This window comes from Argopecten irradians, chromosome 13 (genome assembly GCF_041381155.1).
Source record: "Argopecten irradians isolate NY chromosome 13, Ai_NY, whole genome shotgun sequence".
NCBI classification, from domain to species: Eukaryota; Metazoa; Mollusca; class Bivalvia; order Pectinida; family Pectinidae; genus Argopecten; species Argopecten irradians.
This window is the reverse complement of record NC_091146.1, coordinates 22,117,450-22,178,397: the sequence shown is the minus strand read 5'-3', so window position 1 is coordinate 22,178,397 and position 60,948 is coordinate 22,117,450. Positions and strand designations below refer to the sequence as shown.

Here is a 60,948-nt window from a genome sequence, read left to right as displayed (position 1 = left end):
CTAAATATTATTTAGTATTTTTTAATGTTAAACTATAACAAAAACTTAATTAATCAATATTCAACATAAAAAGAAACCATCCGTTTGTCTGAATCAGAATTTAATAACATTATGATGATTACTTTAATCTATCATGAGGACAAAATTAACATCAACATGAATACCTCTTATTTTATGTGGTATACGATCTTTCTTACAACGAAATATTGGTAAAACGTTTTAATTCAATATTCCAAAGCAAGAAACAAAAGTGTAAGCGAGCACTTAGACTGGCGCGCAAATTAGGGGAAACCCACACAGCGCAAAACGAAAGTACGATTTCAGAGGATATAAATTAAAATTCTTGTAATATTACTGGACTGTGAACTTTCGTGGGCAATGATAGGTTAAACGGAAATACCTACCTAGATTTGAAAACAGAACATTTTATTATTTACAAAGTTGCAGCAAATTAGACTTATCTTCAAAATGATAGGATATACGGCAATATCTTTCTAAAGCAACTTTCGGATACGCAGGTACGTGGTAAAATCCTATATTTTTACATATTACAGCTGGTTTCAATTGAACAAATGTACATGTTGATGTAATACAACTGTTATTGTGTATACATGTTAACCATTATAGCCTATGTTTAAACAAAGACTATTCTTTATAATTGATATGGTATAGCTTTCAGTTTAAATTGATTGACATTTTCACAATAGTACGGTTTAAGCTAGTATTCTATCATGATCGATCTTTCTACTATTCATATTTATCTGCTTTGTATTTAGTGCAAATGTTCATGGCTATTTATCAAATCACCTAACCATCGTACTGAATGTGTAATAAATGTGTACCTGAATGATTACAAGTTCAATACAAATGAACAGACGGAATGATAAAATTTTAAGTATGAATCCATTATTCATTTACGATATTTTGACTGTTATTTTCACATTTATATAGTGATTAATCTCTTTGCATTGATTTCGTAAACCAAAGTCCAATATTGTGTATACCAAATATTGTATCGGTAGAAATAAACATTGTTATCCCTTTCTAATACATTTAATGTAATACATATAAAAAATCATAGTTATAAGGATATATATATAAGGTTAGATGCATCATAAACAGTAGGCCAATATATAATTGTTTTGCCGATTTAATTATTTTCAGCAACACATGAACAGTTTCGTACGAAAGGTATTCGTATGTGTTATTTTTCCCCTTTATATACCATGGATCTTTTTCTTTGAATTTTCCTTATCTCATTCCTTTATTCATGGATTTTTACCAAATTTGGCATACTTGTAGAAAATTATCTACACTTTCAGCTCATAATATTTGCATAATTTTTCAATTTGGAAGATATTTTTGTATTGTTTGTCATCGTGATATCACAATTAAGTCCATTTTATAGTGTGTTCGCAATTAAACATGACGTCAAAGACACTGAAAAAAGTACCTGTGAATAGAAATTATTTTACTGCATATATAGTGTAAAGACCCTTTAACAAATCAAAATACGTATCAGTTTATACAAATTACAGTTAAATATCTTTTCCTATTTAAAGTTAATTGCGGTCTAATAATTACCCGGAGTTTATATTAGGCAGCGGTTGTTTTTATTAAGTAACACTTATTTACATTTAGTAAGACAGCTATGCAGCACATGATAGATAGTATTTAGGACTTATATCGGAAAACCCACGCAAATAGTGATTTGAGATAATATAATAAGAGAATAGCTTATTAATTAACAAAGAGAACATCTTCCATTATGGTTGATATTAACATATTTTTATCATATTTATCTTAAATAAATATAAAATGAAGAAATTATATCAACATTGATGAATTAATTTATGAATATCACCAATCATGAATACAACCTGTTATATCTCTATCGATTAATCATAAACATGTAAATATTGATATTCGTCGGAGACAATATAAGTAATCCTATTCCGAAATATGCAGATATCTATCAACAATGTAAGCCCCGATACATTTTTTAATATTTTAATGGGTGTCTCGTTTTCCATTATTTTAGTATTATTACCACTGACCAGAACTAAGAAAGTTTGAACGTATGTAAGCACCGTTAAGACATATTGCAGACATATCTGAATGTAAAGATGAATCTGCATTATATGGAATCATATAATAAAATTTAAAAAAAAACCCGCAAAATATACAAACTGTACCCAACGCAGAAACATGTATAAAATTGATATGAAAGTGTTGTGAATGATAGATATTCATACGTATATCTTAAATAACGCGCAACATGTTGAAATATCTGTCAAATAATGTCGTTCATACACCAGTAAACAACAGAAAAATTATTTCTTATATATACATTTCGACAGGTTTTAATGGCGATGATTTTAATCGCAGTTAGATATTTGTAATTTATTTGATGCTAAACGCACGCCTGGAACAGCTATGGGCCTGATGGAATAACGTAACATCCTATCCAAATTTCAGTCGGAAACTGTGTTAACTTCCGGAACGCAACATAAAAGAGTTTTACAATAACGTCATCATTTCATCCGTTATCTATGAGATATTTCAAACATTTACATGTTGAAATAATATATTCATTTGATTTGGATCTTTGAGATTGAGTTATCTTACAACATTTGAAATAATGACTTAAAAGGTGTGTATTTGCCGGATCAGTGGCTCCATCTTACTCACCGGCAATGTAGTACGCTTGAAAATGACGTTGATTTACAAGCACCCCACGTAGTTTGCCTTTACCCAGTTGGCATTCATATCGGCTATAAATGCCAACTTAAAAAAACCTTTCAATGCTTACATTTATATATCATAACAATTCTATGATGAAATACCAAAAGGTTTGCATCCATACTAATCGCTGGCACGACGGTAATGACGTCATACTGGTGAAGGCCAACTGCGCTTGGTAAAGTTACATAAAATACGTAAAACTGGTTCTGGCCGAATGCATTTTGTCTTACAGAATTTTACCAAGACTCTCGTGAGATTGTTTTAAACAATGCTGGCCGAATGCATTTTGTCTTACAGAATTTTTTCCAAGACTCACATGAGATTATTTTTTTTAATTCCCATGTTTGCATTCAAAATGAATTCATGGTTTACTCTCGAATCCCGGTTGATGATACAGTATATGTTTAGTATAATTAATATATATTAATAATTCTATCGGATATATATTTAAACTAATTTATTTATTTTTCTCGAAAAAACAAATTATTGTCAATATTATTGGTTATATGAGTTGCTTTGGTGGGAAACATCCAATTGTACAAGATATAATAGAGCATTTCCCCGAACATTGAAAAGTCGCCTTCAAGATTCCAGAGGCAGCAATTCGACTGGTCAAAGGTTACCAAAATATGACTACTAATGGGATGTTATCAAACGTAGTGATAATAAGGATATTATTTTAATCACATTGAGTCCACTTCACCTTATTCCATATTCTGGTTAATACTCGATAAAAAGAACCGGTCTATTAATTAATATTTAATTATATTATGTACATGAGTACACATGATGACGTGGGTGGGGCGTAGTTACGTAGGCCTCATGTATATTTAATGAAGCGGTCGGGTTTCGAAGATTGTGAGTAATAAGTATTAATATTCCATCGATGACCACGTATGAACAATATTTAAATAAAAAACTGATCGGCGGAACATTCTACGAAACATATGTACATATTGCGATACATTAATTGCACAATGGGTTTCATATTCAAAGTGAAACTACGTGGGAATCCCACTTACAACCTGTACACTTCAGTGTATCTACACACAACGAGTTCCTATGTAAACATCTACACAGTGAGTATTTTGTTTTCAGAAACTTTATAATACGATTAAGCGTTTAAATAACTATAAGTATATATCACACAAAACTACGAAAATGTCATCAAGGCAAAGAAACCAGCTACATGTGTATCGTATTATACACCTATCGTGTGGATAATGCATTACTTAGAACTTCCATTTACTATTAACAATATGGCTGTTTCGAGATATCAAAAAGTCCTGGGTAAAGTACCATTTACCATCGATAAGTCCCATCTTCCGATGGTTTTGACGTCAGCTTTTGACGTGATTTTTGTGACGTTATCATCACCGGAAGGTGGACTAATTGACAGCATATTGTACTTTACCCACGTCGTTTAGGGATCCCCGTATTGGTTGAAAATAAATTAATTTTGTGGTTCACCGATTTCCTCTAAATGACATATTCATAGATCAATTGATGGTTTCCATGTTAATATTATTTTCTTTGTAATTTATATTGAGTATAACCGCTTGAGAGACGTACTGACGATGGTATGATAATGAAACAGTTATTTTGATTGCCGATATCAGTACAGTCTGCCGTTCCCCAGACTCTCGCCGCAGAGTGTGGTCCGGTTCGTGTTTGGATTAATGGTGAACAAACATGGAAGGTTACGCACGACAAGCATAATTCATCTTCTTTGTGCATAACAGCATCCTTGAGAATGATGATTTGTAATTTATTTAACTAAGAATATACCTTTATTGTTCAAGTGGACCAGACTCTCGTTCAACGGCGCGAGTAAGTACATACGTAGTGTACTCAGTAAGTACGTAGATCAAACGTGAAACTGACACTAGCAATAGCGATTTCAGCGGATATAAAAATAACTATAGGTAACGGATCTGGAAAACCCGAAAAATTCTGTCAAAGGCTATACATGTACAAGTATGAATGAACTTTCACATTTAAGCTGAAACGTATTTAACAAAATTTCCACGGACGTGGAGGTGTCGCCTGCACAGCATTACAAAATATAGTTATTTACAGTTAAAAATATTGCTAAAAATTAAGTATTCAGTCCCGTAACTCTTGCAAATATTGATGGATTTTGACCAGTATCGAACCCATCTAAAATCTCACTGATATAAAGCAATACACCAAATTTGGTTGAAATTGGACATAAATACTAAAGTTATCGACCGTAAACCATTGGTTTATCTGTTTTGACGATTTAAAAGTCACATAACTCTTGCAAATATTGATGGATTTTGACCATTATTGAACTCATGCGAAATCTCATTAATATAAAGCAATTCATAAAATTTTGAAATTTGTGAATAATATTTAAGTTATCGAGCGGAAACCATGGTTTATCTGTTTGACGATTTTAAAGTCCGTTGCAAATATTGCGGATTTTGATTATCAAACTCATCTGAGATCTCATTGATATACTATACTAAATTTGGTTGAAATCGGACAATAAATAATTAAGTTATCGCACGGAAACCGTTTCCCGGACGCAGACGCGACATACATGTAGTGATACCTAAAAAGTCGCCCTTGTGTTGCAGGCGACACAAACACGCGCCACCTCTGGCAAAAGAATATTGTCTCTCTATCAAAAACAGGAACAGACGAATAAGTATTTTTCCTCAGTTAAAAATGTTACTTAGTTTGAGCTTATCATTTTACTTCAAGATAGAAATATTAAAAATAATTAATTGTATCCCGACAAAATTCCGTTCCACTATTTCCTATATGGAATGCAGTACTGCTTGCGCATGCAAAAAGCAAAACAAATTATTTTATATTATATTTTGTGTTAATTAGACATATATATACACGATTATTCACCAATTACTGTTCAAATGATGAGTACCATTTATTGTCTATCGGCGGTGAATATTCTATAATATATCATTGTTATCTTTGAAAATAGTCAGAGGTGTAGAAACAGTTATATATTAACATCCATGATGATAAGCATAGATATTGGCTACTACAAAGACTAATAATTTGTGAAAGCATAAATATATATATCATAACTGACATCATATCAGAAGTCAATGTTTGTGTGATTAATTAACGTGCCTGGTTGGTGGAGGACTCCCATGTATGAAGTGCGTATTATTGGAAACCGCGGTATGTTCATGTTATATTATTTATCCACTAGTATTGCGTCTTCTTGTAATAGTGGAACTATTTACATATATATTCTTCTAATTTATAACATGAACTGAAAGTACGAAAATCCGGTAATCACCTTCCAAATTAGGTCATTACAAAACGAAACTAACTTCCCGCAATCAATTATTAACGCACATATGGAAAAACCTTTAAATCGTACACGATAATCGTTCACGCGAAAAGGCCGATTTGGTTGAATATAAATATATATATTTTTTTAAAATCAGACATTAAAATATAATTAAGGTACAAGTCCCTGCTTAAACTAGTGATATTTAATATGCCTATACATCTCTTATTAGGTGTACTAGTGTGTACGCATCTGGGCCTAACCTATGTATTACTGTCAACTCATAGATTGTTATGTTGCTTGTACATTTTGACAAAATACATCTATGCAAAAGATTGTATTTAGGTTAAACTAGTCCATATGGTAGATACATATTTCTGGCACCAAATATTCATTTCATTAAGTTTACTAGTGTCTATAGCTGGTAAGGTAAAGAAGGGTAACAATCTGCGAGTTAACAGTAATACCTCTGGTTAGGTCCAATGCATACACACCTTTTATCTTATTTATGTTCAAGTTCACTAGGGAAGTAGTAAATGTATATACAAGTACACCAAGGAGGTAAGATGTATGCATATAAAATATATTTAGGTTAACAGGTTTTAAAACCTTAAGGATTCAATCACGTTAATTTTGCATTATTTCGTATCATTAATTGATACATGTATATACAATATTAAAGTGAATAGTTGGGCAAAGAAAACCAGTCTAAATGCCTTCATTAGCCTTCCAAAAGTTCTCACATATTAATACGACGGTCAAGTTCTGCTTAGTTTCCCAGTTCTGACCATTAAGTAAAGAAAAGTTGAAAGCATTGAAAGCGAGGCTGCGTGGTGAAATGTAACCACGGACATTGTGAGCCGGGAGGACGTTTTAGAATTTCCATACTTTAAATTAATTTCTTCGTATGCAGACATATTTTGACGAGACATTTTATTTTTCCATTTCATAAGAAATTATACTGGATACATTCACACCATTTTTACCGACGATGTTTATAAATCGTACTTGTCTTAATTTCGTTTTTAAACATTGACTATTGGATATGTTGTTAATAGTTTATATATGTTTTAAACATTTTTGACACAAATGCCTGTCTATACAATCGCATCTATTTAGAATGCTGTGCATGCATATCTTTCCCATGGTATATCTTTAAAAAGAAAATTATAGACTGTACTTTAATTCTAATTTCACTTAATACATTTATCATCTGATATTGATTATGCATGGATATGTAAATATACATTATAGTACATGTATCTAAAGTATATATAAAGTGCGGATTAGAACCTGTCCGTTTCAACTATTTTACATGCGTGTCACGTTGCATAGAAGTTACGACAGAAATAGATCGTGGCTCTGGTCGGACGTTTGACATATACAGACTTTTATGTTGTCCGGCTGGACCCGTCTTATATTACCAGCTGTTATGGTAAATAGTGCCCCCTTGTACATATAGTATTTATCCACGTCGTGTACATATGTACATGTATCTATATTTACTTATGTAAGAAATGTAATCATGCGTCACAGTCACTAAACATCATATGGTCACATAAACTTCACTCAACTATTTACAATCTTTCTCAAATCTGTGACAGTATTGTAATATTAATGTATTTGATAAGTTAAATCATGTATGCTGATGTATCACCAATGATTTGAACAACTTTTAAAAAGTGTATCACAGTGTGGCTTAATAATATGTGCGACCTTTCCTTTTCTTTCTATTATTATTCTAAAAAAATAACTATATGCCAATCACTGTACACGTACCTGTCTTGGCGATGATCCTACTTGCCGATTAACGCAACATAGAGTATGTGCTATAGTGTATATTTTTCAAAAGATGCACTAATTTGTACCTTTTACGTATCGTTTATATTGCTATAATGGAAATTACGCGGATCCATTATTGCGCCAACATAGGTACGTCCACAGTATGTGTAATTACCTAAGTTACATGGCTATAATGATTATTATTGACTTTTTATATCAATTTATCTCTGTTCATATAAACGTTTTTGTCTGTGTGGTAATTTGTACCGTATATGTAAATATTGTTTGTACCCTATCACGTTTAAGATCTTCTGTTGCGTACAAGTTTATTTCTCTCTATGCCTTCCGAAATGCCACTTTTTATGGTAATATTCCATGTCTATATCTTTGATAATGGGTAATGACTATATGTCTCATAGAGTGGCAATAGGAACTTTTTACTCAAAAGCCTGTGGTAGACTAGTATTAAAATAGTCCTACCTTCTATTCTCCTACTATACATTTTTCTTATCTTTTGTAAAATACAGCATTTGACTAAGTTTGCCAACTTGTTGAAAACATTTTTGCATTCTCATTTAAACAAAATAAGTTTCATGTTGATTTTATTATTACTGTTATTGCAACATATGGAAATTGAATCAAATCCTGGTCCTGGGCTGGGTGAACTATCCATTTTCCATTTAAACATCAGAAGTATAAGGAATAAAATTGAATTTTTAAAAATATTGCAGGTGAATATGATATAATTTGTCTAACAGAGACACATCTTGATGTTTCTGTGCCTACAAGTGAATTGAGTATTGACTGTTTTCACTCCCCATTTAGACTTGATAGAAATTCTGCAGGGGTGGTATAATGGTATATATTAATGATGTACTTAAAGTCAATAGATTATCAGATTTAGAAAGTCCTGGATTTGAAATATTATGGTTTGAAGTGCTTCTTCATGAAGGTAGGAAAATCATTATTGGATCTGCCTATTTGTCTAATTATCATAATTCAAATCAATTTTGGGATACACTTCGTATCTCTTTAAACTATGCGAAAGATCTTACTAATAATGTTATACTGTTAGGGGATCTTAATGTAGATTTGCTAATGATTTCTCAAAATCATGTTTTTGCAGATATTATTGACACTTTTAATTTGATAAATGTAATATCAGAACCAACCCGAATAGGTGCTACAAGATCAAGTTTACTTTATCCCATTTTATTATCAGATTCCCTTAATTGAATAGACTCTTCTGTTATTGAAACTGACAAAGATTTTACTGATCATGAAGGTTGTGTTGCTTACATTGAAGTTCCTTTTAGAATTAAACCTGTTTACAAAAGACGAGTATGGTTATATAAAAGAGGAATTTTTGAACTATTTGATAATATAATTGGGGAATATGATTGGAATACTCTTTTTTCAAATTGCGAATCAGTTGATTCTGCTAGTGTACAATTCACCAAAGTCTTCCTTGATTTTGCTAATGTATGCATACCGAATAAAGAAGTCACTGTTAGGCCAAAAGATAAGCAATAGATGAATTCCGATTTGAGGAAAAATATGAGAGTTCTTGATAGATTGAGAAAAATTGCCATAAATTCCAAACATCCAAGGGATATATCTAATTTTAAATAACAGAGGAATAAAGTTATTAACATGAACAAATTTGCAAAGTCATCATTTTACGGCAATATAGGTGATCTTTTTGATTATTATTATTCAAGAGATCCGAAAAATTATTGGAAACTTGTAAAGAGACGTATTGGTGATTCAGGGTCAGAATCTATTCCCACTCTTTTAGACCTAACCTCTGGTCTTTTATCTGTGGATGATAAAGACAAGGCAATTCTATAAATGAATATTTCTGTAGTATTACTTATATTGATGATAACAACAGTGAAGTGTCTATGTTACAGTCGAAAACTAATAGTGTTTTGAATAATCTACTTGTTACTTCTAATGAAATTTGTGATGTTTTAATTAATTTAAAGCTTGGAAAAGCTTCAGGTGAAGATGGTATAAGTCACCATATGCTTAAATACACGGCTGATACAGTTTGTAAACCTCTTGAGGTTCTTTTTAATTTTTCTCTATCTACCTGAATAGTTCCAAATGAATGGAAAATGGCTAAAGTTATGCCTCTCTTTAAAAAAGGAGATAGACATTCTATATCAAACTATCGTCCCATTTCTCTTCTTTCTACTGTTGGGAAAGTGTTTGAAAGGGTAATATTTAAGCACTTGCATAATTATTTTTTTGAAAATAATTTATTTTACCAGTTTCAAGCCGGATTTATGCCTGGTCATTCAACGGTATACCAATTAATTGAAATATACATTAACATTTGTCTAAATATAGAAGAAAAGAAACATACTTGTATGATATTCTGTGACATTTCTAAAGGCTTTGACAGAGTCTGGCACAAAGGTCTTATAATTTTATTAAAATCATATGGTATTTCGGGTAACCTATTGTCTTGGATAGAAAATTACTTAAGTGAAAGACATCACAAAGTATTTATTAACAATTTTTCTTCTGATATTGGTATGATAGGAGCAGCTGTCCCTCAAGGCTCAATTCTCGGACCTCTTCTTTTCCTTATTTATATAAATGATTTAGCCGATGAACTTCAGACAGAACTTTTTATATAAATTAAATCGATTTATAAATCAGTTAAATATCAAAAAAATATATCTTGAGGAAAATCAAATATATGTTAAAGCTTGATGCTCTTTTAATAATTCATTTTATTTTACTGTTCTTGAATATGCATGTGAAGTTTGGAACAGATGCTCTCAGGCTGATTCAGATAAATTAGAGCGGGCTCAGCGTGAAGCAGCTAGAATTATTACCGGATTACCGTGTTATACTAGATATGAATCATTATATTTTGAAACAAATTTGGAACCTCTTTCGGACAAGAGCTAAATGAAGACTACAATTACGTTATAAGATAAACAGTAATATGACTCCAAGTTATCTATCAAACTTATTACCTCCTACAGTTGGCTACAATAATCCTTATACTTAAGAAACAGTGAAAGTTTCCAAATTACCGACTATCTACTACAACAAAATCTTTCTATCCCACTACTTTAAGAAGCTGGAACAACTTAGATGCCAATAGTAAATCCCTACGGTTTTTTCCCCTTTAAACTGGCTCTTTCCCAACCTATTTCTACTAGTCTACTATGTTATTTCAATTATGGAGATAGAAAATTTAATATATACAAAACTAAATTAAGACATCAGTGTAGTTTTCTAAATGATGACCTTTTCCGTGTAAATTTGGCACCGAATTCTATTTGTATAAATTGTGGCTACACTTGTGAAAATGCTAATCATTTTTTTTTTTTGAATATCAAAATTATGCTGCTGCCCGTACAGATATGCTCCAAGTTTTAAATGGTCTAAATATACAAGTCAATTTAAATTTATTACTTTACGGAAATGCAAACATGTCTTTGGAAGAAAATTGTCGTATATTTGAACTTGTGCAATCATTTATAAAGTCCAGCAGAAGATTTTGAACATTATATGTACATAATTTTATAAGATATAGTATATCTTGTTATTATGTACTCTGATTAATTCAACTATTATTTATACCTTTTGTATGAATGTCATCACCTGTTAATATTTCATGTTGATTGGAGAAGACTTCTTGAAATATTTACATTTCCGTTTTCACTTTCCTATATAACCTTACTAACCGGGCAATCGTTTATACTTGCGTAAACGCAGAGGGGCTGCTGCGCAAGAACACAAACCGAAACACTGACTTCCGCCCTTATGTGAATGCGCATCCGGTTAGGCGAAAATATATGCCATGACAAAGGTTCCATATCAACATCAGTTTGAATGCAATGGAAATCATTGTGGTAATATTAAAATTGAAAACATATGGAATAAATGGATTAAAAAACGATCAAGTTATTATGGAACTATATTTTACACATTTTCCCGCCAAATCGCAGCCAGCTGTTTCGCGATTCCATCAATTACTCAGCTGTTCCACCAATCGTATACGTTGAAAAACCGAATGTTTATTTCACCGGAACACTAAATTTAAATGAAATGGTCGGTCGAAATGTAAATATAAGGAATGTTTTAAATTTTTTGTTGTTTACCGGTGTGTAAACTGCATTTTTTGTACAGATATTTCAACATGACGCGCTGATGCGCGTCATTTAAAATATCTGTACAAAAAATGCAGGTTACACACCAGTAAACAAAAAAAAAAATCATTCCTTAAATAACTTGTGCCTAATCCATTTGTCCTTTTATGACAATAAAATATTTTTAAAATCAAAGTCAAAGTATTGGAGTGAGATTTCTTCGGTTCCACGAGTTAATGAGAGATTTCAGATTAATAAGTTTCTTGTCAAAATTCAATTTTACTATTTTATGCAAATCAACATCATATTCTATACCTAAAAGATTAAACTTTGTGCTTACCCATGAGAGATTGTATGCTGTTCTATATTTATCATTACTTTACTTTTTGCTACCTATTTTTACTTTTCTTTTTAAGGCCATGGCGACTGATTTGATCACCGGTGATAACCTGATAAGATTTGTCCACGATGGAGACATCAACCAACTAGACACTTTAGTAAGAAGTGGTGTTAACATTACCTATAGGAATAAAATGGGCATGTCAGTTCTACATATTGCGACAAAATATGGTGTGCGAGATATTTTACCTCATCTTTTGGAAAAATATCCACAGTGCGTTGAGAGCGGAAAGTTATTAGACAAAAAAGATGGTTTTAACGCCCTTCATCACTGGTGTGCCAACAACGGAAATATAGAAGTCTTCGAAATGCTTATAGATGCAGGATTTGATGTTGGGGACAAAACGGCAGATGGTCGAACTGTAAAAGATTTAGCAAAGAAAATAGTGGATACTGATTTGCAGAAACATATAGAAACTTGTTTGAACAGTAAGTATACAATCTTCTTGTTGGGTTTTTATCATTAAAACCGTTTTCATACAAAATACATATGTTTTGTATGTACCTGTATCAAGATATATTTATATTGAAACGTTGAATTGAAATAAACGTCATTGTAATATCACATTGATCGTTAGAAAGATTACGGAACAAAATTATCTAGAACTTTTATATTTTATTTTATACAATCGTGTTTTTATTAAAGAGACGAAAGAAACAATGTAAGAGAAATATGTTTATAACGAAGGAATATTGATAACCAACACAATAAATGGTGGAATTATTTTACAGATATCAATGACAAATCGCGGCCTTTGACGTCTCTACACTCCTGTGCAGTAGACGGAGATGCACTAAATTGTATTTCATTAATCGAAAATAACAGCCGTGCGGATGTCATGACCTTGGCAAGCACTCAATCAGATGAAATAAAAAGAAAAGTCAAAATTAAGGAGAACTTGCCAGCTTACGTAACGCCAATGGAATTAGCTTTCCACTGTGGAAATACCGCCGTACTGAAGATACTAACCAAGTACACGGATGATAGCGTTATTAAAAAATGCCTTGGAATGAGCTCAGGCAAGACAAAAGACGTTATATTGCGGGGTATCAAAGACAAGTTATGTGATATCTACAAGCTAGATTGTGATCATGTTGTGTTTGGAACTTTACAGGAACCTGTGAAAGACTACAAAAACACAAAGGTGTTTACTGTGTACAGTAAAACTAAGATGCATGGTGCAGAAACAAGGATAGCAGGTTATAGGGTTCTATTCCGTAATCCAACCATCTGTGAGAAGGATGGAGTAGATGAGGGACGTCTGGTAATGCATCATTGCCAAAAGAAAGGCTATTTTTTAACGGAAATGGATAGAACACAGATTGAGGCAGCTATTAGTCAGGAAGCTGACAACTTGTGGGACAGTCATTCCAACATCCGTGGTATCTTGTCTTCGCCAGTAAAATACAGTAAAAGAGAATTCCTTCTGGAACCTTGCATAGTGATTGTGTGCCTTTTCAAGTCGTTTATACCAGACGGCGAGTCAATGTTTCCGAGACGTTTACGAGTAGACAACAAGGACATTGCCGTTGACGTTCGCGAAGGCTACTTTTTACGCACAGGAATTGATAATCCATTGGGCAAACACATTCCATTGAAAATGGGTTGCAGTATAGGGACCAGTGACGGTTATTGGTTTGGAACTTTAGGTCCGCCTGTTGAATTTGATGGAAAACTTTGTTACCTCGTATGTGCTCATGTTCTTTTTTCTGACGACGAGTGCCGACGAAAGGCCGCAGCATGCAGTCACGCACAAACTTCCAATGGTCATCGAAACGGGCAAGCGCGAGTAGAGGAGAAATACCCTATAGAAGATACCGGAATCGGTCGCCAAGTCTTACAGCCAGGAAATAGTCCAGATGACAATTCGCCAGGAAATCGGCGAATGTTTGGAAAAGTAATAATGTGGGATTACGCGATTGACAGACCAGTTTCTATAGACATAGCTGTCGTGCAGGTGACCAGTTCAGATAGAATACCTCAGAGAGGCCAATTTACAGCCTATGATAAAAGTCAGTTCGCAAATATAGGTAAATGACTTTGATTTAAATGAAATTGTTATTAATTTTACACAAACTATTCATAAGTAAGGATTTTGTCACTGACAAAAAAAAAAAGGATTAATTGCAGCATAAAACATATAGTATTTTATCAAGCTGTTTACTTTATCTCTTCATTCTCGGGAATGACGATTTATATAACATTTCATTTTAGGTTCATTTAATATCAAAATCGAATTTAATTTAGCCTTTGTGATTTCTGTGAATTTTATTTTTATTTCATCGTCATCGATAATTGATTTTCTTTCAAGTTTAGGCCATACGTACTATTATTCTATAGCATCAGTTACGAGTTTTAGAGGACACAAACTACATCTTAGAGTTAAATAAACAAATGAATCATAAGCTTCTTATGTTGTTTAACTCATCTTAATAAAGAAAAAAAACATCAAATCTGCTGTAGGTTTTGGAGACCGCGAACCAACATACGATTCCGGACAGACAGGCCTGCCAACATGTGATTTCAAAGAAGCGAACCAAGACGTAGCAAGTGCATCAGCAGCGAAAGGTGGTTCAGAAGGCGCTAAAGGCACAGACCATACTGCAGGTAACGATATACTTCTGTTTGGAAGTAGTTCGGGACCAACAAGTGGTCGATATAGAGCGACGCCAAGCGTGCAGTTGACCACAAAACCGTGTGGACGAACCAAAGCCAATGAGAGGTACAAAGGAATATATTACATACACCATAGCCAATGTGGAGAAATGGAATGCAAACTTCCTCCATTGGCCAAGGTTGGGGACTCTGGAGCAGGAGTGTTCCAGCGACTGGACGACAACACTCTAGTCTGTATAGGGGTGTTAGTAGCCGTTGATAATACCGATTCAGCACTGGTCATTCCCATCCAACCCATTCTAGGCCATTTTGGCTTAACAATGGCAAAATTTCAATGATCTCTGTAAGATAATTTTTTAATAATAATAAAATGTCATTACTGTTGGACATTCAGGCTTACCGCGGCCTCTAAACAATATACATGTACCATGTCCTATTGTTTTGATATTTTTCTGATAATGTGTTCAGTAAAATGACAAGAACACCTATTTGAGTGCCTCTTTTCACGGCTATTTTTATCGTAAATATTATAATATTTATAACGGTAAATTGATTAAAAGCTTATAGCTCTGAAGTGTTATATACTAAGGATTATTTACAATCCTAAAAATCTAAATTTGCAACATTTAGAAAAAACAGAGAAAATCGTCATTATTTTCACGATAATGTGTCGCCGGCTAGAAGTGATAGCTATGATAAAAACATTTCATTTTTATGTTAAAGATGCTCCACCGCCGACATAGCATAAATGATATTCATCATTTGAACAATAATTGGTGTTTAATCGTATATATATATGTTGAATTAATACAAAAAATAATATAAAATAATTTATTTTGCCTTTGGTGCAAATGCAATCAGTACATCATTCCATATAGGATATAGTGCCACGGATTTTTTTCAGGATGCAATTAATTATTTTTGATATTTTTTACTTGAAGTAAAATTAGAAACTCAAACTTTTCAACGATGGTAATGGTGTGAAATAAGTAACCTTTGTAACTGAAGAAAAATACTAAATCGTCTGCTGCTGTTTTTGATGGTGAAAAAATACCATTTGTCAGCGTTGGAGCATCTTTAATAATATCATATATATAGCCATTATACTTGCCAAAATTTATTTGTTAAATATATTTCTCGTTGTCGCTCTAGTCACCACGCAAGAATTTTGTTCCTACACGCCACCTCATCAAATATCAAGCAATCTGATTTAAATACAAATCCTTATGTCGACAACTTCCAATTACAGATCACTTTCAAATTGACCAATCAAATTACTGTCTCATATGCTTGAAAATTTGTTGAAAAGTTGTCGAAATCATCTTCGTGAATGTAGTCATTTTGCCCAAAGCCCACAACATATTTACGTGTGTATTATGCTTCTTGTGTTGAAATTGATGATAGCGTCGCGCGGAAAAAAAATCCATTTGAACTGAAGTATATGAAGTGTCCAGTTAGTCAGAACATGATCCACACTGTAATATTATCAAACTCGCTATGAAACGAAGCGATAATATATGACTTTGATAATGAACATTTTGTTCATGCCGCACTAGCGCTACCTGTGCCGTCATATCAGCGCCCAGGCTGATATCAAGCTATGTCGTCATACATATGTAATGTGGTATCAGGCCGGTCCGATATGAGTTATCAGTCTTGGTTGATATCACTACATCCGGGTTGTTTATTTAGGATTTAAGTATTGGCGCTTCGATTCGGTTTCCGGTGGAGATGATAAGTGTGACAGTAGATACAACTTTCAAGTTCAAAATAACTCATTCATGTTTAAACTATTTGAGAAATTAGAAATAGTCTGTTGGTGATGATTTAACTGAACACTTTTATTTTAAAGGTAGGTTAAGGTCATACGAGTTTTGTCTCATCGCCGAGATCGAAACATCACCATTCATATTTATAATTCAAAAAGGAACTATTTTGAGTACAAATGAAAAAAAATGACATACGTCTGTAAGTAAAAAGAGACACAAGAACAAATTGAACAGGTCAATTATTTCTAAAATTGTTTTAAAACTGCCCATTCTTGAATTAACCCGCTAATAATAATATTTTCTAATAATTTCTTATTATCAATTTTGATAAGACATAGCTAGCCTTCACTAGGATCTTATTTAGTGTGCTCAAATATATATTAAAATCGTTTATTTATCAGGCAATTCTGTATTTGTTACTGTAATTAGATATATAATGAAGACGCTCTCCACTAATGCCTTTAAATGCCAGTAAAATCTCAGTATGACATTTATTTTATGAAGATAGAATAGTGTTTAAGTATCAACTTAAGGTTATTACATTATAAGAAGTAATCACTTTTAGAATGTGTGGTTAAAATGGTTATGATATGTACAATTTGATATCGAACAATTTTTACAGTCCTTGACCTGATATCCACTCTGGTGCTGATATGGCGAGTCACGGGAATTATAAAAGATGTGCGAATGTCCAAATGGTACATATAAAATATAGTTATTTTATACAAGAGTAATAACAAATATTTAGGTTCAAGAACATTTGTTTATTTCTTTTCTTTACCGTTAGAAAGTATGAATGACATTCCTAAGTTCAATCATGTGTAACAAATATTCACCATAATATGAAATTAGTCTTTTTTCATTTTTATTTTTTATTATATATATATATATTTTTTGGTTGTTATTTTACATTTTTCTCGAACGAGGAGTTTTTCCTGCATCTGTCCTTATGAAATTGTTTGATACTTAATACTATATAATTCTATTGTCATTGTGATGTTACATTATTACAAGGTGGTTCGTGAAACATATCCTTTGGACTGTGATAGAAACCACTAAACATTGTGAAATGATACGGACGATTTGTTTGGTGTAACATCTTATTAAGTTATTAACATTCATGATGATTTAAGGACGTCCACCCAGTCCAATGTTTTACATGTTTTGGGAGGCTGCGGTATATTGATATTGGTGCTGTGTCTCATTGTAATGCTCGAATTCTTGCCCCTTTGATAGTACTATATTACTGAAGAATACCGAGAAAGACATAAATCATTGAACGCAATACAACTATGTATAAATCATAAATAACGTCATTCTTAAGTAATAAACATCACAGCAGATGTGAATTTTAAGGTTTGTTGAAAAACATAGTTAGTTATTGTTAAATTCTTTATTGAGCAGTCCGATTGACAGTGTGTGGTCTATTTACAACATATGTATATGCACCCCCGAAAAGCCTCAATTTGTACTTTTGATATTCTTTTTTTTTAAAGGATGTTCCAACCTCCGTGTCATATATTAATTCCGGATTCAAATAAGTTTATAGCTTAATATTATAGAACAATTAAAATATGAGTGTTATTGAAGAATTATTGAATGCGTAGTCGAATGGAGCTTTAGATATCCCGGAACATAGTTCAGTTAAAACACGGCTTTAAATAAACAAACAAAAATATACCGAGTGTTTGTTATCTTTGTACGGTCATGTTTTATCTGATTGTCCGTGTGAAAATGACACAACGGCGTTGTATGCTAGACACCACCTTGCAATACTATTTAATTACTATTAAGAAGCATGTTTGAATTAGCTCCCCTTATTTTGTGACATAATGACATACATTTCACACACTTTTTATATTTTATTAGAGTTACCCCCCCGTTTTATGGAAATCATTGATCAATAATTCATTATAGTCATTTTATCGTTGTCGACGGAAGAATGCTACATGGATATCAGACTGAAATAGTCCTTATTTTCATTCTGTTTCATGCAATGAAGGAGGTGAAATCGTCATATTAGGAATTCAGTAACCGTCATATTCCCGTTACTTCAAATGCGTGTTCTCTATCTTGCAATGTTAACCAAACATACATTTTCCCACAGCGTGAGTGGTAACCAAGCCTTAGTATTTGACATTTTGTGACAAAACGATAATAGATAGGGAAAAAAGATGTAAAACAAAATTAGAAATGATCTTGTTGATTTAGCGTAGCTATTATTACTGTCTATATATGCTAAGACTTGTTATGCATATGATTCTTCCTATGAAATCAAAGTGATTGTATTTCCGATAAAACATTTCTAAAAAGGAAGCTTTGTGCAAATATTTTGCATTCGACACGGCAGCCTATCATTCAAATATACGATATGCAATGACGTTTGGTTCGAGTATATAAGGGGGTGGGGGGGGGGGGGGGGAGATACCAAAGGAGACGAAAATTTTTTCTGATATGTAATCTTTCAATCTGATAAAAGTACATTTTCACTCCGCTTCATAGAGGATCTGACAACATCCAGTTCGGGTCACGTTCTGGTGAGCTATTAGATTCGCCAATCAAATTGCTACTTCCACAGCAAAAAAAGTTTGCAAGAGCTTTCAGAATCATTTCGTGTAGGAAGTCATCTCGCTCTACATGCGCACGGAAGAACCATGCCGTTTACTTCCCGCCAAATAATCATTAAACTATTGTAATCAAGTTCAAGCCCGTTTCAGAATCATTTAACCTACCAATTTCAATAATAAGATCCTCTTCCGCCAAAACGAGTTACAGATGCTTATACCACACATAAACACGTAAAGTTTTTTGACACAACGGCGACGTCACATACTGTACCCTTTCCTACAGCAGTCTTAATGTTAATGCAAACCGCAATCACAACATAGGATGACGTCACTCTATTAAAATTGACGTTGACAAATTATAACGTGACACTGAGAAATAGGTAGTTCGGTCAAAGTTCAACGTGTCAGCCAATCAGAATGTGTAAAGAGTTTATACCACGTGTGGTATAAACGAATTGTTCATTAACAGCTGCATCGTTTAGTTTATTTGATACCTTGATAGTTAAATATTACCGCCTATTGTGGTAGAAATTGATTTAATAACTCGATATATAACTTGTAATCACATTCCTTTTGATATCACCTAAATTAGGTCGGTCTTAAATTAATATATAAACTGAAATGCCCGGATACTGGACGTGATGATAGAGGGTGTGGCTGTCCCGTCCGTGTGGGTGGTGTGACGTTGTATGATTTCAGGAAGTCGTTTTCCAGTAAAGGAAAACGTCTCGTTTTAAGCGTTGTCTTAACGGGAACAATTGGCCGTTATAGACTTTAGAAAAAAAATATAGAATCTTTATTTCTTATCAGAGGGAAATAATACAATGAGTTGCCCTAAGATATGAAAAGATCCATTCGATATATCCATTTTAATATAAGACATAAAAAATTGTGTAAATGTAAATATGAACAGATAGACACATAATGATACCTCTCAGCTACACTTAGAGTCCAGACAATATACAATAAATCTTATTTACTACACACACGAGCAAAAAAAAAAACCCAAAAAAACTCGAATCCTGTGTAGCTATATAGCACGCTATTTCTATATAGCAGAAAATAAAATCCCATATTTAGTATATAGATATGTAATCATATGATTATGAAAGTTTTCTTGTACTTTTCTGGACTTGATGGTAGTCTTAAATGACACTAGTTTCCAATGATCGCACAAGGTGATATGGGCATATTGGATAAACAGCATCTCCGCCGCTGAAAAGACCGTGTGATAAACGACATCTCATGAGGAATTATTAATTATTACCACGAGTAACTTAATCGGCAATGATTGAAAATGAAGCTTGATTGGATCTTGGTAAAAAACATTTCTTTTCGATTAAGGAAGAATATTTCCACCTGATTGTTGTCAGAAGGTGTGAAATTAAATCTTAGTGTAGTGGGTAATAAATAAAGTTTTCTCCAGTATCTTACAACATCATGTTACATGATGTGCTAAGAGACTAAAAATGTTCTTTAACCGGCTTATTATTCTCTGATTTCGCCCATCTCCCGTTGTATGCTTCAGTGAGCATGCAGATAATTGAGACGACCACTTGGGCAATAGACGCAGCACAATACACATATACGCGATATACATGTAGCGTCTTGGAATTACAACATGTGTGCTGATTTGACTTATGTATTTCGTAATTTGATATAGCATAATGGTGGGGCCTATTTAAACTTAAAATATTTGATGATTTAGAAATGTTAAAAGAAAATAAAAGCGATAGTAGAACAATACTTAAGGATTAATTTGAACAGATTTTTTATGTTATGGAGATATAACACAAAAATCTGAGTGTACTCTAAATAAACCGCGAAGCGGTTTATGAGGAGAGTACACTCAGATTTTTGTGTTATATCTCCATAACATAAAAAATCTATTCAAATTAATCCTTATAATTCAGTTTACTAAAGATAATCTCTTCAATATTCAAAATTCATTTTGGGACTCTTTTGTCTATGAAATCATTACGCCGTCATCTCAACCAATCAGAAGCAACGTTACAAACGGCGACGCCATTTTTTCCTTTATGGGCTGATAAAGTAAATTTTTAACCCAATGAAAATGCTCGTAACAAGCAAAATTGAATTATATTAACATATCTTAGCTGTATTTCCGGCTCGGTAAAAAAAATATGTAAAAAAAACCCATTAAGGTAGGTATTGCTTATTACGTTATGTTTTTGAACGTTGCATCAGATTACATTTTGCAGGAAAAATAATCAAAATAATCACTCACAAATTGATGCCATTGCAATGGATACCTTCCCACAAGGGCAGATAGCTCTGTAATATGCAAAGACGGCATATTTAATGTATCGATTTCATCTTGCCCTATGTCCAGACGCCTGTTGTCTGTAGTATGGTCAGTGATAGATACACCTGCGGCCACTACAAATTCGGCTTCTTTCAAATTGCTATGGCTGACCATTGGTAGGCGGGCACGTAGAATTGGCGTTGTCATATTCGTTTATGTTGATATCGTACAAGCCACAAAACCAATTATTTAATTCTAATGATATCTCAGGTTGATACAGCTGACTGTTGAATATTTATTATGAAATTACCACAGTTACGCCAAGGAAGTCATTGCTTATGAAATTCAAAATAACCTTAAGTTTGCGGAATGCAACAAATCAACAAATATTGTTTCAAGAAGATAAACAAATAAAACAAGCAAAACATTGTATTAAAATATTTAAAACAGAGAATACAGCAAGTTTAAGCAAAAACAATATTATCAACTGTTGATAGTCCATTTGCTAATAAAGAGGAATGCGGTGACATCGTTTAATGTTTTATCAATCATGATTACGTAGTTTATTACCGCACATGTTATACAAATAACTATTTTTATGTTGTAATTTAAAATGGCATGAACAACTATAGAGTTACGATATCAAAATCGTATGGAAGCCTGCAGCATCAGTGTGAATCAGCCGGAAGTCAATATTAATACCGGAAGTAGCTGTGATGTTGACATTCATACTGAAACGAACTGTTTCCTCGTCTCTAACTTGAGGGTTTCTCACTCAAGTCTAAAATACTGGGTTGTGATCACAGATCATCTGATTAGCCAATTATTGGAAAGAATAACTCAACGCCTCAATACAAGTTCATACATATAATTCTGGTTCTGCAGATACAGAGTCACAATGTGTAATCACACTCTCTATCACTCTAATTACTGTACAATTAGAGATTATGCCAGAATATAGAAGTTATAAATGGTAGCGAGTACAAATGTACAATTATCTAAGTTGATAGTTAAACTCCCTGTTATAATATATGACTTGTCTTTTTATAAAGAAACAACAAAGTGATAACTTAGATGCAATAGCAGCAATCGCGACAACAGAATAAAGATAATAGTAACTCTGTATATTTAGTTAGTAGTTAATAGAAATTGCATCAATTTCTCTATTACAAGATTTAACCCAAATATCTTGTAATAATTCCTATTGAACAATAGACAATTTGTATTATAAGTTATGCCAACTTTCCTATAATCTATATGAGGGAGATAACTCCTGTAGGCCTATCTACTAATGTGTCATGATGAGAACCAAAATGGCGCAAGAATACGTATCCAGATGCCGGGAGGAGACGTTAAAAATCACAGTAATCGCTCCGCCTTATATACCCCTCGGGCGTCCACATTTCCTTATATGGAAAAAAGTGGAGGCAATGTGGAGGCAAAGTGGAGGCCCTCCAGATTGTTTACAACAATAACAGTCGTACAATGCCGACGTCACAATATAGTGCCAAAAATGAAAGCACAAAGAAAATGTTATACATAGCGTAAACCAACTGTTTATCGACTGAAAAATGTTCTGCAATTACACTGATTCCGTTTCCGAGCCGTATTTAAAAATGTACACAAAAACCAGCCGGAACGTCAGCGTCAACAGTTTCACCGTGAAAGCAGTACAACTGCTAGGACCGAATATGTCTTGAAATCGACCGTTGTACGCCACAAGTACGTATTAAACACATACATTTTGATGAATAGTATTGTTATTGTCTTAACGATCACTGAATTAAATCATAAGATTGATCATGGAGCTTACATAGACAAAATACCTAATTCAAATTCTGACCGCCTGCTTAGTCACGATCCAATATGGCCGGCTATCGTAGCCAGTGACACACTACTTGCCAACAAACTATTTCACATGCATTCTATTATCACATACATTTACCATCTGATAGCATGGTCATTTAGATAAAAACATTTCCATTGCCATTTACTGCTAATTATTTACAATTCAACAGTTAGTACACGTTTATTACATGTAAACACACCAGGGGTACAGTTCAGTAACATAAACACACAACAGCTGATCGTCAGTCAGCTGATCTCAAATGAACATTCGTTACAATACTTTACTAGTATCTATACCTGTTCGAATCCATGTGCCCGCTGCTAGATTCTGAAAAATCAAATGTTTATTTTTTATTTACGCAGATATGTTCAAATAGAAAAGGATGTTATTTATGCTAACTTACAAAGTATAATATCATGTTAGTTTTCTTAGTATGTTACGAATTTCAATAACATAATAATTAAACTGAAATCATGGCTGTTGTGCCTTAATCATTTGAAATATATTCTGATATCATTAATCATTAGTAGTATTTTGGTTTATCTCTTGACCTTTTTTAAATCCAATATAGCATCATACCAGAATCGTGTGATTCTAAGAGTCTTTCGAGAAAAATAGTTCTTTATTTTACTGTTTAATGTCAATATATGTAATATGTTGTTACGCTTTACACATATTGATGGTAATACATTTGGTTTTTTTCCATTCAAACTGGAATATTTTAGAAACCGAGTCTGAAGTTGACCTATCTATGGTAAATCATGTTATATAAAAAAATGTCAGAGTACATAATTGGCAACATGAAATATAAATAATGTCCTCATGGAAGAATGAATAACATTGCAAATGATATATATCGACAGGGCAATTTCCTGAATCGTCATAATCAAAGTACTGTTTTAAGCTATCGTAATGATGCTCCGCCAACAAATCTTTCGACTACACCTGAAGTAACAGGAGCATCTAAAAATAATTCAAATATGAGTGTAACTAACGTATCAATTCGCTAACGATTTACTTTATTAGCCCATAGAGGAAAAAAAGTGCGTAAAAGTTGTCATTTATAACGTCGCGACTGATGGCTGATGCAACGGCGTAAGGATGTCACAAAAAAGGGAGTCTTTTGATGGATTAAGAATTTTGATTAAATTATTTATAGTAGATTGAAATATATGTCAATTGTGTAAAGATTACTTTAATGTTATGAAGACATAACACGCCAATTTCATTAACAGCTTCGTGATTTATTGTTTACACTCATATTTTGGTGTTATATCTCTATAATATATCTATCCAAGTCAATCCTTAAATGCAAATCATGATCGTAACAAAAACAATACCTTTACATATTATCTTATTCAAGTACAATATGAATTTTTTATTAATCTGATTAAATTACTTACAGAATCTCGGAAGAATTTTTAGGGGAAGGAATAGCTTGCAAGAAATGTCAGAATATTTTTCGTCTATGTTGTCGTCTCGCTCAGGGATATTAACAAAGCTAATTGAGGGCCCCGACAATACGTCGGTTCCAGTTGATGCAGGTAGGTGGGGATGCATTAAAACTTGATTATAAGAAGTACAATACATGATCGCTAACGGGGTGTTATATATTAGTCAGATTACTTTTATGTGTATATTATAAAAATAGAATTTGTAAGCAGAGGATTTTCATGATGTTTTTCATGTGATACGATAGATACCTTTTGTCACCCTACATTTTTGATACGGTTAAACTTTACTTTAATTCGCGATAAAAAACTAACCGTCTGGGTCTCTTAAGACAGCCTCCGTTACATCAGTAGGACCATATATACTGATATTTAGTGTTGTTATCTCCTCATCAGCTGGTGTATCAATGGCATTATTTTCTGTGTGGTTAGTATGAACTGCTTTAGGATCGCCACGGATGGTGAATCGATCTGTAACAAATGATGATGATGATATATATAAGATGTTTAATTTTATATCAGATGTTATGAAATGAGTCTAAAAAATTGAAACAATCAAAACAATACAGTTTTAAGATACCTTTTATCACATCACTACAACAACTTACATTCGAAGAATATCAACGTCAGAATGACGGTGTTTAAATAAAAACGTTATGGAGAGGACAGAATGGAGAGCTGATTTTGATTATAATCTGGACCTAAAGTCAAGCTATGATTTTTATGGAACTTCGTGCAAAAATTGAAATCCAAATTGGGACATGAATCTTGTTTTGTAAATGTTACTTTTCTTAACAATAAATTCAACGAGGACTTTTGTTCTGATTTATACACTAATTAGTATTGTCTCATTCATTGCAATTCATCAATTCGAGTCAGTTGTCATTGACCCCGATATCGTTCAGATGGTATTGTAAACTTTCCATTTCAACTTCGATCTCGGAGATGAATATGCATTGAAACGCGAAGATGAATTTAACTAAAACTGTGTCAAATCCGTTATCTTTGCCGAAAACGACAGCGAATTTTCAAATGCATTGGCAAATATATTACATTAATTGTAATAGCGATATGGTGTCAGTTTGTTGGCAGTAACATCACATTTTATACTTAAAATTTAAATCAGGACTTAGATTTAAATAAATACCTGTGGAAATATCAGCGTAGCTTCCATTGTGTTTTATATCTCAAAACAATATCCTGTGTGAGACACACTTTTCTCCTATACTTCACAGGGATATCCCGTGGTTGCTAGAGAAAAGATAAATCTATCTTACACAGGGGAATGTAAGACAGCTCACACGCGCTAGACAATAACGTGACGTCACAAATACATGCGGGGAAGCCGCGGCGCGCATTGTCGATAACGTCATCCATTTTGACGCATTACGACGTTCCTTTGATCATGACGTGATGAAAATGCTGGATAGCAACGAGAATTTCATATTTCAAAAACAAATAATTATGAGAGAAAACGAATCAAACATGGGTCTTTCAAGTGGAAAGGGATATCTCAATCCTCCTGAAAGATTTTTGGCCGTCAACCCTCGGAAAGCCTCGGTTCACATGCCAAATATTTCACTCGGGTTGAGACTCTTTCATACGTGGATATGAAGGATAGGGATATTCTACCCGAGGGTCACAAAATGTTGTAAAACCCGAGGCTTGCCGAAGGTTTCACATTTTTTAATCCCGAGGGTAGAATATTCTTTTCCTTCATAATCACACATCAAAGAAAATTTTTCTCTCATACCTCGACGTTTTCTTGCAATTTTACTACTATTAATTTCCGCCATTTTGAAATAAATTAAAAAAACGCGACTGCAAGTAAAATCTCCATACATAAACAAATTCGTGATATATTCAACGCAGATCCCGTTGTTTGTATCTTAAATCTTGCTTAATTTCAAAAGAAATTATCATAATTGTGGCTAGAAAAAAAGTAATTTTGTTGACGCTGTGACGTTATGAGGCTTTATTGCATGAGTAGCCATGCAATACAGCTTCAGGCGACAGGGGTGTATTGCCCTGGACCAGCCAGTATTACACGTGTAGGTATGAGTTAAATCCCTGTCCACTTGATAGACGCATGTAAGATTCTATTATTCTCAAGTAGCAAATTATTTAAATAGTTTCGTGACCGAACAAAACGTTTCCTGTATTTTTATATGTTGTAGATGAAGACATATATCTATATACACCATTTTTTTATTTTATTTATATGATATAAAATCGCATTACTTTAGATAAACGAGTCATCCTAACCATTCTTTCTCAATATCTCGTTGCTAACCAGTAATCTGATCCTATTGTTAGATTAATGGTAACGTTTAGCCTCACTACTGGGTACTTTGTATTTTAGCATAATCTGACCGATGGTAAAGACATTATCATTGTGTTCTAGGCAGAGTACACTGTCGAGTGGGTTGTATAAGAGTAGATGGGCATCTCTCTCTTAAAAGCTATTTAAAGGTTGGGTCGTCATTTATCTGGCTATATGTGTCGGTATTTAATAGTATAGACGATATTTACCTAGGTGATTGATTCTAAATTTAAAAGCCTACTTGGGCGATAGCGAGTTTACTAATGTTTTGGGTGGGTAGAACAAATGAAAGAAATTAAACTATCCGTGTATCTAATGACTTCTCCAAATTGTGATATGGTACAACAAAAAACCACAAAACTACAATCTTTTTATATAAACCTAAATGTAACATTACACAAAACGACACAGATGTGTCATAGTAAAAGATAACAATAAGAGAACTCAAGTACTATTACAAATGCAATCTGAAAGACATTTAGTAATAAATCCCATTTTGGGAGAAGGGAAAATCAATCAGATTAATTGGAAGATTGCTAATTACTATTGGTAACAAAAGGATGGATAAAAGTATTTGACCGATGATTAAATAAAAATATCAAAAATAACACGTCAAAACACATTCCCACACATTAAGAGCGATATATTCTAGTAAAGGAGAAAAAAAACTTCATATTCATTGTTCATAAGGAAGCTATGCTGAATTTTATCTGATCTTGATATATGTTTTATCCATATTCTAACCTTTTATTTAAATCAGATATTTTAGATCAAGTTTGAAGAGGGAATTCTGTTTATAGCTTTAAGACATAATTATGACAACAAAATGACATGTGGACTGCAATATATTATTCACATAAGTAGTTCATATCGTCTATCTCTTCTCCTGCTTTGATTGACTGTACCAATTTCAGGATGCATTCATAGAGGAAGATGGTTCTGTAGGGAGAACTAGTTTAGCAGAGCACACAATCAAAACTTGTGATTCTGCCCCTATCAAAACACCACAGCGTATGGTCCCCCTAGCTAGAAAAAAGATAATTGAGCAGGAAGTCAATAAGATGCTAGAACAGATAGTCATAGAGCCTAGTCAGAGTCCCTGGTCCAGCCCTGTTTGTCTAGTAACTAAACCAGATGCAGGCTAGTGTATATTTAACTCTGTGACTGAGAAAGATGCATATCCACTCCCTAGGATAGATGGCAACTTAGAAACCCTAGTGGAGTAAAATGGTTTAGTATCCTGGATTTGGCCAGTGGGTATTGGCAGGTAGGCATGAGTGACAATAAGGAAAAGACTGCTTTTAGGTCACACATTTGGGTTCATTCCATTTAAATGTTATCCCTTCGGACATGGTAATTGTCCCCGCATACCTTGAATGGCTTATGGATAGATCACAGCCTCGGTACCTTCGAAATGGAAGATTTGTCCTTGTTACTAAGATGACATCGTAGTTTACGGAGAAGATTTTGGATATGCCATTTGAGAATCTCAAACTGGTACTCTTAAAGAGTGCTTACGAGAAGCTAACCTTTTGAAATTTAAAAGCCAGAACATTAAACTAATTCAATCACGAGGTCATACCCTTTTTGGGACACAAAGCCGTAGTGAGGGAATCGGGTGTGACCTGAGGAAAATAAAGTCTATAGAAAAGTGGCCCATAGCGCTATTAGAAATAGTACTAGTAGGACGAGGCATAAACATGTTCAAACGATGCTGTATTAAAAGTTGCACAAACTCGACCAAACACAGCATTTGCTCCGTAATAAAATTAAATAAATTTTTATCTGTTTAAATTTCAATCGTAACCAATAAAAGTGCCATTTAACATTAATAGTAACTATTGATTGTCCATATTTATCGCTTCCTAGTAGCGAGTCTTTCATCGATACAACTGAAAAGGCCGAGTTTGTAAAGTTCTTAAGGCGCGGTATCAGTCCGGAGTTTGTAAAGTTCTTAGCGCGGCACGGTATCAGTCCGAGTTATAGCATCCCGATTCGGCACTCGATGCTCCTTGTGCACACATACCTGTATGTTCAAGATATCTGCAATTTAAATCACCAATTTTACACGACACTATATTCGCACTGTATGGGTTTTTAATAGTATAATTGTATACGATCAATCACAGAGTGTGTTGTAATACTACCTGAAATGGGAAGTAGTTCTGGGTGCATCCGCGTGTCAAATTGAGTTGTTACTTACAGGAATTCGAGACACCTCGACAGGCCTGGTCCCGTTTCTCGCCTAACCAAGTACCTTTTATAGACCGTGAAGCACTACTACGCGGATCGACAGCAGCATACAAATCTCCCCAAAAGGAACCAACCACAAATCAACAACAACAAAAAACGGAACAACAAACACATTCCCACAGTTTCTGGTCATGTTTCTCTACACAGTGGCAAGACCACTGCAGGTTTATCGCCTCTTTTTTTACGAAAGGGCACCAAAGACATTTCAGTTATATCAGACTTTATACATGCTCTCATACTGGTCCCAACACAAACCTTCATATTGACGTTCGCTACACCAACGTTACCTGACAGAGCGTAATTGTTGGTTACCAGCATCAATGCTGTTTACCGTCTACATACCAAATCCATTGAGGTGCCGTAGACCTTTTACGGCCATTGTAGTGATAACCAACTTCCGTCTACAATTGCTTACAAACACCTGCATATAGGGCGTTTGCAATGTACCTGCTGCCCCTATTGCATGATCGTAAAAGGCGACTAAATTCAGTATCTTATATTTTCTCTGCTTTCTAACTGACTTTATCTTTCCTAATGCCTCCTTTGGCACCGCCTCACATTTGGTCCTTAGTTGAGCGTTCTGTGAGGAAGGCTTTGGGTTCTGTCCCCTGGCCGAGACACAAACCCACTAACAGACATGTTTTAACCCTTTGGTGAGCAAAAGAGGTAGATTTTTTGACTCAAAAGTGGTAGCATTACACGCGGCATTTTTCGCGACGCGTCAGGTAGATTTTTATAAATATCAATAATTATGCAAAAAAATTACAAAAAACATATTTGTTAACAAATTAATGATTTAACTTTAATTCTATTGCAATAGGCCCTTAGCATTGGTGGCACTTTTTTTTTTTAAATGTTAATTAAGGCTTACATTAAAATTTAGACTAGATGAAAAAATGCCAAAAATACACTTGTTTTACTTATCTTTCAATGCTATTTATACACCATTGACGTTCGCCCGCTGTAGGAAGGCCTCTGGGTCCTGTCCCCTGGCCGAGAGACACACCAAAGTCTATAAAGTGGTAGTTTCTGCATCCCTGCTTTGCGTTCACCGATACCAGGGGAGTGGGACGGGACCAGGCTCAGCCCGTTGTCAGTATAAAGTGACCTGTGGGGTGTGTTTGCTTGGTGACTTCTGCGGCATGCCTTCGGTGATATAGCACTATAAAAAGGGCAATAGTTTCCACTATACAAGAAGACACAACACGAACATAGACGCAGTCCTCCCAAAACACGCACCTCGCACAAACATACACGCAACACACCACAACACAATGGAGGCGGCCGTTCTTAAAATAATATTGCAAGCTGTAATAGGGACCCGTTAATTCATCAAACAATACAAAAAAGTTGTGTATTTGTGGAGAACTCTTAGGTTGATGACTAATTGTTTGCCTGCATAATATTGAATGGGGATAGTGCACTCAAATTTGACATTGGGAACAAATGCGAAAAAAATATATATGCACATTAAGTGTTAAACGTAGCCTCAACAACCAACAGGACTGTCCTATAATCAGACTATTTCACGTGCTTTCTAATGGGACAACACAGTCGGTGGACTTCCATCCTCGTAAACAAATTGGGTTTTTTGAAAAAACACTCCTTCTGCACAACACGTATGGTCATCCGAAACTTTTTGACCTAAGTTTTATTTGTGTGACATACGAAATTATCTTATCATGGAGGAAATTTGTTTTAGCTACTCTCTGTCGAATAACATTAGGCAGGCGTCCAAGCTATGCAAACAGGGATACAATTATCAGTGGTAGGGCTTCCCCGAAAATTTTCAGTGTTGTTAGGTGAGCAATTCTTCTTGAATAGATGACAGGAGTTTCTAAAGATTAACACAGTTGTTTAAAATCACCGTACTGTTTTATCTCCTCCAATTGACTGACCCTGGAGATACCCGAGGGACGCACCAAAGTCTTGTTATAGAGTGGTAGTTTCTGCTCCTGCTATAGACGCTATCAGCATACAGGGAAATGGGACGAACTGGTTCGCGCCGTTGTCAGTATAATGTGACGTGGGTGGAATGTGTATGCTTGGCAGGTGTCTTCGACAGCAGCTGCATTCTTCAGTCGAAGAAACTATAGCCACTTACAAAAAGGGCAACAGTTCAACACTCCACCTCGCACAACATACATGCAACACACCACCTATCATTGGAGGCCGTCCTTACATGACCAAAGCTGTCGTTAATAGGACGTTAATTAATCAAACAAACAAACAAATCACTGGCAAGGAAGGCAAAGGTGAGACATCGGGATGATAATGTGACTTCGGCATGCTTCAGTGATATAGCACTATAAAAAGGGCAATAGTTCCACTATAAAAGAAGACACAACATGAATATACCGCAGTCTCCCAAAACACGCACCTCACACAAACATACACGCAACACACCGCATACATGGGAGGCCGTCCTTAAATGAACATCAGCTGTTAATAGGACGTTAATTAATCAAACAAACAAAAAAGTTTGTATTTGAGGACTCTTTGGTGATGCTAATATTTGTCTGCAAATATGATGGGAATGTGCACAAATGGACATTGGTGGGAAAATATGGAAAATATCTATGCACATTAGTGTATACAAACGTACCTCACAACCAACAGACGTCCTATAATAGACTGTTTCGGTTTCTATGGACACACATTCGGTGACTCCATCAGAAAACAAATTGGGTTTTTGAAAAACCTCCTTCTGCACAACACGTCTGGTATCCGAAAATTTGCAATTATTTGTTGACAATATTTGTCAGTCAGATACCCTCTGTCGAATTACTTAGCAGCGTCAAGCTTGCAAAGGGATACATAATCCGTGTAGGGCTTCCCCAACTTTTCATGATAGTGTGCATTTCTGAATAGATGACAGAGTTTCAAAGTTACACATTTGTTTAAAGCACCGACTGTTTTTCTCTCCAATTGACTGACCTGGAGATACCGAGACGCACCAAAGTCTTTAAAAAATGTAGTTTCTGCTCCTGCTTAGCGCTCAGCATACAGGGAATGGGACGACTGGTTCGCCCGTTGTCAGTATATATGTGACTGGGTGGAATGTGTTGCTTGGTGTCTTCGACAGCATGCTTCAGTGATATAGCACTACAAAAAGGCAACAGTTCCAACACACACCCGCACGTCATACATGCAACACACCACCTACATGGGAGGCCATCCTTACATCACTCTGGCTGTTTTCTTTTTCTGATTGAATCATTGAAGCAATGTCTGTACCTTGGAGCTGAAAATGCTTGAGCACAGTGATCCGGAGGCAACTGTCTAGCACAACAGCTTTCTTCAGGTGTTCATCATCGCACTTGGTAATACTCCTCTTATATGCACAGCATATTACATAGCTGGATCTACCAACCCGACCACATCTGCCGACCTCCTGCCAGTAAGCCAGTCCCGATGAAGGCAAACCCCAGTGACCGACTATGTCAACGTGAGGAATGTTGACACAGATTCCAAAAGCCATTGTGGACCACAAACACATATTTGAACCTCCATCCCTGGACAAACTCTTTCATAGTGTGTTTCACACTCTTAATGGAACATTTGCACCATAACCAGGTTTGACATTATGAAGTCCATCAATCCTGCTAGAAAGGAACAGTAATATATTCTGTAATGGCTGGCAACCACATATATGATCAAAGCCGTCCGCCGTCTGCTAAATATCGGGTTTTCATGCAAAGGAAATACATGGCACGTACAAACCCCCGTCACCCTGACTTGTTACACACACCGCATACAACCCCACACATCTCTTCAATAACACCTCGTCTTAATCACCCATTGCATCAATTGTTTACGTTTGAATTGCCTTGTTGACTACCAATAAATATCGCTCTGTGCTTGTTTTGATAAATAAAATCAATAATGGCTGACAGAAGTTCACACTTGTAGTAATTTTTGTATATCGCATGTATTTCAACAACAGGTTCAGAGTTTGCAGAATACAGGTTCATTATTTCTTTTTCTAAAGGAATTTAAATATTGCCTTTTTTGCCTATCAGGCCCCATCCTGCCATTGGGGGAGGAGGCAGAGTCAAAAACTTTATACATATTCGCTGCTCTCCTTGCCCGAGAGTATGTTTTCTATCTGAATTTGGTCCCAGACAATCCATGCAGATGTCTATGATAGTACACTGAGTTAATACTAGGATTAACTTCCTGGCCCCCATAGCCAAAAATTTATACAAACTCTCTTCCCCTTCCCCAAGGATGTTTACTGAGGAATTTAATGAAGATTAAATGTTCTTACCCGAGATGCAGGTGAAAGTTCTCCAGTGAAGTTGATCCTCTAGCACACCGGGTAAGTTGGGAACTCTACCCCCAGACTTCATCTGTTCCCCCTTATGGATATAAATTTTGGAACCCAGAGGGGTCCTGAAATGCACTGGAATGCTTTTTTAGGTCACCTGAGACGAAGTCTCAAGTAACCTATTCTAATCGCCTTTTGTCCGTCGTAGTCCGTCGTCCGTCGTATGTCCGTAAACAATTTACATTTTCAACTTCTCTCCAAAACTGCTGAAGCAATTTCAATGAAATTTTGCACAAACCTTCTAAGGCATAAGGCCCAATCAAAATTGTGAATTATATGGTCCCCACCCCCCCCCAGGGAGCTATGGGAGGGACTAAAAGGGGTAAAATTGACTAAAATTTCAAAAATCTTACTTCTCCACTCACAGATGTGATGGAATTAAATACTCTTCATAGATAGAAAGGTCCTAAGGTCCTTTACAAAAATTGTGAATTAAAATCTTCTTCTGAAATCCTGGAAATGGTAGAATCACATACTCTTCGTAGATGTAAAGGTCTTGAGGTCCTTTACAAAAATGTGAATTATATGACCCTGGGGTCTCAGGTTTCCCCCTGGGGAGGAGGTTAAGTTTACTATAGTTTATATAGGGAAAACACATTTTTTGAGTATTATTTGATCATGTTGTAATAGGAAATGAGTCAAATATTGTCAGAAATATCCGTATGAGATGGCCATTGAATCCTATTAACCAATTTTCCATAACTGACCCCCAGGGGCCCTTAGGGGCGGGGTCAAAAGGGGTCAAATAGGCTATAACTTCAAAAATCTTCTTCTGAAATCCTGGAAATGGTAAGAATCACATACTCTTCGTAGATGGAAAAGGTCTTGAGGTCCTTTACAAAAATTGTGAATTATATGACCCTGGGGTCTCACGTTTCCCCCTGGGGAGGGGGTCAAGTTTACTAGGGAAAACACATTTTATGAGCATTTTTTTTGCTCAATTTTCATAGGAAATGAGTCGAACTTGTTTAGAATTATTAGCCTGAGGATAACATTTTAATATCATATCTAATATTGGTCCTGGTCAACCCCCTCGGGCAGAGGGGCGGGGCCAAAAGGGGCAAATAGGCTTAAACTTTAAAAAATTTCTTAAATACTGGAAATGGTTAGAACCAAATACTCTTCTTAGATGGACAGGTCTTAAGGTGTTTTATGAAAATTGTGAATTATATGACCCATCACGTTTTTCCCCTGGGGAGAGGGGGGTCAAGTTTACTATAGTTTATATAGGGAAAACACATTTATGAGCATTTTTTGCTCAATTTTCATAGGAAATGAGTCAAACTTGTTTAGAAATTATTAGCCTGAGATAACATTTAAATATTATATCTATATTGGTCCTGGTCAACCCCCTCAGGGCACAGGGGCGGGGCCAAAAGGGGCAAATAGGCTAAAGAACTTTAAAAATCTTCTTAAATACTGGAAATGGTAGAATCAAATAACTCACTCGTCATAAAAAAAATGCGGGTCTTAAGTGCTTTTGATGAAAATTGTGAATTATATGACCCTTGGGTCTCAGGTTTCCCCCTGGGGAGGGGGGTAAGTTTAGCTGTAGTTTATAAAGGGTCAAAAGACATTTTTTGAGAGCATTATTTTAGTCATTATAATAGGAAATTAGTCAATTGTAGTCCAGAATTATCCCTATGTGATGACCATTGAATCTTATACTACCAAAATTTCTAATGACTGATCCCAAGGGGCCTTAGGGCGGAGGGCCAAAACGGGTCAAATAGGCTAAAACTAACTTCAAAAAAATCTTCTTCTTGAAAATTCTGGAAACTAGGTAGAATACAAATACTCTGCATAGATTGAAAGGTCTTAAAGTCCTTTACAAAAATTGCTGAATTTCATGGCCCTGGGGTCCCATGTTTTCCCTCTGGGAGGGGGAGGTCAAGTTTACTTAGTTTATATAGGAAAAACACATTTATGAACATTAATTTGCCTATTTTTCATAGGAAATTATCAAACTGGGTTAGAATTATTAGTCTGAGATAGCATTTTAACATCATATCCATATTGGTTCCTGGCCGACCCCCAGGGGCCAGAGGGGTGGGAGCCAAAAGGGGTCAAAATGGATAACATTTCAAAAATCTTTCTTCTGATTTCACAGATTTGATGGAACCAAATGAATCTTCATAGATTAAAAAGTCAAATTTATAAAATCACTGACTGACTTCAAGGGCCCTGATGGGCAAATATATAGTGTTTTATATGCCATGTCCTTTGTTTCATTCTGTATCTGAACACAGGTGACCGTTAAGGCCCATGGGCCTCTTGTTTAATCTTCCATATTTTCCTAATATTCTGTCACTGTTGATCAGTGGGACTAGAAGTATGTCCTTCCCATTGTCACGTTCAAATTCCTTAATCAACTGTGTGATCAGAGTGATGGTCTCCCGAGTTCCTCCTGTTGTACGCCTGTAATGTAGAGCTAATTGCTTTCTGTTCAGGCGATTCATCACATCTGAATCTGATGTTTGCTGATATGTTCAGCCAGCATCTCATTCCTTTTGGCAGTCTTGAGTGCTGCCAAATCATCCTGGTCCCATTCAAAGATACAAGGACTCAGACGTCCCATGAACATCGCATACAACATATGTGATTATGTTTGTGCATACAGTGAAGATTTTCCTTATGAAATGCCAAATGTCCAGATTCACTTGCAGATTGGACCAGTTTCATAAGAGTCTCCTAACTGTTGATGATACACTTTAGTCCCGATCAACGTCCGGGAGAGTAGGTGGTGTCATCCCAGCTTTGCTGTATCGTTTCACCAAACCGTCGGTCTTATCTGCCAAACCATAACCTTCGTGCATGATAAGTACAGATTTGATGACTTTATTATACTCGTTACCGATGTTGGTAAGTCCCTGCAGACGGTCCAGACAGTTTCTTTATTACCTTCTTAGTAGAGTCCATCTTTAGGATACTGCCAACCTATGAAGTGATGCTCGTTTTAAGTTCCTCCATCATTTGCAACGCATCTTGAATGTACACATTCATCAGCCAACGACTTTTTGGAATGTGCTCCATGGATGGAACCACGTCAAAAGATGGAGATGTCACCAACTCTGATGTCACAGGAGCTGCAAATCTCTTGCAATCCGTGAGAAAGAGGTTGGCTTTCTGAAGCCAGGCATATCTATGCTGCTCCTCAATCTTCTTTTGAATCTGGCCACAACTGTTCCCTACACCGCGGTTACGTAGTAGGCGGACTGTCTGCATATCACATTCATTTCTTACACCGACATCAAACCTTACATTCAGTCAGCCATTGTCCTAGAGTTCTACATGGATTGTAACCAAATTTGGCCACAAACATCCTTAGGGGAAGAGGAACAGAACTTGTATAAATTTTGGCCCTGACCCTGCAGGTAGGGCGTTAGAATTGTACCTGCTGCCCCTATTGCATGATCGTAAAAGGCGACTAAATTTAGGATCTTATCTTTTCTCTTCCTAACTGACTTTATCTTTCCTAATGCCTCCCTTGGCACCGCCTCACTTTTGGCCTTGAGCGTTCGCCCCTGTGAGGAAGGCTCTGGGTTCTGTCCCCTGGCCGAGACACACCAAAGTCTATAAAAGTGGTAGTTTCTGCTCCTACTTAGCGTTCAGCATACAGGGAGTGGGACGACTGGTTAGCCCGTTGTCAGTATAATGTGACCGGGTGGGGTGTGTTGCTTGGTGTCTTCGGCGGCATGCTTCAGTGATATAGCACTATAAAAAGGGCAACAGTTCCACTATACAAGAAGACACAACACGAACATACCGCAGTCTCCCAGTACACTCACCTCGCACAACATACACGCAACACACCGCATACATGGGAGGCCGTCATTACATGACCATAGCTGTTAATAAATCAAACAAACAAACAAACTGACCCCTCTGGGGCAGGAGGGGCGGGGCCCAATAGGGGAAATAAAGGTAAATCCTATAAATCGCTACTTGTCCTAGAGTTCTGCATGGATTGTAACCAAATTTGGCCACAAACATCCTTGGGGGAAGGGGAACAGAACTTGTATTAATTTTGGCTCTGACCCCCCGGAGGCAGGAGGGGCGGGGTCCAATAGGGGAAATAGAGGTTAATCCCATAAATCGCTACTTGTCCTAGAGTTCTACATGGATTGTAACCAAATTTGGCCACAAACATCCTTGGGGGAAGGGGAACAGAACTTGTATAAATTTTGGCTCTGACCCCCCGGGGGCAGGGCCCAATAGGGGTAATAGAGGTAAATCCTATAAATCGCTACATGTCCTAGAGTTCTATATGGATTGTAACCAAATTTGGCCACAAACATCCTTTGGGGAAGGGGAACAGAAACTTGTATAAATTTTGGCTCTGGCCCCCAGGGGCAGGAGGGGCGTGGCCCAATAGAGGTAAATCCTATAAATTGTTACTTGTCCTAGAGTTCTACATGGATTGTAACCAAATTTGGCCACAAACATCCTTGAGGGAAGGGAAAGAGAACTGTATAGATTTCGGCTCTGAACCCACGGAGGCAGGAGGGGCGGGCCCAATAGGGGAAATAGAGGTAAATCCTATAAATCGCTACTTGTCCTAGAGTTCTGCATGGGATTGTAACCAAATTTGGCCACAAACATCCTTGAGGGAAGGGAAACAGAACTGTATAGATTTCGGCTCTGACCCCACGGAGGCAGGAGGGGCGGGGCCCAATAGGGAAATAGAGGTAAATCCTATAAATCGCTACTTGTCCTAAAGTTCTGCATGGATTGTAACCAAATTTGGCCACAAATATCCTTGGTGGAAGGGAAACAGAACTTGTATAAATTTTGGCTCTGACCCCAGGGGGCAGGAGGGGCGGGGCCCAATAGGGAAAATAAGAGGTAAATATTTAAATTCCTTCAGAAAAGAAACAGTGAACCTGTATTCAGAACATGACTTGACATTACAAACCAGGTGAGTGATACAGGCCCTCTGGGCCTCTTGTTAATATTTCGCGACTGACATATTCACACTGTTTGTTGAACTTCTAGACGGACACACAGTTTAGGTATTGCTGGTTAAATTCTTGTTGCTAATTAAACTTTTCAGTCATAGTCTTACTAACTTTTGTTGAAATTCCTGGTAGTGGGATAGTAATTTACAGTAGACAGTTGATGGTAGATCCGGTAGATCAGTAGATGGTAGATCCCGGTAGACAGTAGATCAGTAGATGGTAGATCCCGGTAGATAGTAGATGATAGATTCCGGTAGATAGTAGTAGATGAGCCCAGAGAAGTAATCACGGTAAATCCCAATGAGAATACTTATTTAATAATAAATACACGCACTACAGGTAAATCCCAATAACAACGTAAGGGTAATTATAAATCCACACAAAACGGGTAAATCCTAATAACAATATAAAGGTTAATCCACACACAATGGATAAATCCCAATAACAATATAAAGGTAAATCCACACACAATCGGGTAAATCCTAATAACAATATAAGGGTAAATCCACAAAACAGATAAATCCCAACAGAATAGGAATAGCAGAAGTAAGATCATTTTTATTTATATACATCCCACTGTATAACACTGATGTATATAGGTAAATACATAAACGACTTGCACATACACAATTCTATTACCAAAACAATTGATATTTTTAGATATAGGGGCCGAGTGGTTAAGATGTCCCGACATATTACCACAAGCCCTCCACCTCATGGATGCGGGTTCTAATTTTCCACTGATGTAATTAAATCCAACTGAAAAATATTCCACGGAAAACAATTTGACTGACATTACTTATATATACATCCCACTGATATCACTGATGTATATATGATATAGGTTATAAATGGATTTATAACTTGCTCTCAAAAATTCTTGTTTCCAAGACACTGTTATAAACTTTACACATCCGCTGGTATGATTTAAACCAAAATGAGAAATATTACACACCGGAATAACAATAATTGAACTATTATTATCTATCTACATCACAATGAATAACACTGGCGTATATAGGTTAATGCATTTATAACTTTCACGGAAATAAACTGCTACACTCTGAATTTCTGTTCGGACACATGTTTCAAGGATCTTCCGGGGTGAGACTGGACGGCTGGTTAAGCTGGCTTGATTTTGGTCTGCCTCCCATTTGATTGAGGTATCCTGTCGTCTGGTCCACCATTCCCCAGACAGGTTAGTAATTCTGGCGACATCGTTGGAGTGCCGGACATACTCTGAATGTTACGATCAACATTGTTGATGTTTCTCAGCACAATGTTGGCCAAGGTTTGCTGGTATTTCATTACATTATTTTCCATAGTTTGAATCATAATTCCCAGAGAATTTAACTTCGCTTCAACTTGGCCCATCCGGTTCTCCAGGTTAGTCATGTTGACCGTAAATCCCTCAAGGAATTTCAAGAGTGTCATAACATTTGACTGGACTGCAGCTTCTGCTGCCTGACTGGTTGTAGGATCTGGAGCTATGCAATAACTTCCATCATTGACCGACACTGGTAAAAATGGACTTACATTTTCATCCAACAAAGGGGTTCCCAGGGACTGCTGAAGTAAATCCATGTTGTTGTTTTTTACACTGTATAATAGTAATATAAATTGCCGAAATTTTGCGTCTCTACTAAATTTTAGGTCTCTGGTCCGAAAAGTGGTACGTGTTAATACTTGTTCCTAAAAATGATTTCAAAGCTGTGTCAGGGTGTAACCCTTCCCCTGAATTTGTTCAATTAACCAATCGTATCACACATGACATCATCCCTGACCAATGAAAATTTGTCCAAACAATACTGTCTAATTTTCCCAGAACCTGTCTCTTTCCCTCTGACACTCGTTATTAATTTCTTTTGAAAGTTCATGATCACTTATTGTTAGGATTGACACACTGACCCTAAAGGGCAATCTGTAATTCTTCCAATGTTGTGTAATTATCTTTTCAATTAGGAGCTATCTGGGCACTGAGCCCTGTGACCGCAGTATATGTCAGAGATAAAGTTAAATAATGAACCCCAGTTTTAAGAAAGACGTTCGCTCGCTCGTATTAATTTCACAATTAATTAGGGATCGCTTAGTGCTCTGTATCATAGAGGTATAGTATGTCAACACTTATTAGAAGAGTCAGCCTCTACTTGTAATCCTTTATCAAAAAAAAGGTTTTATCGCAATATAGTCACAATGCCTACTCCTGATTTATCTGCCATGATAAGTCTATCAGGTGGTCTCCTCTGTCTGGTACCTCTCCTCAGGTGTCCATCATTAGTGCTCACTGCTGGTGTGGCCTTCACAGTTGGACCATTCCTAACACCTTTAGGAGCACAGGCTATCTGTGGTTTACTGATAACTCCCTTTTCAGTAGGTAACACAGAACAGTGCGTGTTTAACCAGCTTCAGTTTGATAGCCGATATCCAGTCAGGAATTGTATCTCCTTTGTAGGAGCCGATATCCAGTCAGGAATTGTATCTCCTTTGTAGGAGCCGATATCCAGTCAGGAATTGTATCTCCTTTGTAGGGTTTTAATCTGTCATGATGTATAACTTTCCCTGGCTTGGATGCGGAAAATTGTAAAGAATATTCTAATAATCACAAGGGGTCCTTTCCATATCTTTGGCAGAAGTTTCTTACTTTTTCCTATGGCGGCTAAACCACTATAATAATACACTAAATCCCCTGGTTTATATGCATGTTGTGTAGTCCGTGTGTCATAGTCTCGTTCTTTGTCATGGGGGCCTCAGGCACTGACGATACAATGAGCTGTGACGGTCATAAGATAATACATCTGGGGCTCCTCAGCAGCACTGACGATTTTCGAGATAGACGGTATCGAAGAGTTTTAAAACTAATAAAAACAGCTTATGTCTTTATAACACCAATGCCCCAACATATTTACACCCTGCCTCTGGCTCGCTTTACCTACATTGATCTATCGTTGTGCCATCCTTCAATTCTTCTGGATTATGATTGGATGGTCAACGATGATCTTTGTGGGAGCGATCACTTTCAATTATACTTAAAAACATAGAGTCACCAAAACTTGAGGAGCCTATTCCTCGTTGGAATCTACATAAGGCAAGACTGGTTCAATTTAAAACCTTGTGCGCAGAAGAGCTCATCGAGGATAAATTGTTGAACCTTGATGACCACCATTTAAATTTTCACAGAAGCGCTCACTTCTATCGCTACAAAAACCATACCAAAATCTGTACCAAAACCTACAAAGTTTCTTCTCTCAAATGATTCATTTATCAATAGATCTGGTAGAAAATTCAGCTCTGAGGTGGTACTTGGCTTTTTGCAAACCCGTCTCAAACTATTAACAATTTTAAAATTTGGAGAGCAAAAGCTCGAAGGTCTATCAAATACGACAAGAAAAGTACTTGGGAAGCATGTGCTATCGGTCTGGCGCTTGACCATATCGAAGAACACCCGCATTGAAAAGGCAATCATCTGTTCCGACTCTCTTTCGGTTCTTCAGGCTCTGAAATCAAGAAGTCCTAGAAATACTCTAATCCAAAATCTTTTTAATCCGAACATTTCGATTATCTTCTAAAACTCAAATTACTTATCTCTGGATTCCCAGTCATGTGGGTATAAAGGGGAATGAACAGGCTGATAAAGTAGCTAAGACTGCTCTTCGCCTAGCATAAAACAGATTTGAAACTACCATACACCGACATCAACCTTCAATTCAGTCAGCCATCAAACACCATTGGCAACAAAGGTGGTCTACCGAAACAAACAATAAACTGTTTAAAATTCAAACCTACACTTAATCCTAAACTGTCCAGTCGGAGAGACCGCAGAGAGGAAGTTGTTCTCTCTCGGCTCCGAACTGGACACACATATTTTACACATTCCTATCTATTGAGAGGGGAGGATCCTCCAACATGCCATGCATGTGATTCTCCTCTCACAGTGGAGCATATTTTATTTGCATTGTATTGATTTTAAACACATACGAGATAAATACTACGATGTCTCCGACATGTACACTTTGTTTCATGCCGTGAGACATAATCGTATTTTTAATTATCTCAAAGAGATCGGTATTTTAAGCAAAATATGAACGTTTTTCTCATCATACATCGTATCAACTCAACATTTCATCGTTTCATCAACATTGTGCATGAGTTTTCTCATGTGTTTTAGCCAAATTTATTTTATCCCATGCAAACCTTTTTTTATCAAATTAACGTTTACAATCTGTGTTTTAGTCCTTACTTGATTTTTCTTACCCTGAACTTTTATCCTGATATTAATGCATGACTTGTAGTTTGGCCCTAAATGACCTTAGTTGTCGATGGGCCGTAAAACTCAAACAAACAAACAAACAAACTTGGAAAGAGTATGTCTCAAAAATTAACTCCAATACATCTTCGAAGAAAGTTTGGGAAATGATTGGTTAAATCAGTGGGAAAAGAAAAGCAACACCATCCTCCCACCTCATTAACAAAAATAAAGTATTTTCTTCAAAATCCGAAATAGCTGACACCTTTTCCAAAAATTTCGCTGAACAATTCATCCGTCAAAAATCATTCAAAAAAATTTAAAAAGGAAAAGGAAAAGAGACGTCTTAATTTTAAATCCTCCAATAGTGAAAGTTACAATAGGCCTTTCGAGCTACAGTACCTGAACCGTTTAACGTTCCCAAATTTGTGTTTCGTTTGCGTTTGTGTTATTTCCGTTAGCAATCGTTTGCGTTAGAAATCGTTTGCGTTAATCGTTAGCAGGACCCACTTCCGCTAACGTTAGCCACTTAAAATAGAACCAAATGCCGGTGAGATGCTTTGATGATCCGAATATGATATTACGTTTACCGCTTCGTGTAGAAGCGATTATCATAACATCTATGAAATAAAAAAATATGAATAAAGTGTATTGTATTGCATTTTATATCTCTTTTGGATGTATATATGGATGAGATTTAAAAATGGAATAAAATCATGTAAATGTTTGCAATGTACGAGTACAAACAAACAAACAAACGAGTATACCTACAGCTACATATATGTAGAACACGTGTAGAGAAGGGGTACCTTGCATTGTAAGCCTTCACACGTACTGTTCGCGTGTCAAATCAGACACGGATATAAGTTTAAGCTCATATCAATAACAACTGGACAGTCACAGGTACCTTCTCATAGGTGTTCGTTGTTATTTGTACCTGGAATCTCTTCAATTCCCAGCGTGACGCGCATGGGTATTTTACCTGTACAGGTATATAGGTCACGACTGGTGTTACCTCGTGTCAACCCCCTGTAGCTGTCCACGGGCGGAGTTCACCTGTAATTAACACCTTCTTGGGAGGGAGATTAACTTTATACCCAACTTACCTGTGCCCCGTACAAAAATGTACACTGTGACAGTAACATTTCACGGACGTATATGTACTGTCGTATTTCAAAGTTTTGATGTGTGCAATATGCTTTCCTATATATTGGCCCTGCAGGTAGGGCGTTAGAATTGTACCTGCTGCCCCTATTGCATGATCGTAAAAGGCGACTAAATTTAGGATCTTATCTTTTCTATTCTTCCTAACTGACTTTATCTTTCCTAATGCCTCCCTTGGCACCGCCTCATTTTTGGCCTTGAGTTGAGCGTTCGCCCCTGTGAGGAAGGCTCTGGGTTCTGTCCCCTGGCCCAGACACACCAAAGTCTATAAAAGTGGTAGTTTCTGCTCCTGCTTAGCGCTCAGCAAAAAGGGAGTGGGACGACTGGTTCGCCCGTTGTCAGTATAATGTGACCAGGTGGGGTGTGTTGCTTGGTGTCTTCGGCGGCATGCTCCAGTGATATAGCACTATAAAAAGGGCAAAAGTTCCACTATACAAGAAGACACAACATGAATATACCGCAGTCTCCCGAAACACGCACCTCGCACAACATACACACAACACACCGCATACATGGGAGGCCGTCCTTACATGACCATAGCTGTTAATAGGACGTTAATTAATCAAACAAACAAACAAACCTATATATTACGTTCGAATGAATTAGCTTACACTTTGTAAGTGTACATTGTATGAATAATTAATTTGTTTAAACTGTAAATTGAAGAGATGCTTGATGTGAAATGTGATCAAATAACTATATTTCTTACACCAGCTACAACTGCACATGGCGAAACACGAATTCAAATGTTCAATCTTTATTACAGTAGCTGTGGCATATATACGTGCATTTGTAAATGTACATGTACGACCCTAAAATCGATGCCTAGTCAATTGTAAGTAATGAGCTTTTATGAATGCACACCCTAGTAATATACAGCGTGTAAACCGTTATGAAACAAATATTCCGAGAATGAGAATACAATTTTCCATGATAAGCGGAAGAGCCTTTCAACAATCTTGAAAAACCCTGAAACTTGCGATTGATGCAAGAAACACTACATGTATAAGATGTTAATTATTACCATCGTTGAGTTATGAAATATCGATAATAGTAATCAAACACATAGATGGAAATTTGATTTACAGCATTTTAAATGTGTTTGTGTGAAAATGTTTCCATTTAAAGTACATGTACCAGTATACGCCTGATCACTTCACTAAAGTTATGACATTGTGACGGTAATATTATCAATAAAGTGTTGTTGTAACAATTTGTTTGTTATTTCTTAAAATGTCCGACAAAAATATGACACTTAGAATAATACAATAGGTGGAACGTTAAACGGTTCAGGTACTGTACCAGAATTGCTCGAGTCCCTTGAGAAATCAAAGGACTCGGCAGCTGGACTAGACGAAATTCCATATACGTTTTTAAAACAATTACCAGACTCTTCCTTAAAATGTCTTTTAATTATATTTAACCAAGTTTACTCTTCTGGCAAAATTCCCGAATCTTGGAAGGAATCTACTATTATACCCCTTCCGAAGGCTGGGAAAGATGCTACTGATGCCAAAAACTATCGTCCTATTTCATTAACGAGTTGTAAAACTCTAGAACGTATGATAAATACTAGATTAGTTTGGTTCCTGGAATCAAACAATATTTTAAGTCCTTTGCAAAGCGGCTTTAGAAACCGGATGATTACAGATAAAAAAACATGCACACTATAGAACGACAACTACAACAATGTTTAGGCAAATTACAAAATTGGGCTGACGAAAATGGCTTTAGATTTTTCAAGATCAAAAACTGTCTGTATGCACTTCTGTCAAAAACGGAAACCGCACAATGATCCTGACCTCACACTCAATGGAATTAAAATTCCAGTAGTTGAACAAACTAAATTTCTTGGACTAATATTTGATTCGAAACTGTCCTTTGTTCCACATATCAAACATCTGAAGGATAAGTGCTCGAAGGCGCTGAACATTCTACGAGTTCTTTCCCATTCTGATTGGGGTGCAGACCGTGAAATGCTTCTACGTATCTATCGGGCACTTATTAGATCAAAACTTGACTACGGCTCTATTGTCTATGGATCGGCTCGCAGCTCCTATCTACAGATGCTTGACCCTATACAGAATCAGGGACTGTGTCTCGCACTTGGAGCTTTTCGAACAACACCTGTGAAGAGTCTCCATGTGGAAGCTAATGAGCCTTCTCTAGACGATCGACGAAAGAAATTATCATTACAGTATGCTGCTCAACTGAAATCCAACCCCAAAAATCCCGCATTTACCTTGTATTCAATCCACAACATCAAGAAATAATTACACAAAATCAAAAGCTCATACCAACATTTGGCATCATTGTCACCAATTGTTGCTGGAACTAAATATAAATTTCGACACCATTGACGAGTACACCGTATCGGATGTACCACCATGGCTCATTCAAACACCTGATATCAATTTATCTCTACATGAGAGGGCAAAATCCAGTGCGTTACCCGAAGAACACAAATCCTCCTTTCGGGAGTGCATTAGGGCTTTCCCTGACCATGTTCAGATCTACACTGACGGATCAAAAGATGGTGATAATGTTGCGGCAGCATGCTGTACATCTAATCACTGCTCCTCTATTCGACTCCCGGATATTGCCTCCATTTTCTCTGCGGAAGCATGTGCTATCGGTCTGGCGCTTGACCATATCGAAGAACACCGCATTGAAAAGGCAATTATCTGTTCCGATACTCTTTCGGTTCTTCAGGATTTGAAATCAAGAAACCCTAGAAACACATTAATCCAAAATCTTTTGATCCGAACATTTCGATTGTCTTCTAAAACTCAAATTACTTATCTCTGGATTCCCAGCCATGTGGGTATAAAGGGAAATGAGCCATGTGGGTATAAAGGGAAATGAAAAGGCCGATAAAGCAGCTAAGACTGCTCTTCGCCTGGCACAAACTCATTTGAAACTACCATACACCGACATCAAACCTTACATTCAGTCAACCATTAAACACCATTGGCAACAAAGGTGGTCTACCGAAACAAACAATAAACTGTTTAAAATTCAACCTACACTTAATCCTAAACTGTCCAGTCGGAGAGACCACAGAGAGGAAGTTGTTCTCTCTCGGCTCCGAATTGGACAAACATATTTTACACACTCCTATCTATTGAGAGGGGAGGACCCTCCTACATGCCATGCATGTGATTCTCCTCTCACAGTGGAGCATGTTTTATTGCATTGTATTGATTTTGAACACATACGAGATAAGTACTATGATGTCTCCGACATGTACACTTTGTTTCATGCCGTGAGACATAATCGTATTTTCAATTATTTCAAAGAGATAGGTATTTTAAACAAATCATCGTATCAACTCAACATTTCATCGTTTCATCAACATTGTGCATGTGTTTTCTCATGTGTTTTAGCCAAAACTATTTATTCCATGCAAACTTTTTTTATCAAATAAACGTTTACAATCTGTGTTTTAGTCCTTACCTGCCTTTTCTTACCCTGATCTTTTATCCTGATATTAATGCATGACTTGTAGTTTGGCCCTAAATGACCTTAGTTGTTGATGGGCCGTAAAACTCAAACAAACAAACAATGTTGTGGGGATAGATGCAGGTGACGAGGTTGTTGTGGGGATAGACGCAGGTGATGAGGTTGTTGTGGGGATAGACGCAGGTGACACTACGGTTGTGGTGGAAATGAAAGCAGGTGAAATGGTTGCCGTTGTGAGGATGGAAGCAGGTGGCACGGCTTTGTTTCCAGAGAGGAAGTCCTGAATTATGAAAATTATATACCACTGCTGATAATTTACAAGCAAACAAGTATTGTTAATCCTTAAGATTATGTTATAACTAGACTTTGGGTGCAGCCTGCTCCACACGATAAAGAGTTTTTAATAAATTAAAGGTTTTTTAATGAAGCGGTTATACATGTACTGGGGCCCAACCTAATCAAGACTCCTGGTAGTGAATATAGTACAGAATATAGAGAAAATTCTCAAAATAGTTCATGTGAGTAAAAACTAAATTGGTCTTTATACTTACACAATTGACTACAATGTCTTCACATCTAAATGCATTCAACGGATATATTGTTGTCGAATTCAGACAGGGAGTGGGACGACTGGTTTGCCCGTTGTCAGTATAATGTGACCGGGTGTGGTGTGTTGCTTGGTGTCTTCGGCGGCATGCTTCAGTGATATAGCACTATAAAAAGGGCAACAGTTCAACTATACAAGAAGACACAACATGAATATACCGCAGTCTCCTAAAACACGCACCTCGCACAACATACACGCAACACACCGCATACATGGGAGGCCGTCCTTACATGACCATAGCTGTTAATAGGACGTTAATTAATCAAACAAACAAACAAACTAATTCAGACACTTTCCATTGAAATGATCACCGCTCCTCCATCCCTTTATAATCAGTTCGCCTACTTGGCTTGGACCACCGCAACACGAGGTGAACGTCCTAAATGGTCCGCGAATCCAATCTGGATTCATCTCGCATGTAGATGTGTCATTATAGGAGTGTTTAGGCAGACATGCATATCTCAGTGATGTTCCTTTACATATTGGGCGTGATAGACCTACAGCAAGGTGTGAAAGAAGTAGGCCTACTACTAGCAGCCACGCACAGACCTTCAAAACATAGCTCGACATATGTTGATGAACTGGGTAATTAGTTATAAGAAGAAAAGTTCTTAAATGAATAGATACATTGTTAATATTCTTTCACACAGCTTTACTTCCTTGTCTATAAGCACAACTGCTTGCGGTTAAATGACAAGATGTTTTTCAACATCACCGATTTTCTTCACATATTTCTTAATTTTTGCACTGTAGTTTGCATGGATATAGTCACTATCCCGCAAGCGCTCATCTTGCATAAGATAGTGCAATGTTCTCGAAGGGATACACGATCGCATGGCAAACTCTCTCCAAGTCTTTTCGATATCTGCATGATTCACAAAAGTCAGTGCTTCATCAAAATGTAGGTCAATAACATCACCACCCGAAAGCATTACACATGAATGTCCAAGTTGATTAGCTAGCCCTTCCTCACACCCATAGCAAATGAATAGTTCCGTTATTTTCAATTTAACAGTGTATGCATAAGATTGACACAGCAGATTTTTCAATAATTTCCAAAATGACTTTTCTTCGATTTGTTCGATCAAATAACTCTGGAGTCTTCTAGCAAACAAATCCGCATCCATTACTAATAAGTCAAAGCGCCTATATGTTCATTGAATTCGAATTTACATAAAGCGGATTGGGCTCAGTTTAAAACCTTATGCGCCGAGGAGCTCATCGCAGATAATTTATTGAACCTCGATGACCTCATTAAAATTTTCACAGAAGCGCTCACTTCTATCGCTACAAAACCAAAATCCGTACCAAAACCTACAAAGTTCCTTCAAATGATTCATTTATCAATAGATCTGGTAGAAATGTAGCTCTGAGGCGGTACTTGGCTTCACCAACCGTCTCAAGCTATAACAATTTTAAAATATGGAGAGCTAAAGCTCGAAGGTCTATTAAGTCCGACAAGAAAAGTACTTGGAAAGAGTACGTTTCAAAAATTAACTCCAATACATCTTCGAAGAAAGTTTTGGAAATAATTTGCCAAAATTAGTGGGAAAAGAAAAACAACACCATCCTCCCACCTCATTAACCAAAATAAAATCTTTTCTACAAAATCCGAAATAGCCAACGCCTTTGCCAAAAATTTCGCTGAACATTCATCGGTCAAAAATCATTCCAAACAATTCCAAAAATTCGAAAAAGAGAAGAAAAAGAGACATCTAAATTTTAAATCCTCCAATACTGAAAGTTACAATAGGCCTTTCGAGCTACCAGAACTGCTCGAGTCCCTCGAGAAATCAAAGGACTCGGCAGCTGGACCAGACGAAATTCCATATATGTTTTAAATCTTTAAACGATTTCTTCTTAATAACCAAGAGGCCTAGGGACATGATATTGAGCCTGTGACATGCTGGGATCAAGCGCTACCAAGTTTGTTCAAATGAGATGACCTAAACTTTCATTCAAGGTCACAGGGATCAAATAGGCTAAAATCTATAAACGACTTCTTAATAACCAAATGACAAGAAGTCAGTTTAAAGTACATGTATTTGGCTATTTGATTCATGTGACCTTTAGTTAAGGTAAAGTTTATTCATTTGAACCTGTTTTGCAGTCATTCATCGCAGCATGTTATAAGCTCACAGACAGGTCTACAAGCCTCTTATTTATTGATCATATAGATATATGTGTTTATCTGTTTATATAATTAGACCTCATAGTTATATGGTTTTGGGGAAATATTGTTTAAAGGAAAATGTAATTCAAATGGCCTTGACACGACTTCAATATGTCCTCAAAAGTTATTCATCTAAAAAATATTCTAAAATAGACACTTTAGCCAAATGACCATAACAGTTAACCATGAATCAAACTCACTTACATCACAGATTTAGACAGGACTGGCGTCTCAATTTTGAGTGCAAAAAAGAAAAACGAAAAAAAAAGATTATATAAATCTGATCTGTTTACATACATGTACATATTTTGTTCAGAGAACATCCATGTGAGCTTAAATAGAATAATCTTATACTATGAAATAATGAAATCTAATTAATCAAAATTAGTGGATGAACAGATATATAGATAGATGTAGACAATAGATAGACAAATAGTACCAGGTATGAAGATATCCTTATAACATCTCAGTGATTTATGAAATATACATACCGTACCACAAAAAAAAAATATCAATGTCCACGTGTTTTTTAAAGTTTGTAAAGTACACTGTAGTATTCAAAAAATGTACTTTCTAAAATTTAAAAGAAACGTCAAGAGGCATCCGAGTTTATTTGCTATCGATATATTGATAGAAAAACTAATTTACTTGACTGTCATTAATCAAAATCAAACACGTAAGTACATTTTGCACAAGAGAGCTTAAAACTATTTTTAACAGAATGGATATAAATGATTGATTTAGTTGTAGCTATAAATATTTGTTGTATTCTCATTATTTAATTTGTATTAAATTATTTACTTGCATTTGCTTAATACCTTTTACTGTCTATCGATAATGTTAATTGTTATCTATACAGTACATTGATTATACCTTACTGTCATGTATAACACCCCGCACAGCATACACGCAACGCACCGCATACATGGGAGACCGTCCTTGCATGACTGTGGCTGTTGATAGGACGTTAATTAATCAAACAAACAAATGTATAACCATACTTATCAAGGGCTGAATGCTAGTAAATTAGAAATGAACCATTGGTTTATTTTTTCCAAACTGGAGATTATAGGCCAATATAAATTGTTAAATATTAAAATCAACACAAAGATATAATTGGTAAAAATTATATATGCAATAATGAAAATAATAATCACTGTATTAGTTATCCATATGTAAGGTATTTCTCCCGCAGGCCACCGTCCAGGTGGCAATGAATAACAAACACATACAGACTGTCCACAACGCACCGTGCGATGGCCTCTTTAACAAACTTTGGATGACCTAATGCTGATTTATTATTCGACAAAACCATCTCACAAGGAGTAGAAATGAAAGGTATCTTGTAACCATTCTGAATAACATCTAACACAAAATCATTACTACAAAATGTCTTCCAAAAGTCAATACATTTTTTCAATCTACCTTTCACAACTATCTCTCTTTCTCCTTGTTCGTACTCAAAATAATTATCAGTGAGCTCTATCTCGTCATCTAATTCAACACCATGATCTCTATCTTCAGTATCATAATAATCAATATACTTATCTAATATCAAGTTCTGTGCCTTGTCTCGCTTCCTTATCTCGCACTTGTCATTTGGAGTGTGGGTTGTTTTTCCTGTCTTGTCCAACAATGGCCGGACACTCCCTCCTGAAATGTCCCGGTTGTCCGCATCCAAAATACGTTTCCACTCCCGTAACTCCAGAACTTCCTGGGGCCACGAAAAAGCTGGTTCCCTCCACCGAACACTGCAGCTGGTACATTAGCCATGTTGTTACCGGAAGGAGGAGCGGCCACATTACCATGTTGTACCGAAGGAGACGGCCACAGCAAAACTCGGGTACGGAGCTGGTCCAACATATCAGGAACGTCTCTGCTGCTGCTTCGACAATTGTTCTTTTTTACCTTTCTCCTTTTTTGCATCCTACTCAGATGACCCTATCCTTGGACGGAACATCTATGATGTTCTATCGGACGACAGCGAGTTTGGTGACAACACATTTATCGCCACCAAACAACCTACTTCAAGTAGTCCTGTCGGTCCGACAAACTATCCTCAGGGACCAACATAGAGACAAACACTATCATACAATGGAACATACGCGGATTTAAAGCGAACATAGAAGAATTAAAACATCTTATACAAACAAAAAACCCATCCATATTCTGCCTTCAAGAAATAATGCTGAAAGACACCATCAATCTCAGACAATTTACACTATACACCAAAACTCCAACAACAGGCGGCCGGGCATCAGGTGGTGTGGCGGTGGCGGTGCATAAAAACGTCCCCCACAGACACATCCAGCTCAATACCACCCTACAAGCTGTTGCCGTAAGTGCAACTCTTCACCGAAAAATAACAATCTGTTCTATATATTTACCTCCAAATACTCCATTTAGTTGTGATGAACTGAGTAACATCGTATCACAACTACCAGTGCCATATATTATCATGGGTGACTTTAACGGTCATAATAGCCTCTGGGGCTCCCCAGGTACTGATGATAGAGGTAGACGTATCGAAGAGTTTATTGATAAAAACAGCTTATGTCTTTATAACACCAATGCCCCAACATATTTACACCCTGCCTCTGGCTCGCTTACCCACATTGATCTATCGTTGTGCCATCCATCAATTCTTCTGGATTATGATTGGATGGTCAACGATGATCTTTGTGGGAGCGATCACTTTCCAATTATACTTAAAAACATAGGGTCACCAAAACTTGAGGAGCCTATTCCTCGTTGGAATCTACATAAGGCGGACTGGGTTCAATTTAAACATTTGTGCGCAGAGGAGCTCATCGAGGATAATTTTTTGAACCTCGATGACCCCATTAAAATTTTCACAGAAGCGCTCACTTCTATTGCTACAAAAACCATACCAAAATCCGTGCCAAAACCTACAAAGTTTCGTCTCTCAAATGATTCATTTATGAATAGATCTGGTAGAAATTCCGCTCTGAGGCGGTACTTGGCTTCGCCAACCGTCTCAAACTATAACAATTTTAAAATTTGGAGAGCAAAAGCTCGAAGGTCTATCAAATCCGACAAGAAAAGTACTTGGAAAGAGTACGTCTCAAAAATTAATTCCAATACATCTTCGAAGAAGGTTTGGGAAATGATTGGTAAAATCAGTGGGAAAAGAAAAGCATCACCATCCTCCCACCTCATTAACAAAAATAAAATATTTTCTTCAAAATCCGAAATAGCTGACGCCTTTGCCAAAAATTTTGCTAAAAATTCATCCGTCAAAAATCATTCCAAAAAATTTCAAAAATTTAAAAAAGAAAAGGAAAAGAGACGTCTTAATTTTAAATCCTCCAATAGTGAAAGTTACAATAGGCCTTTCGAGATACCAGAATTGCTCGAGTCCCTTGAGAAATCAAAGGACTCGGCAGCTGGACCAGACGAAATTCCATATATGTTTTTAAAACAATTACCAGACTCTTCACTAAAATGTCTTTTAACTATATTTAATCAAGTTTACTCTTCTGGCAAAATTCCCGAGTCTTGGAAGGAATCTACTATTATACCCCTTCCGAAGCCCGGGAAAGATGCTACTGATGCCAATAACTATCGTCCTATTTCATTGACGAGTTGTATTTGTAAAACTCTAGAACGTATGATAAATACTAGATTAGTTTGGTTCCTGGAATCAAACAATATTTTAAGTCCTTTGCAAAGCGGCTTTAGAAACCGCAGGGGAACGGTAGACCACTTAGTTAGACTAGAAACATTTATACGAGAAGCATTTGCCAAGAAAGAACATCTTGTGGCCGTATTCTTTGACCTTGAAAAGGCATACGACACAACTTGGCAATATGGAATCATGAACGATCTCCATGATATCGGTATACGTGGTAATTTGCCAAAGTTTATATCAAATTTTATATCTGACAGGCATTTCAAAGTTCGAACGGGTTCAACTTATTCAGAAACAGAAACACAGGAGATGGGCGTCCCTCAGGGTGGTATCTTGTCCGTCACACTTTTTGGACTAAAAATTAACAGCATAACCAAATGTCTTGGCCAATCTACGGAAGGGTCTCTATTTGTGGATGATTTCTTGATCTGTTACAGATCAAAAAACATGCACACTATAGAACGACAACTACAACAATGTTTAGGCAAATTACAAAATTGGGCTGACGAAAATGGCTTCAGATTTTCAAGATCAAAAACTGTCTGTATGCACTTCTGTCAAAAACGAAAACCACACAATGATCCTGACCTCACACTCAATGGAATTAAAATTCCAGTAGTTGAACAAACTAAATTTCTTGGACTAATATTTGATTCGAAACTGTCCTTTGTTCCACATATCAAACATCTGAAGGATAAGTGCTCGAAGGCGCTGAACATTCTACGAGTTCTTTCCCATTCTGATTGGGGTGCAGACCGTAAAATGCTTCTACGTATCTACCGGGCACTTATTAGATCAAAACTTGACTACGGCTCGATTGTCTATGGATCGGCTCGCAGCTCCTATCTACATATGCTTGATCCTATACAGAATCAGGGACTGCGTCTCGCACTTGGAGCTTTTCGAACAACACCTGTGAAGAGTCTCCATGTGGAAGCTAATGAGCCATCTCTAGACGATCGACGAAAGAAATTATCCTTACAGTATGCTGCTCAACTGAAATCCAACCCCAAAAATCCTGCATTTAACCTTGTATTCAATCCACAACACCAAGAAATATTTACACAAAATCAAAAGCTCATACCAACATTTGGCATCAGAATTTCAAAATTTTTGCTGGAACTTAATATAACTTTCGACACCATTGACGAGTACACCGTATCGGATGTACCACCATGGCTCATTCAAACACCTGATATCAATTTATCTCTACATGAGAGGGCAAAATCCAGTGCATTACCCGAAGAACACAAATCCTCCTTTCGGGAGTGCATTAGGGCTTTCCCTGACCATGTTCAGATCTACACTGACGGATCAAAAGATGGTGATAATGTTGCGGCAGCATGCTGTACATCTAATCACTGCTCCTCTATCCGACTCCCGGATATTGCCTCCATTTTCTCTGCGGAAGCATGTGCTATCGGTCTGGCGCTTGACCATATCGAAGAACACCGCATTGAAAAGGCAATCATCTGTTCAGACTCTCTTTCGGTTCTTCAGGCTTTGAAATCAAGAAGCCCTAGAAATACTCTAATCCAAAATCTTTTAATCCGAACATTTCGATTATCTTCTAAAACTCAAATTACTTATCTCTGGATTCCCAGTCATGTGGGTATAAAGGGGAATGAACAGGCTGATGAAGCAGCTAAGACTGCTCTTCGCCTAGCACAAACAGATTTGAAACTACCATACACCGACATCAAACCTTCAATTCAGTCAGCCATCAAACACCATTGGCAACAAAGGTGGTCTACCGAAACAAACAATAAACTGTTTAAAATTCAACCTACACTTAATCCTAAACTGTCCAGTCGGAGAGACCGCAGAGAGGAAGTTGTACTCTCTCGGCTCCGAACTGGACACACACATATTTTACACATTCCTATCTATTGAGAGGGGAGGATCCTCCTACATGCCATGCATGTGATTCTCCTCTCACAGTGGAGCATATTTTATTGCATTGTATTGATTTTAAACACATACGAGATAAATACTACGATGTCTCCGACATGTACACTTTGTTTCATGCCGTGAGACATAATCGTATTTTTAATTATCTCAAAGAGATCGGTATTTTAAGCAAAATATGAACGTTTTCTCATCATACATCGTATCAACTCAACATTTCATCGTTTCATCAACATTGTGCATGAGTTTTCTCATGTATTTTAGCCAAATTTATTTTATCCCATGCAAACCTTCTTTTTTTATCAAATTAACGTTTACAATCTGTGTTTTAGTCCTTACTTGCTTTTTCTTACCCTGAACTTTTATCCTGATATTAATGCATGACTTGTAGTTTGGCCCTAAATGACCTTAGTTGTCGATGGGCCGTAAAACTCAAACAAACAAACAAAAAAAAAATGCATCCTACTCCGCCTTGTAAATTTTCTTTAAATCTTCTGAATCCTTAGCAATGTGATCAGACATATAGTGCTTGACCGTATTCCAGCCGAATTCGGAACGATCAGCTAGTCTGATATGTCTATTCCGTTCCTCGATATCTTCTTTAACTTTAGTCAATAATTCCTCACAATATTCGGTTTTTCCGTTTTCCAGTCCCCACAAAGTTTGTTTAATGATGTCCAAAATATCCGAATTGAATTTGTGTTGGTTAATGATGTCCAAAATATCCGAATTGAATTTGTGTTGGTCCTTGTTACCGTTTCTTTTCCAGATCAGTTCTGAGCCTTCTTTCAGCCTCTTAAACTCTATATCTTTGACACTGCTGTTTGCCGAAATTTCTGTCCTTAATTCAGAAATTTGACTCCGAAATGCCTTCTGACTATTATTAATAGCCTCAAATAATTCAGACAAGGAGGGTTCTGAAAGCCTATGAGTCTCTGTAACTCCAGACACACTATTGTCTTCACTCATATCGCCACGTGTAACTCCCGTGTCCGCTGCCAATTTGAAACCCGCCTGTCCTCGCCCGAAATGACCTTGGTTGTCGATGGGCCGTAAAACTCAAACAAATGTCCTCGCCCGGTGCGCTGCCTGAACTGCCTTTCCTGGCTTACTCAGGTAGCATGCACGTGCATTACACCGCCACCTAGCGGACAACCCGCGGGAGAAAGTTATTTCACACTAATTCATTTCACTCAAACGTGTGAAACATTATATCATTCTCTTATGAACAATATATTTTTAATGCACATCTCAAGTAATATTTGAAGAAAAAAAATAATTAAAGATGCTCCGCCGCCGACAGGGTATATTTGATATTCATCATTTGAACAACAATTGGTGTTAAATCGTGTATATTATGTCTAATTAACACAAAAAAAATAATGTAAAAAAAAAAATATTTTGCCTTTGGTGCATGAGCAGTCAGTACTTCATTCCATGTAGGATATAGTGCCACCATTGTGTTCGGTGGAGGGAATCAGCTTTTTCGGGATGCAATTAATTATTCAGGAAGGAAATTGATCCCTTCGGTGTGATGCCAATGAGAAATTTCACCGTATTTTTATGTTTTTAGGATGAAAATGTCTGTGCTCTTGCAAGGATGTTCTTCGGGCGTTGAATAACATTTTCAAAACAGTCAATTATCACTGCTGTCTTCTTTCCAAAATGTTTGCGAAATTCCATAGGCATGGTCTGTCTTAGTTCTTCCCTCTCTGGCTAGTAGAGCATATGCTTCAGTCTTACATACAGCACATGTATCACTATCAAAAACGTTCTGGACACTGTTGATGGTGATGTGTGGAATCTGTATGCCAAATCCTGAATGGGTAGATTGAGTTTGATTCTCATCAATGTCATCACCAGTCTTGTGAATTGCCCAAGTTCTGTGTTTGTCCTTGGAATGAAATCCTTGACAAAATGGAACAGTGCCATTAGAGTAGTGAACCCTGGGAGCCCAGTATAGTATCGGACTTTATCATCCTGGCCCATGAATCCTTCTTCACTAAACTTCGAGTCATCTATATGTTTCCTAAGAGCAATGTTTTCGGTAATTAGCCGCTGAATTTCACTATCAATTTGACTGTCATCCAATGGGTCAACATTTTTCATTTTACAATCTATGTAGCATGAATTCTGGTTATTTTAACTTGATTAATTAATCAATTACCCGATATACATGGAAACTTATAGCAATTAAGTTGTTTGTTACGTTTTTCTTTTTGTTTTGTTTTATTTTGAAGAAGTAACCCACTTCTGACACCAATTGTGACGTTTTCCGTGTATGCTTTATCCTGAAGAAGTATCCCACTTCTGACACCACTTGTGAAGTTTTTCTTGGCTACTGCTTTATTCAGGAGAGGAATCCCATGTCTGACACCAGTTGTTAAGTTTCCCTCTTCGTGTAACCAAAGTATAAATAAAGTCACAATCACTGACCCCTTTATTTACATATCATCTCCCCTACAGTGCCCTAATGTTCTCACCACCATTACTACATAATTAGCGCTCCCAGACTGACCACAGCCCTTTCTAGTCTACAAATGGCTCGGTTTACAGCTGGCGTTGACCATAACCGCCATCTCTATTTAACCCCTGCTGGTCTGCTGACCCAATAACTACAAACTAATTGGACATGCTAATTATTACCACCAAATTAATGACCCTTGTGATCTAATCTACCTGTCATAGAGACTAACAAACTAAAACTACTTAAAACTACAATTATAATCAACCATCATACACTAAAAACGCCACACTATCTCCTGCCTGCTGTGAGCTCCTGCGAACACTTTGAAAACCAAATATAAATCCAGTTCATCACTGCAAGGTAATCCTGGATGGCCGAATGAAAATGAAAAACACATGCACTTATTTTTATTGTCAGGTTCATCACTGCAACTTAATCCTTATTCCATTCCAAATGGTCGAAAAATAAAAATTTCATGCACTTATTTTTATTGTCAAGTTCATTACTGGAACTTAACTCTCATTTCACCACCGCAACGTAATCCTGGACGGCCGATTAAAAATGGAAAAACACATGCACTTATTGTTATTGTCAAGTTCATCACTGCAAATTTGATTTATTATGCGAATAAATCCGACATCGGAGTTTCGGTAGGCAAGCCAGTTCTTGGACGTGTTCTTACCAGTCTGTAAATTTATTTGTGGTTTGGACATTAGCTGAGTTTTGCTTCCTTTGTTGTTCATTCTGGACCATTTGTTTGGTCATAACAGGGTCAGATGGTTTGGTGTTGAACCCGTGTAGGAAACAATGACTTGGATGTTGACATCCCAGCAGGAAATGAAGAATTAGAGGTTGACTCTCAGCAGAATATGATGACTTATTCGTTGAAGTTTTGGTCCCGGCGTTGCAATTCCAGTAGAAGACGATTGTTTAGGCTTTGTTATTCATGTAGAATAGGATGATGTGGACGTTGAATTTTCAGAAGAAGGTTTTGTTATCGAAGACGAATATGATCGATATAGATGTTGACAATCAGGAAGAATATATTTATCCAATTAAGAAAACATTTGAACTCCAGGAAAATAGTCACTTTTACTCTGCTCTATAAGTAAATATAGCCACATAAACTCATCAATATAATACATTTATAATAGACTTCGGGTACTGAATTTCTTAATCATTTGCTCCCATCCATAATCACATACACCTTCACATGAAGATATTTTTATCAGAACTTTACACACTGATCAGATCAACTTCTATTGATGTATTCACAGGATTTACTGACACTTCCTGTAAACTCGCGGTAAACGTATATCCCAGATTTACCCAGAATCATCCAGGAATAACGCAATTCAACACTAAGTCTTGAAGTAAAACTTCAGAAAAAATTATATTTTCTCCTTATTAATATGAAGACACTGATTTTTTTTAAAACCATATTTAAGGTATTACACTTTCGAAAATATATTTTCCACAAGGTATAAACTTGGTACTATATTAAAACTAACCACACATTTTAGCAACTATTATTTCATCGATAACTCCTTGGCGATTTACCACTACTTTCCCAACACTTTCTGGAATCACACAATTACTAGAACTGGGATTATTTCCCAGACACACATATATATTTGGAACATAACCTTCCTTACAATTACTACTTTCTCTTTCTTATGTAAAAGTAGATTTTCCTTGAGAAACACGGACTTAAAACTAATTTGAACACATTTTCCTTTTAACTTGAAGCCTACGGCACACAATTATTTCTTTCTTCTCCAAATCTTTGAGCAGATAATTCATTCCCTAGTCGACGATGATGCAGAGAGCTGCAAAGTTGTGGTCTCCACCAACTGCCAAATGCTTTTGATTAATTCTGGAGGTATCGACGACTTTTGACCGGTCTCTGTTATTTTTTTAAGTCCGGTTAACACCTTTTGGATATATCTTTGAAGTTTCCCGGCAAGAGCCCTCTGGTAGTTGAGAGAGGTGCTCTCACTCTTTTTGACTTGTTCTTGTAGTTGGCGATGTTGTTCATGAAAAGTTCTCCCTTGTGTTTCGATTTTCTTTTCAATTTCAGTTAGTCGACTGTTGACGTCGTGTAAAAAAAACGACCAAAATTTCAGCAGTAGTCTTCGGTGATAGTTGTATTACTGGCTGTTGTGTAGTTGGATCTGGTAACGCCGTGTAGAAATAGACCTCCGACACCGGTGAATAGGGAGTGATGTCAACTTCATCTTGTACTGGAGTTCCCAAATCGCGCTTCATAACTCGAAAGGTTGGATTGTATAAGTAGATGTTGATCCGTCTGTAATTTTATGAAAACTGAATATCTCCCACATGTGACAGTCACATATGTGATATGTTGAATCTAGGTTTTCGTCAAAAGTTTCTTCGAAGGCTTTCTTTCCATGACGGTTATCAGATTTATCTAGTGAAGGCTCATCATTTCTATCCGAACTGCTTGGATAATGTCCATTGTCACTAATGGCGTTACAATTAACCCTAAACTGACCAGACCCTTATCAACGCATGTGTCCACTGAGTCTTTGAATCGGA

The 60,948-nt window shown here is 36.4% G+C and overlaps 1 protein-coding gene across 2 annotated transcripts; it reads left to right on the top strand.

The window, feature by feature from the left end:
* Positions 1–340: 340 nt before the first annotated feature.
* Positions 341–17,136, top strand: LOC138305967 (uncharacterized). 2 transcript variants are annotated; one of them, XM_069246276.1, is made up of 4 exons: positions 341–518; positions 12,348–12,759; positions 13,063–14,361; positions 14,795–17,136. In XM_069246276.1, exons 2-4 carry the CDS (start codon positions 12,351–12,353, stop codon positions 15,283–15,285), a joined length of 2,199 nt encoding a protein of 732 aa, XP_069102377.1. In that variant the 5' UTR covers positions 341–518; positions 12,348–12,350; the 3' UTR covers positions 15,286–17,136. The 2 variants fall into 2 exon arrangements, with proteins under 2 accessions (XP_069102377.1, XP_069102376.1); XM_069246275.1 differs by lacking the exon at positions 341–518 and adding an exon at positions 3,241–3,824.
* The last annotated feature ends 43,812 nt before the right edge of the window (positions 17,137–60,948 follow it).

What these genes read in the sequence shown, in the direction of transcription:
- LOC138305967 (XM_069246275.1), top strand. Translation starts at nt 3,693, where the DNA reads ATGTACATATTGCGATACATTAATTGCACAATGGGTTTCATATTCAAA. An exon ending in CCTATGTAAACATCTACACA is followed by an intron (nt 3,825 to 12,347) that starts GTGAGTATTTTG and finishes TTTCTTTTTAAG; the next exon opens with GCCATGGCGACTGATTTGAT. An exon ending in TATAGAAACTTGTTTGAACA is followed by an intron (nt 12,760 to 13,062) that starts GTAAGTATACAA and finishes ATTATTTTACAG; the next exon opens with ATATCAATGACAAATCGCGG.